Source organism: Hypomesus nipponensis, chromosome 27, assembly GCF_054491055.1.
Source record: "Hypomesus nipponensis isolate SF chromosome 27, ASM5449105v1, whole genome shotgun sequence".
Lineage (NCBI taxonomy): Eukaryota > Metazoa > Chordata > Actinopteri > Osmeriformes > Osmeridae > Hypomesus > Hypomesus nipponensis.
The window spans coordinates 6906563-6960657 of record NC_140387.1 but is presented as its reverse complement, the minus strand read 5'-3'; the positions used below and the strand labels follow the sequence as shown (position 1 = coordinate 6960657).

General features: G+C 41.5%; 9 protein-coding genes, 1 long non-coding RNA gene and 5 pseudogenes across 14 annotated transcripts; 8 read left to right on the top strand and 7 right to left on the bottom strand.

Annotated features, from left to right (window-relative positions):
- The first annotated feature begins 1000 nt into the window (after positions 1 to 1000).
- LOC146220667 (uncharacterized) lies at positions 1001 to 2654 on the top strand (annotated as a pseudogene).
- A 148-nt stretch (positions 2655 to 2802) lies between these two features.
- Positions 2803 to 5562, bottom strand: LOC146220666 (UDP-glucuronosyltransferase 2A1-like; annotated as a pseudogene).
- A 1572-nt stretch (positions 5563 to 7134) lies between these two features.
- On the top strand, positions 7135 to 8884 carry LOC146220665 (uncharacterized). The gene is made up of 2 exons (XM_084694200.1): positions 7135 to 7695; positions 7798 to 8884. Exons 1-2 carry the CDS (start codon positions 7240 to 7242, stop codon positions 8452 to 8454), a joined length of 1113 nt encoding a protein of 370 aa, XP_084550326.1. The 5' UTR covers positions 7135 to 7239; the 3' UTR covers positions 8455 to 8884.
- Positions 8885 to 9619: 735 nt separating this feature from the next.
- On the bottom strand, positions 9620 to 11671 carry LOC146220664 (UDP-glucuronosyltransferase 2A3-like; annotated as a pseudogene).
- A 1715-nt stretch (positions 11672 to 13386) lies between these two features.
- LOC146220663 (uncharacterized) lies at positions 13387 to 15309 on the top strand. Its single transcript, XM_084694201.1, has 2 exons — positions 13387 to 13929; positions 14033 to 15309. Exons 1-2 carry the CDS (start codon positions 13474 to 13476, stop codon positions 14687 to 14689), a joined length of 1113 nt encoding a protein of 370 aa, XP_084550327.1. The 5' UTR covers positions 13387 to 13473; the 3' UTR covers positions 14690 to 15309.
- Positions 15310 to 16877: 1568 nt separating this feature from the next.
- LOC146220662 (UDP-glucuronosyltransferase 2A3-like) lies at positions 16878 to 19068 on the bottom strand. The gene is given in 5 exon segments (XM_084694271.1): positions 16878 to 17230; positions 17332 to 17419; positions 17506 to 17638; positions 17793 to 17945; positions 18968 to 19068. Coding segments are annotated over 5 exon segments (693 nt in total). The 3' UTR covers positions 16878 to 17012.
- A 2073-nt stretch (positions 19069 to 21141) lies between these two features.
- LOC146220661 (uncharacterized) lies at positions 21142 to 22744 on the top strand. Its single transcript, XM_084694202.1, has 2 exons — positions 21142 to 21594; positions 21697 to 22744. Exons 1-2 carry the CDS (start codon positions 21142 to 21144, stop codon positions 22351 to 22353), a joined length of 1110 nt encoding a protein of 369 aa, XP_084550328.1. The 3' UTR covers positions 22354 to 22744.
- A 22-nt stretch (positions 22745 to 22766) lies between these two features.
- On the bottom strand, positions 22767 to 25620 carry LOC146220660 (uncharacterized). 2 transcript variants are annotated; one of them, XR_014750954.1, is made up of 5 exons: positions 25426 to 25620; positions 24259 to 24406; positions 23802 to 23885; positions 23478 to 23697; positions 22769 to 23165 (listed from the first exon to the last, which is right to left on the bottom strand). It is a non-coding gene; the product is annotated as an uncharacterized LOC146220660 (long non-coding RNA). The 2 variants fall into 2 exon arrangements; XR_014750955.1 differs by lacking the exons at positions 24259 to 24406; positions 25426 to 25620 and adding an exon at positions 23972 to 24056 and having other exon boundaries at positions 22767 to 23165.
- A 1610-nt stretch (positions 25621 to 27230) lies between these two features.
- Positions 27231 to 28881, top strand: LOC146220659 (uncharacterized). Its single transcript, XM_084694197.1, has 2 exons — positions 27231 to 27789; positions 27892 to 28881. Exons 1-2 carry the CDS (start codon positions 27334 to 27336, stop codon positions 28546 to 28548), a joined length of 1113 nt encoding a protein of 370 aa, XP_084550323.1. The 5' UTR covers positions 27231 to 27333; the 3' UTR covers positions 28549 to 28881.
- A 212-nt stretch (positions 28882 to 29093) lies between these two features.
- LOC146220658 (UDP-glucuronosyltransferase 2A3-like) lies at positions 29094 to 32857 on the bottom strand (annotated as a pseudogene).
- Positions 32858 to 33487: 630 nt separating this feature from the next.
- On the top strand, positions 33488 to 35076 carry LOC146220657 (uncharacterized). Its single transcript, XM_084694198.1, has 2 exons — positions 33488 to 33984; positions 34087 to 35076. The coding sequence occupies exons 1-2, from the start codon at positions 33529 to 33531 to the stop codon at positions 34741 to 34743; spliced, it is 1113 nt and encodes a 370-aa protein (XP_084550324.1). The 5' UTR covers positions 33488 to 33528; the 3' UTR covers positions 34744 to 35076.
- Positions 35077 to 36133: 1057 nt separating this feature from the next.
- On the bottom strand, positions 36134 to 38036 carry LOC146220656 (UDP-glucuronosyltransferase 2A3-like; annotated as a pseudogene).
- Positions 38037 to 39618: 1582 nt separating this feature from the next.
- On the top strand, positions 39619 to 41298 carry LOC146220655 (uncharacterized). The gene is made up of 2 exons (XM_084694199.1): positions 39619 to 40181; positions 40284 to 41298. The coding sequence occupies exons 1-2, from the start codon at positions 39726 to 39728 to the stop codon at positions 40938 to 40940; spliced, it is 1113 nt and encodes a 370-aa protein (XP_084550325.1). The 5' UTR covers positions 39619 to 39725; the 3' UTR covers positions 40941 to 41298.
- Positions 41299 to 43050: 1752 nt separating this feature from the next.
- nars1 (asparaginyl-tRNA synthetase 1) lies at positions 43051 to 48902 on the bottom strand. Of its 4 annotated transcripts, none has more exons than XM_084694203.1 (15): positions 48705 to 48902; positions 47040 to 47122; positions 46854 to 46919; positions 46492 to 46584; positions 46293 to 46382; positions 46039 to 46117; positions 45769 to 45839; positions 45561 to 45647; positions 45198 to 45419; positions 44823 to 45022; positions 44325 to 44460; positions 44109 to 44222; positions 43791 to 43922; positions 43540 to 43671; positions 43051 to 43382 (listed from the first exon to the last, which is right to left on the bottom strand). In XM_084694203.1, exons 1-15 carry the CDS (start codon positions 48745 to 48747, stop codon positions 43251 to 43253), a joined length of 1680 nt encoding a protein of 559 aa, XP_084550329.1. In that variant the 5' UTR covers positions 48748 to 48902; the 3' UTR covers positions 43051 to 43250. The 4 variants fall into 4 exon arrangements, with proteins under 4 accessions (XP_084550329.1, XP_084550331.1, XP_084550330.1 ...); XM_084694205.1 differs by having other exon boundaries at positions 48726 to 48902; XM_084694204.1 differs by lacking the exon at positions 48705 to 48902 and adding an exon at positions 48104 to 48255.
- An 801-nt stretch (positions 48903 to 49703) lies between these two features.
- On the top strand, positions 49704 to 53442 carry txnl1 (thioredoxin-like 1). Its single transcript, XM_084694074.1, has 8 exons — positions 49704 to 49946; positions 50507 to 50603; positions 50842 to 51015; positions 51153 to 51275; positions 51401 to 51470; positions 52404 to 52576; positions 52878 to 52982; positions 53196 to 53442. The coding sequence occupies exons 1-8, from the start codon at positions 49849 to 49851 to the stop codon at positions 53223 to 53225; spliced, it is 870 nt and encodes a 289-aa protein (XP_084550200.1). The 5' UTR covers positions 49704 to 49848; the 3' UTR covers positions 53226 to 53442.
- The last annotated feature ends 653 nt before the right edge of the window (positions 53443 to 54095 follow it).

Below are 54095 nucleotides of genomic sequence, written 5' to 3'. Positions count from 1 at the left end.
CGCAAGGTACGTGGGGCTGCTGGTCTTTCAAAGAGGGGAAGCTCATTTTCGGCCTACATCCTAAAAATGTTTTATTTATTTGGCTAGTTCACCCCTACGACAAGCCTAGCCTACGATCTATCAAAACAAAATTAATCAAGAAGGAAATGTGGACATTACGTTAAACTGAAACAAGGAACGTGGTGTATAGTTATCTGAAATGTATGATGACAATTGCAATTTCGCCAAGCAAATACCAAGGAATAAGTTACTGCAGTCTGTCTTCCAACGACAGTTGCAAAATCCGCGATGGGACTTACTGAGTTACCTTCGGTGACTTTTTGTAGTACAAAATTACTGTCAAGCAAAAGGAGATGCACAGACCCTACAATCATCACGCGGAAGCTCAGCGTCCAGGCCAGCCCACTTCTCCATTCACCCCCAGAGACGCTGAGCGTCCGAGGCGGAACATAATCTCAGCATTCATCCAATGACCGTATAGTTTCGAAGCACTGAAAAAAACGGGACGCTATGGGAATGTATGAGAAGGAAATCAGTCAGTCGACCTGTTAATATATGTAGCGTTAGCTGATTCTGAAAGGATTCGTCTTCGATATGAACGTGTTCTAACGCATTTAAAATGTTAACACAATAGTAAATATTTATCTTTTTTTTATTGCAGGGGAAGCTGAGCTTCCCTTGCAGTCTTAAAGAAATCGCCACTGAAAAAGACATGACCTTTTCTAGACAAGATTTTACCAATTGATAAACGGCTTGTAAAATGTTTATGTTTCACAAAGCTCAAAAAACTATTTTTCTTTATTTTAAAATAAAGGGGGGGGGGGGGGGATACATGTGCCGTGTTTTTGCCATGAAATAGCCTATCTTGAGAATGAAATGTCCAGCGGGCGACTCAGAATTTTGGCTATGATGTCACAAAGCAATGTGTCATTTCTAATGTGTCATAGGCCTGTGTGTTGGTCGTAATGATACAAATAACTATAAAAGTCTGTGTCAACACAACACTGCAGTCACTCTCTTTTCCAATAGAACAGACAACATGAGCGGATTTCCAGAAAAGAAGCGGATGGAGAAGAAGAAGAAAGAACGGACACGGGTGGTAAAAAGCGGGCCACAGATACTGGCTGAACAAAGATGGGTCCGAGAGATGCAGAAAGCAAAGAAGGATGCAGAAACGAGGCGTAAAATTCAAAGGTGGCTAGACCTAAAAAAGATAATACAGAAGCCGCGTGAACAGAAGCTGGCAGAGCTCAGGGAGGCAGAGAAAAGGCTGGCAGAAGACAGGCTGGACATGCAGAGGCAGGAGAGGTGGAGAGAATGGATGCAGAAGGAGCGAGAGCTGTGGGACGCAGAGCAGAGACGGAAATAGCAGGAGCTCAACTCCTCCAAGAAGAAACTTGAAGGTCTGCAGGAGACCAAGACACCTAACACACCGGTGGTTAAGTCTCTTACCATCATGGAGGAGTTGCAGATGTTGGATGAACTGCTTGAGGAGGTAAGACTAAAGCCATGTCATTTGTTTTTTTTACTTCAGAAAAGTGTCCTTTGTGTTGGGTATTCCATTACAGTGCTGACAATTTTCTTGTCTCCAACACAGACAGCGGATATCAAAGTTCCATCAATGTCCCCCATCCATCAGCCAGTCTCCCTAACCCCCACACCCCTCCCACTGAGTAAAGATGGAGCACACTTGGGCCTCACCACCACCAAACCCCTGGAAGCTCAGGCCAGGCACCCCCACGGGGTCAAGCATCCCACCTGCACACCTTTTTCTGAGGACTCTCAAATCTACACCCACCCCTTGGCCAACCAGGAGGAAGAATTAGAGAGTGAACTGGCGAGGATGCAAGTTCTGGAGGCATCTGTTGAGGAGAGTTCCAACAGTGACATATTGAAAATTGAGAATGAGATAAAGGCTGAGGAGGGGAAAGCAGCAAAGAAAGAGACGGAGTCCATAGAAAGGCAGAAGAAAGCAGAAAAGCTGGCGCAGGAGAAGATGGAGAAGAAACAGAGGAAGCAGCTGGAGCAGGCAGAAAAAAGAAACATGGAGATTCAAAAAAAGCTTGAGAATGAGAGACGCAAAATGAAAGATCTAGAAAGGAAAGAGATGCAAAGGTTAGCAGAAGAGCAGAGGAAGGACATTGAGAAGAAAGAAAAGGAAGAGAAAAAGGCACAAAAAGGAAAAGTGGAAATGAGGTCTTTGCCAAAATGTGGCTTCTTCGAGAAGTTCAAGAGGGCCTTTCATTTCCACTGATAAGAGAGACTTTCATCTACGGTAACACCAACCGTGACAAACATCAAGGACTGCCCTCTTTTCTGTTATCACCATGTAAGCAAGGGTTTTTGTGTTGCTGACCCTTCCAAACAAGAAAGTTAAACGTCTACACCTTTGCTCAGTCATTTGGATCACTGGCACACTTATCAACTTTCAACAAGCAACTGTGGAGAACCTTGAAGAACATTTATAGAAGTTGTGTTGTAGTAGTAGTGGTAGTAGTAGTAGTAGCAGTAGTACTACTAGTAGTAACAGTAATAGTAGTAGTTGTAGTAATAGTAGTAGTAGTAGTAGTAGTAGTAATAGTAGTAGTAGTAGTAGTAGTAGTAGTAGTAGTAGTAGTAGTAGTAGTAGTAGTAGTAGTAGTAGTAGTAGTAGGAACAATAAAAACAATAATAATGGTGAAACAGATGTTTTAAAGCATGTTTTTATTTACAAGTGTCAGACTTTTGAAAAGTATACAACAGTAAGGATTCTGGGTTGATCATTTCTAATTTGCAAAAATAAAGACATAGAAATCTCAATGAATACAACATATTACATTATACATTTAGAGCAAGACTTTTGCCATTTTAATTACCCTTATAGGTACTTAATTTGACTTGTTACCAACCATGCGCTGCATAAAAATTGGTCTTCTTTACATTCTCTGCACATTTAACTCCAAAGATGAAACAGAATCCAGTAGGGCACCAACTCCCACTGAGATGTCCTTTACCTTCGCATTGTCCTTTCCATCCATGTGAAGACAAATTTCACAAGGGGTGAAAGGGGCTCCCACTCACAAGCAGCACAGGGGTAGGAGCCTTTTCCATATATGAAAAGCCAACAACAAATACAGTATCTTTCATGAATACATGACATTTACACTGTGATTTTCAAGCACTCTCTGTTTTATTGAACTGAATGAAAGAATGAGTTAGTCTGACTGTCAGTGCATCTGATTGGAAAGTTATCTGAACATGAATTATATTATTCACCCAATTATATGCAATAAAAAATACATCTCTTATACTATGAGAAATAATGTATTTTCAAGACTTTTAAACAAGTTTATCCATTTCAAAACTTGAAATGTTGATTAACAGCATCGATTTTCTCGAACTAACAAGACTTACAACTAGTCATTAATGACTGAATTGAGACCTTCCACCAAGTCTTTGGATTGCATGTTGTTGAAGTCTATAACAACTGCGGCTCCCTTGGTTTTCATGTGCATCATGTTGTCAGGTCGGTCAGCAAACAAGGGGATCCCCACCATTGGGATGCTGTGGTAAATAGTTTCATAAAGGCCATTGGTCCCACCATGGGTGATGAAGGCTTTGGTCTTTGTATGGCCTGAATGACACAACAATCAGAATCGAATGAGTGTTTAAGAATTGTGGGGGACAGAAAAGTTGTTTGCTGTAGAAAAGGAGAGAAAAATGCTGTTTTGTACCCACTAAGTCATTTTGTGGAATCCAGTCATAAAGTCTTGTGTTTGGAGCAATAGTGTCTGGGTTCTTGTCACTGTATCTCCAAAGTACCTTAAATAGAGAAAACAGAATGGTAAAGATCTGGGATGTAGAATGACCTACGCCAGAAAGCTTTGATAGGAAACATATCAATTAACCTTCTATGGTATTTGTCCTAAAGCAGTGGCAATTGTGTTTGCTCTTTCTTTGGTAAGGTTCTTGGTCATGGATCCCAAAGAAAACACCACAATGCCATCATCTCCAGAACTCTGCACAAACTCCTCGATATCCCGAAACAAAGTCCATCAGCATTTCATTTGAATAATTAAGATTGATATAAAGAAATGGGCCATAGAACACAGGATATTTCATTTAAATTGGTATCACAACTATTGTCTGTCAAGTAATGTTCATACTTAAAATTTGAATTGAATGAAAGTCTTACATTAGGAAGGGCTTGGCAGGTTTGCAGTGAAGGCCTCCAACAAACTTAAAGTTTGGGAGGAACGGTCGAGGGTACTCAAAGTCCCAGTAGGTTCGAATCAACCAAATGTCTGCCTTCCCCACCATCTCACACAACAATGTAGGTTTTCCTGATAAACATGTAAGAACAGCATAATTTTAAAAACGTAGCTACTAACTCCTTGTTGTACGTAACATTGGTCCACACACAGGTAGACCAGTACAGGGCATGTGATAAATGTTTCTGCAAAGAACAAAGTACTTTTGTGTGTACAAAAGCAATAACAAGCATAATCCTTGTATTTTAGCTCGGTTGTACAACTGGAGGTGAGCTTGTCGATAAATATTAACTGTGTCATAAGATAGTTTGTATGTTAGTAAAACAACACATTAATTTAAAGACTAGAGAACAGGATTTTTTTGTGTCGGTGTACTGTCCAGGCAACAAGCACTATCATAAGACAGAGTATCTTTTTGGCAAAACAGAGCACGCAACAGAGCATGAGGGGGGGAACACAGAGCAGAACCTTCAGAGGTCCCATCCTAGGAGTGCAAAAAGTAGAGACTGAGAGGAGCGAAGAAGTTGCAGTGTGCCAGTCGAGCGTCTGAAGTCCCGTAAGTAGAGATCACAACAAAGAGGGTGTGCTCTGAGTCAAAGTCTATGGGCAGTGTACAAAGTTTTCAGTTGAATAATCCCTCTACACCATCGAACACTAAAGTTTGCTTATGAACGAACGTACAGTTTTCCCATTAAAGTTCCCCTACAGTTAAGTTTGAAAGTATGTAAAAATACTATCAAATCACACTCGAGACGTTTGATTCACAGGGCTTTTACTTAGCACTAAGTTCACTGTAGAAGGCATCAAATGTCATCTTTGTTCCAAGAGTGACCATTATGTCTTGAGACAGATAGAACAGTGTGTTCTTCACCCTCTTCTCTCTTTAGTCTCTCCAGCAAGTCTATATTAGAGAACAAAGTTCTGGCTGTAGCCATGTTGAATTCCATACTAGTTTCCATTAAGGTCTTCATCTTCAGTATTGCCTGGATGATGTTATCATTTGGCATGTCGTCCAGTACCTTAGTATCTCATCTATCATTTCATTAAACTGTTCTTTGCGGTGGGGCACCTGGAGAATTTCAAAACAGTACCTAGCAGTGGTGCTGATGTCCGCTACGGTCGGTGAGGCTGAGTTGGGGATGACTGTGATTGCGTGTCCTCTCCGAGACAGCTCCTCCACGATGTTCTTCATGTTGATCCAGTGGCTGTGCTCTCCTGGCCAGATCAAGATCTTCCCCCCCCGACACACACAGAGGGGAGTAGAGGAGTAGCAGAAACACACCGCTTCCCACAGTCCACATGTTAAGGACATTGCGGGGAAAAATAACCCTAGGAACGGATTTCAAAACTGTAGTCATGTGACCAAATGGTTCTGATTGGACAGTTTGGGATTGCATAATCTTCGTTTGCAACACTCCAGTTAGGGAATGTTCCTGTAGCAGGAAGTGAAGCTTTGTTAAAAAGTTGTTTTGTGGAAATGTACATCTTGAATGTCTCCTACAAAACAATCATCTTAAATGTCTCCATATTTATGACCAAACCCTTTGAATCACAATTCAAAGGAGGAAGCAGTAACTGTTTTGAAATCTTGATAGCCAAATGGAGACAGGAAGAGCTTTATGTTTTAAAACTATGTTTTGTTATAATGGTTTCTGACGACCACCAAATAAACCTAAATTGGAGTATTATCGTATGAGAATATGAATAGAAATGTGTAGGCAAAAATCATTTTCAGTCATTTTCATCACACTGTAAAAAGAATGGCCTTTATTCAGTCATAAATATACAGTTAACAAAACATGAGCACGCATTTGTCAATGTCAGTGGTTATTTATTTATTTATTTATTAATAAAGTGGTTATTTATTATTAAATTAGTAATAAAGGTGGAGAGCTCCTTGGCTAAACCAGGCTAAGAAACGCAAGGTACGTGGGGCTGCTGGTCTTTCAAAGAGGGGAAGCTCATTTTCGGCCTACATCCTAAAAATGTTTTATTTATTTGGCTAGTTCACTGGCTAGTTCACCCCTACGACAAGCCTAGCCTACGATCTATCAAAACAAAATTAATCAAGGAGGAAATGTGGACATTACGTTAAACTGAAACAAGGAACGTGGTGTATAATTGTATGAAATGTATGATGACAATTGGTTAGCAATTTCGCCAAGCAAATACCAAGGAATAAGTTACTGCAGTCTGTCTTCCAACGACAGTTGCAAAATCCGCGATGGGACTTACTGAGTTACCTTCGGTGACTTTTTGTAGTACAAAATTACTGTCAAGCAAAAGGAGATGCACAGACCCTACAATCATCACGCGGAAGCCCAGCGTCCAGGCCAGCCCACTCCTCCATTCACCCCCAGAGACGCTGAGCGTCCGAGGCGGAACATAATCTCAGCATTCATCCAATGACCGTATAGTTTCGAAGCACTGAAAAAAACGGGACGCTACGGCAATGTATGAGAAGGAAATCAGTCAGTCGACCTGTTAATATATGTAGCGTTAGCTGATTCTGAAAGGATTCGTCTTCGATATGAACGTGTTCTAACGCATTTAAAATGTTAACACAATAGTAAATATTTATCTTTTTTTATATTGCAGGGGAAGCTGAGCTTCCCTTGCAGTCTTAAAGAAATCGCCACTGAAAAAGACATGACCTTTTCTAGACAAGATTTTACCAATTGATAAACGGCTTGTAAAATGTTTATGTTTCACAAAGCTCAAAAAACTATTTTTCTTTATTTTAAAATAAAGGGGGGGGGGGGGGGGATACATGTTTTGTGTTTTTGCCATGAAATAGCCTATCTTAGAAAAACATCGGAGAATGAAATGTCCAGCGGGCGACTCTGAATTTTGGCTATGATGTCACAAAGCAATGTGTCATTTCTAATGTGTCATAGGCCTGTGTGTTGGTCGTAATGATCAAAATAACGATAAAAGTCTATGTCAACACAACACTGCAGTCACTCTCTTTTTCAATAGAACAGACAACATGAGCGGATTTCCAGAAAAGAAGCGGATGGAGAAGAAGAAGAAAGAACGGACACGGGTGGTAAAAAGCGGGCCACAGATACTGGCTGAACAAAGATGGGTCCGAGAGATGCAGAAAGCAAAGAAGGATGCAGAAACGAGGCGTAAAATTCAAAGGTGGCTAGACCTAAAAAAGATAATACAGAAGCCGCGTGAACAGAAGCTGGCAGAGCTCAGGGAGGCAGAGAAAAGGCTGGCAGAAGACAGGCTGGACATGCAGAGGCAGGAGAGGTGGAGAGAATGGATGCAGAAGGAGCGAGAGCTGTGGGACGCAGAGCAGAGACGGAAAGAGCAGGAGCTCAACTCCTCCAAGAAGAAACTTGAAGGTCTGCAGGAGACCAAGACACCTAACACACCGGTGGTTAAGTCTCTTACCATCATGGAGGAGTTGCAGATGTTGGATGAACTGCTTGAGGAGGTAAGACTAAAGCCATGTCATTTGTTTTTTTTACTTCAGAAAAGTGTCCTTTGTGTTGGGTATTCCATTACAGTGCTGGCAATTTTCTTGTCTCCAACACAGACAGCGGATATCAAAGTTCCATCAATGTCCCCCATCCATCAGCCAGTCTCCCTAACCCCCACACCCCTCCCACTGAGTAAAGATGGAGCACACTTGGGCCTCACCACCACCAAACCCCTGGAAGCTCAGGCCAGGCACCCCCACGGGGTCAAGCATCCCACCTGCACACCTTTTTCTGAGGACTCTCAAATCTACACCCACCCCTTGGCCAACCAGGAGGAAGCATTAGAGAGTGAACTGGCGAGGATGCAAGTTCTGGAGGCATCTGTTGAGGAGAGTTCCAACAGTGACATATTGAAAATTGAGAATGAGATAAAGGCTGAGGAGGGGAAAGCAGCAAAGAAAGAGACGGAGTCCATAGAAAGGCAGAAGAAAGCAGAAAAGCTGGCGCAGGAGAAGATGGAGAAGAAACAGAGGAAGCAGCTGGAGCAGGCAGAAAAAAGAAACATGGAGATTCAAAAAAAGCTTGAGAATGAGAGACGCAAAATGAAAGATCTAGAAAGGAAAGAGATGCAAAGGTTAGCAGAAGAGCAGAGGAAGGACATTGAGAAGAAAGAAAAGGAAGAGAAAAAGGCACAAAAAGGAAAAGTGGAAATGAGGTCTTTGCCAAAATGTGGCTTCTTCGAGAAGTTCAAGAGGGCCTTTCATTTCCACTGATAAGAGAGACTTTCATCTACGGTAACACCAACCGTGACAAACATCAAGGACTGCCCTCTTTTCTGTTATCACCATGTAAGCAAGGGTTTTTGTGTTGCTGACCCTTCCAAACAAGAAAGTTAAACGTCTACACCTTTGCTCAGTCATTTGGATCACTGGCACACTTATCAACTTTCAACAAGCAACTGTGGAGAACCTTGAAGAACATTTATAGAAGTTGTGTTGTAGTAGTAGTGGTAGTAGTAGTAGTAGCAGTAGTACTACTAGTAGTAACAGTAATAGTAGTAGTTGTAGTAATAGTAGTAGTAGTAGTAGTAGTAGTAATAGTAGTAGTAGTAGTAGTAGTAGTAATAGTAGTAGTAGTAGTAGTAGTAGTAGTAGTAGTAGTAGTAGTAGTAGTAGTAGTAGTAGTAGTAGTAGTAGGAACAATAAAAACAATAATAATGGTGAAACAGATGTTTTAAAGCATGTTTTTATTTACAAGTGTCAGACTTTTGAAAAGTATACAACAGTAAGTATTCTGGGTTGATCATTTCTAATTTGCAAAAATAAATACATAGAAATCTCAATGAATACAACATATTACATTATACATTTAGAGCAAGACTTTTGCCATTTTAATTACCCTTATAGGTACTTAATTTGACTTGTTACCAACCATGCGCTGCATAAAAATTGGTCTTCTTTACATTCTCTGCACATTTAACTCCAAAGATGAAACAGAATCCAGTAGGGCACCAACTCCCACTGAGATGTCCTTTACCTTCGCATTGTCCTTTCCATCCATGTGAAGACAAATTTCACAAGGGGTGAAAGGGGCTCCCACTCACAAGCAGCACAGGGGTAGGAGCCTTTTCCATATATGAAAAGCCAACAACAAATACAGTATCTTTCATGAATACATGACATTTACACTGTGATTTTCAAGCACTCTCTGTTTTATTGAACTGAATGAAAGAATGAGTTAGTCTGACTGTCAGTGCATCTGATTGGAAAGTTATCTGAACATGAATTATATTATTCACCCAATTATATGCAATAAAAAATACATCTCTTATACTATGAGAAATAATGTATTTTCAAGACTTTTAAACAAGTTTATCCATTTCAAAACTTGAAATGTTGATTAACAGCATCGATTTTCTCGAACTAACAAGACTTACAACTAGTCATTAATGACTGAATTGAGACCTTCCACCAAGTCTTTGGATTGCATGTTGTTGAAGTCTATAACAACTGCGGCTCCCTTGGTTTTCATGTGCATCATGATGTCAGGTCGGTCAGCAAACAAGGGGATCCCCACCATTGGGATACCGTGGTAAATAGCTTCATAAAGACCATTGGTCCCACCATGGGTGATGAAGACTTTGGTCTTTGTATGGCCTGAATGACACAACAATCAGAATCGAATGAGTGTTTAAGAATTGTGGGGGACAGAAAAGTTGTTTGCTGTAGAAAAGGAGAGAAAAATTGCTGTTTTGTACCCACTAAGTCATTTTGTGGAATCCAGTCATAAAGTCTTGTGTTTGGAGCAATAGTGTCTGGGTTCTCGTCACTGTATCTCCAAAGTACCTTAAATAGAGAAAACAGAATGGTAAAGATCTGGGATGTAGAATGACCTACGCCAGAAAGCTTTGATAGGAAACATATCAATTAACCTTCTATGGTATTTGTCCTAAAGCAGTGGCAATTGTGTTTGCTCTTTCTTTGGTAAGGTTCTTGATCATGGATCCCAAAGAAAACACCACAATGCCATCATCTCCAGAACTCTGCACAAACTCCTCGATATCCCGAAACAAAGTCCATCAGCATTTCATTTGAATAATTAAGATTGATATAAAGAAATGGGCCATTGAACACAGGATATTTCATTTAAATTGGTATCACAACTATTGTCTGTCAAGTAATGTTCATACTTAAAATTTGAATTGAATGAAAGTCTTACATTAGGAAGGGCTTGGCAGGTTTGCAGTGAAGGCCTCCAACAAACTTAAAGTTTGGGAGGAACGGTCGAGGGTACTCAAAGTCCCAGTAGGTTCGAATCAACCAAATGTCTGCCTTCCCCACCATCTCACACAACGATGTAGGTTTTCCTGATAAACATGTAAGAACAGCATAATTTAAAAAACGTAGCTACTAACTCCTTGTTGTACGTAACATTGGTCCACACACAGGTAGACCAGTACAGGGCATGTGATAAATGTTTCTGCAAAGAACAAAGTACTTTTGTGTGTACAAAAGCAATAACAAGCATAATCCTTGTATTATAGCTCGGTTGTACAACTGGAGGTGAGCTTGTCGATGAATATTAACTGTGTCATAAGATAGTTTGTATGTTAGTAAAACAACACATTAATTTTAAAAAAAAAGACTAGAGAACAGGATTTTTTTGTGTTGGTGTACTGTCCAGGCAACAAGCACTATCATAAGACAGAGTATCTTTTTGGCAAACAGAGCACGCAACAGAGCATGAGGAGGGGAACACAGAGCAGAACCTTCAGAGGTCCCATCCTAGAAGTGCAAAAGTAGACCTGAGAGGAGCGAAGAAGTTGCAGTGTGCCAGTCGAGCGTCTGAAGTCCCGTAAGTAGAGATCACAACAAAGAGGGTGTGCTCTGAGTCAAAGTCTATGGGCAGTGTACAAAGTTTTCAGTTGAATAATCCCTCTACACCATCGAACACTAAAGTTTGCTTATGAACGAACGTACAGTTTTCCCATTAAAGTTCCCCTACAGTTAAGTTTGAAAGTATGTAAAAATACTATCAAATCACACTCGAGACGTTTGATTCACAGGGCTTTTACTTAGCACTAAGTTCACTGTAGAAGGCATCAAATGTCATCTTTGTTCCAAGAGTGACCATTATGTCTTGAGACAGATAGAACAGTGTGTTCTTCACCCTCTTCTCTCTTTAGTCTCTCCAGCAAGTCTATATTAGAGAACAAAGTTCTGGCTGTAGCCATGTTGAATTCCATACTAGTTTCCATTAAGGTCTTCATCTTCAGTATTGCCTGGATGATGTTATCATTTGGCATGTCGTCCAGTACCTTAGTATCTCATCTATCATTTCATTAAACTGTTCTTTGCGGTGGGGCACCTGGAGAATTTCAAAACAGTACCTAGCAGTGGTGCTGATGTCCGCTACGGTCGGTGAGGCTGAGTTGGGGATGACTGTGATTGCGTGTCCTCTCCGAGACAGCTCCTCCACGATGTTCTTCATGTTGATCCAGTGGCTGTGCTCTCCTGGCCAGATCAAGATCTTCCCCCCCCGACACACACAGAGGGGAGTAGAGGAGTAGCAGAAACACACCGCTTCCCACAGTCCACATGTTAAGGACATTGCGGGGAAAAATAACCCTAGGAACGGATTTCAAAACTGTAGTCATGTGACCAAATGGTTCTGATTGGACAGTTTGGGATTGCATAATCTTCGTTTGCAACACTCCAGTTAGGGAATGTTCCTGTAGCAGGAAGTGAAGCTTTGTTAAAAAGTTGTTTTGTGGAAATGTACATCTTGAATGTCTCCTACAAAACAATCATCTTAAATGTCTCCATATTTATGACCAAACCCTTTGAATCACAATTCAAAGGAGGAAGCAGTAACTGTTTTGAAATCTTGATAGCCAAATGGAGACAGGAAGAGCTTTATGTTTTAAAACTATGTTTTGTTATAATGGTTTCTGACGACCACCAAATAAACCTAAATTGGAGTATTATCGTATGAGAATATGAATAGAAATGTGTAGGCAAAAATCATTTTCAGTCATTTTCATCACACTGTAAAAAGAATGGCCTTTATTCAGTCATAAATATACAGTTAACAAAACATGAGCACGCATTTGTCAATGTCAGTGGTTATTTATTTATTTATTTATTAATAAAGTGGTTATTTATTATTAAATTAGTAATAAAGGTGGAGAGCTCCTTGGCTAAACCAGGCTAAGAAACGCAAGGTACGTGGGGCTGCTGGTCTTTCAAAGAGGGGAAGCTCATTTTCGGCCTACATCCTAAAAATGTTTTATTTATTTGGCTAGTTCACTGGCTAGTTCACCCCTACGACAAGCCTAGCCTACGATCTATCAAAACAAAATTAATCAAGGAGGAAATGTGGACATTACGTTAAACTGAAACAAGGAACGTGGTGTATAATTGTATGAAATGTATGATGACAATTGGTTAGCAATTTCGCCAAGCAAATACCAAGGAATAAGTTACTGCAGTCTGTCTTCCAACGACAGTTGCAAAATCCGCGATGGGATTTACTGAGTTACCTTCGGTGACTTTTTGTAGTACAAAATTACTGTCAAGCAAAAGGAGATGCACAGACCCTACAATCATCACGCGGAAGCCCAGCGTCCAGGCCAGCCCACTCCTCCATTCACCCCCAGAGACGCTGAGCGTCCGAGGCGGAACATAATCTCAGCATTCATCCAATGACCGTATAGTTTCGAAGCACTGAAAAAAACGGGACGCTACGGCAATGTATGAGAAGGAAATCAGTCAGTCGACCTGTTAATATATGTAGCGTTAGCTGATTCTGAAAGGATTCGTCTTCGATATGAACGTGTTCTAACGCATTTAAAATGTTAACACAATAGTAAATATTTATCTTTTTTTATATTGCAGGGGAAGCTGAGCTTCCCTTGCAGTCTTAAAGAAATCGCCACTGAAAAAGACATGACCTTTTCTAGACAAGATTTTACCAATTGATAAACGGCTTGTAAAATGTTTATGTTTCACAAAGCTCAAAAAACTATTTTTCTTTATTTTAAAATAAAGGGGGGGGGGGGGGGGGGGGGATACATGTTTTGTGTTTTTGCCATGAAATAGCCTATCTTAGAAAAACATAGGAGAATGAAATGTCCAGCGGGCGACTCTGAATTTTGGCTATGATGTCACAAAGCAATGTGTCATTTCTAATGTGTCATAGGCCTGTGTGTTGGTCGTAATGATCAAAATAACGATAAAAGTCTATGTCAACACAACACTGCAGTCACTCTCTTTTTCAATAGAACAGACAACATGAGCGGATTTCCAGAAAAGAAGCGGATGGAGAAGAAGAAGAAAGAACGGACACGGGTGGTAAAAAGCGGGCCACAGATACTGGCTGAACAAAGATGGGTCCGAGAGATGCAGAAAGCAAAGAAGGATGCAGAAACGAGGCGTAAAATTCAAAGGTGGCTAGACCTAAAAAAGATAATACAGAAGCCGCGTGAACAGAAGCTGGCAGAGCTCAGGGAGGCAGAGAAAAGGCTGGCAGAAGACAGGCTGGACATGCAGAGGCAGGAGAGGTGGAGAGAATGGATGCAGAAGGAGCGAGAGCTGTGGGACGCAGAGCAGAGACGGAAAGAGCAGGAGCTCAACTCCTCCAAGAAGAAACTTGAAGGTCTGCAGGAGACCAAGACACCTAACACACCGGTGGTTAAGTCTCTTACCATCATGGAGGAGTTGCAGATGTTGGATGAACTGCTTGATGAGGTAAGACTAAAGCCATGTCATTTGTTTTTTTTTACTTCAGAAAAGTGTCCTTTGTGTTGGGTATTCCATTACAGTGCTGACAATTTTCTTGTCTCCAACACAGACAGCGGATATCAAAGTTCCATCAATGTCCCCCATCCATCAGCCAGTCTCCCTAACCCCCACACCCCTCCCACTGAGTAAAGATGGAGCACACTTGGGCCTCACCACCACCAAACCCCTGGAAGCTCAGGCCAGGCACCCCCACGGGGTCAAGCATCCCACCTGCACACCTTTTTCTGAGGACTCTCAAATCTACACCCACCCCTTGGCCAACCAGGAGGAAGAATTAGAGAGTGAACTGGCGAGGATGAAAATTCTGGAGGCATCTGTTGAGGAGAGTTCCAACAGTGACATATTGAAAATTGAGAATGAGATAAAGGCTGAGGAGGGGAAAGCAGCAAAGAAAGAGACGGAGTCCATAGAAAGGCAGAAGAAAGCAGAAAAGCTGGCGCAGGAGAAGATGGAGAAGAAACAGAGGAAGCAGCTGGAGCAGGCAGAAAAAAGAAACATGGAGATTCAAAAAAAGCTTGAGAATGAGAGACGCAAAATGAAAGATCTAGAAAGGAAAGAGATGCAAAGGTTAGCAGAAGAGCAGAGGAAGGACATTGAGAAGAAAGAAAAGGCAGAGAAAAAGGCACAAAAAGGAAAAGTGGAAATGAGGTCTTTGCCAAAATGTGGCTTCTTCGAGAAGTTCAAGAGGGCCTTTCATTTCCACTGATAAGAGAGACTTTCATCTACGGTAACACCAACCGTGACCAACATCAAGGACTGCCCTCTTTTCTGTTATCACCATGTAAGCAAGGGTTTTTGTGTTGCTGACCCTTCCAAACAAGAAAGTTAAACGTCTACACCTTTGCTCAGTCATTTGGATCACTGACACACTTATCAACTTTCAACAAGCAACTGTGGAGAACCTTGAAGAACATTTATAGAAGTTGTGTTGTAGTAGTAGTAGTAGTTGCAGTAGTACTAGTAGTAGTAACAGTAGTAGTAGTAGTAGTAGTAGTAGTAGTAGTAGTAGTAGTAGTAGTAATAGTAGTAATAGTAGTAGTAGTAGTAGTAGTAGTAGTAGTAGTAGTAGTAGTAGTAGTAGTAGTAGTAGTAGTAGTAGTAGTAGTAGGAACAATAAAAACAATAATAATGGTGAAACAGATGTTTTAAAGCATGTTTTTATTTACAAGTGTCAGACTTTTGAAAAGTATACAACAGTATGTATTCTGGGTTGATCATTTCTAATTTGCAAAAATAAATACATAGAAATCTCAATGAATACAACATACTACATTATACATTTAGAGCAAGACGTTTGCCATTTTAATTACCCTTATAGGTACTTAATTTGACTTGTTACCAACCATGCGCTGCATAAAAATTGGTCTTCTTTACATTCTCTGCACATTTAACTCCAAAGATGAAACAGAATCCAGTAGGGCACCAACTCCCACTGAGATGTCCTTTACCTTCGCAATGTCCTTTCCATCCATGTGAAGACAAATTTCACAAGGGGTGAAAGGGGCTCCCACTCACAAGCAGCACAGGGGTAGGAGCCTTTTCCATATATGAAAAGCCAACAACAAATACAGTATCTTACATGAATACATGACATTTACACTGTGATTTTCAAGCACTCTCTGTTTTATTGAACTGAAGGAAAGAATGAGTTAGTCTGACTGTCAGTGCATCTGATTGGAAAGTTATCTGAACATGAATTATATTGTAGGGCTGTTTTGGCAGCCCCTTTGTCACTGGTCACCCAGACACTCGTCTGGGACAGTTGTTGATTTGCATGAATGCTAAAATGACAATCACACCTTGATGACACACCTCTGGAGAGGTGGTCTCAACAGTTGAAGAGGAAGGTGGACAGAGGAAGACTCTGAAATTATTATTAAAAGTTGTGTTCTTGAAAATAAGGTTCTAAACAGCTTTAAATGTCATGTTTGATATGCTTTTGTTTCTTATTTTGTGTGTTACATTCTAGTAATAATTTTAACACTGTAACATGTACATGTACAGGGTTTACAGAGTTTGTGCCTGCAGCAGACCAACATATGTTTAACATATTCCCTTGTCTTGCAAGGGCACCACTTGGTCTACTGCAGTCTTGATTAATGATCCAATTTGAATTTGTATGCGTTCGACAACTTTTCTGTCACATGACCGGTGTCCCCATTTTAGTCAGGTTTGGGTGTATATAGGAAGAAGTTTTTACCAATCACTTCGAGTTCTGTTTACGATACAGCTCCGGTGCGTTAGGCGCCTAGTCCTCATTGTGAATACCTTTGTTAACCATTGCTCTGAAGGTATGTTTTGTACTTGATGATATTTCATTATCATTGTATTGATTATCTTGCTATTTAGATAATAAACTATTAATGTGTGCATTTTAAAGTTACTTGTTCTCCTTGAAACGTATCTATCAAGCTACGGCGGTGAAAACTTTGATCTAGTCTGGTTGATGCGGCTAACTGATTATAAACATAGACTTTTGGAGTAGGTTTTAACTTAAGGCCTCTGAGTCACTTACAGTGGATCTCCACGCTCCGAAGGAATTTACCGGAGCCTCTGAGTGATCGATTACATATCCTACTAGGTCTACTATGGTTAAAATCCATATTATAGTAGAGATAAACGACTGTTTAGTGAACACGCATACTTTAGGGTCGGTGCTCTGATCAAGCAGACGATTTTTACCTACGTCAGAGTTTCATGTCATTAACTGTTTAGCGCTCAAGGTTACAGGTAACGCACTTGTGCACATTGTCAAAAATTGGAGTCAGATATTAACGAGTCAATTATCTCCCTGAGAATCTAACTAAAGGTGACTTGTGGTTCCCAAGCCAGGGACAAACACCAAGCGCGTCTCTGGCCTTTCGATTCACAGCCTACAATATTATTCACCCAATTATATGCAATAAAAAATACATCTCTTATACTATGAGAAATAATGTATTTTCAAGACTTTTAAACAAGTTTATCCATTTCAAAACTTGAAATGTTGATTAACAGCTTCGATTTTCTCGAACTAACAAGACTTACAACTAGTCATTAATGACTGAATTGAGACCTTCCACCAAGTCTTTGGATTGCATGTTGTTGAAGTCTATAACAACTGCGGCTCCCTTGGTTTTCATGTGCATCATGTTGTCAGGTCGGTCAGCAAACAAGGGGATCCCCACCATTGGGATGCCGTGGTAAATAGCTTCATAAAGACCATTGGTCCCACCATGGGTGATGAAGGCTTTGGTCTTTGTATGGCCTGAATGACACAACAATCAGAATCGAATGAGTGTTTAAGAATTGTGGGGGACAGAAAAGTTGTTTGCTGTAGAAAAGGAGAGAAAAATTGCTGTTTTGTACCCACTAAGTCATTTTGTGGAATCCAGTCATAAAGTCTTGTGTTTGGAGCAATAGTGTCTGGGTTCTCGTCACTGTATCTCCAAAGTACCTTAAATAGAGAAAACAGAATGGTAAAGATCTGGGATGTAGAATGACCTACGCCAGAAAGCTTTGATAGGAAACATATCAATTAACCTTCTATGGTATTTGTCCTAAAGCAGTGGCAATTGTGTTTGCTCCTTCTTTGTTAAGGTTCTTGATCATGGATCCCAAAGAAAACACCACAATGCCATCATCTCCAGAACTCTGCACAAACTCCTCGATATCCCGAAACAAAGACCATCAGCATTTCATTTGAATAATTAAGATTGATATAAAGAAATGGGCCATTGAACACAGGATATTTCATTTAAATTGGTATCACAACTATTGTCTGTCAAGTAATGTTCATACTTAAAATTTGAATTGAATGAAAGTCTTACATTAGGAAGGGCTTGGCAGGTTTGCAGTGAAGGCCTCCAACAAACTTAAAGTTTGGGAGGAACGGTCGAGGGTACTCAAAGTCCCAGTAGGTTCGAATCAACCAAATGTCTGCCTTCCCCACCATCTCACACAACGATGTAGGTTTTCCTGATAAACATGTAAGAACAGCATAATTTTAAAAACGTAGCTACTAACTCCTTGTTGTACGTAACACTGGTCTACACACAGAGGTAGACCAGTACAGGGCATGTGATAAATGTTTCTGCAAAGAACAAAGTACTTTTGTGTGTACAAAAGCAATAACAAGCATAATCCTTGTATTATAGCTCGGTTGTACAACTGGAGGTGAGCTTGTCGATGAATATTAACTGTGTCATAAGATAGTTTGTATGTTAGTAAAACAACACATTATTTTTTTTTTTTAAGACTAGAGAACAGGATTTTTTTGTGTCTGTGTACTGTCCAGGCAACAAGCGCTATCATAAGACAGAGTATCTTTTTGGCAAAACAGAGCACGCAACAGAGCATGAGGAGGGGAACACAGAGCAGAACCTTCAGAGGTCCCATCCTAGGCGTGCAAAAGTAGAGACTGAGAGGAGCGAAGAAGTTGCAGTGTGCCAGTCGAGCGTCTGAAGTCCCGTAAGTAGAGATCACAACAAAGAGGGTGTGCTCTGAGTCAAAGTCTATGGGCAGTGTACAAAGTTTTCAGTTGAATAATCCCTCTACACCATCGAACATCAAAGTTTGCTTATGAACCAACGTACAGTTTTCCCATTAAAGTTCCCCTACAGTTAAGTTTGAAAGTATGTAAAAATACTATCAAATCACACTCGAGACGTTTGATTCACAGGGCTTTTACTTAGCACTAAGTTCACTGTAGAAGGCATCAAATGTCATCTTTGTTCCAAGAGTGACCATTATGTCTTGAGACAGATAGAACAGTGTGTTCTTCACCCTCTTCTCTCTTTAGTCTCTCCAGCAAGTCTATATTAGAGAACAAAGTTCTGGCTGTAGCCATGTTGAATTCCATACTAGTTTCCATTAAGGTCTTCATCTTCAGTATTGCCTGGATGATGTTATCATTTGGCATGTCGTCCAGTACCTTAGTATCTCATCTATCATTTCATTAAACTGTTGTTTGCTGTGGGGCACCTGGAGAATTTCAAAACAGTACCTAGCAGTGGTGCTTATGTCCGCTACGGTCGGTGAGGCTGAGTTGGGGATGACTGTGATTGCGTGTCCTCTCCGAGACAGCTCCTCCACGATGTTCTTCATGTTGATCCAGTGGCTGTGCTCTCCTGGCCAGATCAAGATCTTCCCCCTCCCGACACACACAGAGGGGAGTAGAGGAGTAGCAGAAACACACCGCTTCCCACAGTCCACATGTTAAGGACATTGCGGGGAAAAATAACCCTAGAAACGGATTTAAAAACTGTAGTCATGTGACCAAATGGTTCTGATTGGACAGTTTGGGATTGCATAATCTTCGTTTGCAACACTCCAGTTAGGGAATGTTCCTGTAGCAGGAAGTGAAGCTTTGTTAAAAAGTTGTTTTGTGGAAATGTACATCTTGAATGTCTCCTACAAAACAATCATCTTAAATGTCTCCATATTTATGACCAAACCCTTTGAATCACAATTCAAAGGAGGAAGCAGTAACTGTTTTGAAATCTTGATAGCCAAATGGAGACAGGAAGAGCTTTATGTTTTAAAACTATGTTTTGTTATAATGGTTTCTGACGACCACCAAATAAACCTAAATTGGAGTATTATCGTATGAGAATATGAATAGAAATGTGTAGGCAAAAATCATTTTCAGTCATTTTCATCACACTGTAAAAAGAATGGCCTTTATTCAGTCATAAATTTACAGTTAACAAAACATGAGCACGCATTTGTCAATGTCAGTGGTTAGCTTGTTACAAGAAAAAGAGTAGCTTAGGCTACTACTTCCACACATGGTATCAACTGATGGTGCCCGTGCGTCACTTTCAGGTAAGTCCATGTTTAATCATGGTTAAATACGGGAAATGTGCTGCTAATTTAAAGGTTAGCCTGCATACACCGCAAACTAGCTGACGTTATTGCTAATGTTAGCACACTCAAATATGTTTTAACTTAGGTGCAAGCTAAATTGAGATTTTACAGTTAAACATTATCTATGCATTTTACAAGTAACTGACGCCAGCTAGCTGTTATTGTACATTCTATGATGCTATTATATTCCATTTATCAAAAAGTTTTAAAATTAGTAATAAAGGTGGAGAGCTCCTTGGCTAAACCAGGCTAAGAAACGCAAGGTACGTGGGGCTGCTGGTCTTTCAAAGAGTGGAAGCTCATTTTCGGCCTACATCCTAAAAATGTTTTATTTATTTGGCTAGTTCACTGGCTAGTTCACCCCTACGACAAGCCTAGCCTACGATCTATCAAAACAAAATTAATCAAGGAGGAAATGTGGACATTACGTTAAACTGAAACAAGGAACGTGGTGTATAGTTATCTGAAATGTATGATGACAATTGCAATTTCGCCAAGCAAATACCAAGGAATAAGTTACTGCAGTCTGTCTTCCAACGACAGTTGCAAAATCCGCGATGGGACTTACTGAGTTACCTTCGGTGACTTTTTGTAGTACAAAATTACTGTCAAGCAAAAGGAGATGCACAGACCCTACAATCATCACGCGGAAGCTCAGCGTCCAGGCCAGCCCACTTCTCCATTCACCCCCAGAGACGCTGAGCGTCCGAGGCGGAACATAATCTCAGCATTCATCCAATGACCGTATAGTTTCGAAGCACTGAAAAAAACGGGACGCTATGGGAATGTATGAGAAGGAAATCAGTCAGTCGACCTGTTAATATATGTAGCGTTAGCTGATTCTGAAAGGATTCGTCTTCGATATGAACGTGTTCTAACGCATTTAAAATGTTAACACAATAGTAAATATTTATCTTTTTTTATTGCAGGGGAAGCTGAGCTTCCCTTGCAGTCTTAAAGAAATCGCCACTGAAAAAGACATGACCTTTTCTAGACAAGATTTTACCAATTGATAAACGGCTTGTAAAATGTTTATGTTTCACAAAGCTCAAAAAACTATTTTTCTTTATTTTAAAATAAAGGGGGGTGGGGGGGGGGGGATACATGTGCCGTGTTTTTGCCATGAAATAGCCTATCTTGAGAATGAAATGTCCAGCGGGCGACTCAGAATTTTGGCTATGATGTCACAAAGCAATGTGTCATTTCTAATGTGTCATAGGCCTGTGTGTTGGTCGTAATGATACAAATAACTATAAAAGTCTGTGTCAACACAACACTGCAGTCACTCTCTTTTCCAATAGAACAGACAACATGAGCGGATTTCCAGAAAAGAAGCGGATGGAGAAGAAGAAAGAACGGACACGGGTGGTAAAAAGCGGGCCACAGATACTGGCTGAACAAAGATGGGTCCGAGAGATGCAGAAAGCAAAGAAGGATGCAGAAACGAGGCGTAAAATTCAAAGGTGGCTAGACCTAAAAAAGATAATACAGAAGCCGCGTGAACAGAAGCTGGCAGAGCTCAGGGAGGCAGAGAAAAGGCTGGCAGAAGACAGGCTGGACATGCAGAGGCAGGAGAGGTGGAGAGAATGGATGCAGAAGGAGCGAGAGCTGTGGGACGCAGAGCAGAGACGGAAAGAGCAGGAGCTCAACTCCTCCAAGAAGAAACTTGAAGGTCTGCAGGAGACCAAGACACCTAACACACCGGTGGTTAAGTCTCTTACCATCATGGAGGAGTTGCAGATGTTGGATGAACTGCTTGAGGAGGTAAGACTAAAGCCATGTCATTTGTTTTTTTTACTTCAGAAAAGTGTCCTTTGTGTTGGGTATTCCATTACAGTGCTGGCAATTTTCTTGTCTCCAACACAGACAGCGGATTTCAAAGTTCCATCAATGTCCCCCATCCATCAGCCAGTCTCCCTAACCCCCACACCCCTCCCACTGAGTAAAGATGGAGCACACTTGGGCCTCACCACCACCAAACCCCTGGAAGCTCAGGCCAGGCACCCCCACGGGGTCAAGCATCCCACCTGCACACCTTTTTCTGAGGACTCTCAAATCTACACCCACCCCTTGGCCAACCAGGAGGAAGAATTAGAGAGTGAACTGGCGAGGATGCAAGTTCTGGAGGCATCTGTTGAGGAGAGTTCCAACAGTGACATATTGAAAATTGAGAATGAGATAAAGGCTGAGGAGGGGAAAGCAGCAAAGAAAGAGACGGAGTCCATAGAAAGGCAGAAGAAAGCAGAAAAGCTGGCGCAGGAGAAGATGGAGAAGAAACAGAGGAAGCAGCTGGAGCAGGCAGAAAAAAGAAACATGGAGATTCAAAAAAAGCTTGAGAATGAGAGACGCAAAATGAAAGATCTAGAAAGGAAAGAGATGCAAAGGTTAGCAGAAGAGCAGAGGAAGGACATTGAGAAGAAAGAAAAGGAAGAGAAAAAGGCACAAAAAGGAAAAGTGGAAATGAGGTCTTTGCCAAAATGTGGCTTCTTCGAGAAGTTCAAGAGGGCCTTTCATTTCCACTGATAAGAGAGACTTTCATCTACGGTAACACCAACCGTGACAAACATCAAGGACTGCCCTCTTTTCTGTTATCACCATGTAAGCAAGGGTTTTTGTGTTGCTGACCCTTCCAAACAAGAAAGTTAAACGTCTACACCTTTGCTCAGTCATTTGGATCACTGACACACTTATCAACTTTCAACAAGCAACTGTGGAGAACCTTGAAGAACATTTATAGAAGTTGTGTTGTAGTAGTAGTAGTAGTTGCAGTAGTACTAGTAGTAGTAACAGTAGTAGTAGTAGTAGTAGTAGTAGTAGTAGTAGTAGTAGTAGTAGTAGTAGTAATAGTAGTAATAGTAGTAGTAGTAGTAGTAGTAGTAGTAGTAGTAGTAGTAGTAGTAGTAGTAGGAACAATAAAAACAATAATAATGGTGAAACAGATGTTTTAAAGCATGTTTTTATTTACAAGTGTCAGACTTTTGAAAAGTATACAACAGTAAGGATTCTGGGTTGATCATTTCTAATTTGCAAAAATAAAGACATAGAAATCTCAATGAATACAACATATTACATTATACATTTAGAGCAAGACTTTTGCCATTTTAATTACCCTTATAGGTACTTAATTTGACTTGTTACCAACCATGCGCTGCATAAAAATTGGTCTTCTTTACATTCTCTGCACATTTAACTCCAAAGATGAAACAGAATCCAGTAGGGCACCAACTCCCACTGAGATGTCCTTTACCTTCGCATTGTCCTTTCCATCCATGTGAAGACAAATTTCACAAGGGGTGAAAGGGGCTCCCACTCACAAGCAGCACAGGGGTAGGAGCCTTTTCCATATATGAAAAGCCAACCACAAATACAGTATCTTTCATGAATACATGACATTTACACTGTGATTTTCAAGCACTCTCTGTTTTATTGAACTGAATGAAAGAATGAGTTAGTCTGACTGTCAGTGCATCTGATTGGAAAGTTATCTGAACATGAATTATATTATTCACCCAATTATATGCAATAAAAAATACATCTCTTATACTATGAGAAATAATGTATTTTCAAGACTTTTAAACAAGTTTATCCATTTCAAAACTTGAAATGTTGATTAACAGCATCGATTTTCTCGAACTAACAAGACTTACAACTAGTCATTAATGACTGAATTGAGACCTTCCACCAAGTCTTTGGATTGCATGTTGTTGAAGTCTATAACAACTGCGGCTCCCTTGGTTTTCATGTGCATCATGTTGTCAGGTCGGTCAGCAAACAAGGGGATCCCCACCATTGGGATGCTGTGGTAAATAGTTTCATAAAGGCCATTGGTCCCACCATGGGTGATGAAGGCTTTGGTCTTTGTATGGCCTGAATGACACAACAATCAGAATCGAATGAGTGTTTAAGAATTGTGGGGGACAGAAAAGTTGTTTGCTGTAGAAAAGGAGAGAAAAATGCTGTTTTGTACCCACTAAGTCATTTTGTGGAATCCAGTCATAAAGTCTTGTGTTTGGAGCAATAGTGTCTGGGTTCTCGTCACTGTATCTCCAAAGTACCTTAAATAGAGAAAACAGAATGGTAAAGATCTGGGATGTAGAATGACCTACGCCAGAAAGCTTTGATAGGAAACATATCAATTAACCTTCTATGGTATTTGTCCTAAAGCAGTGGCAATTGTGTTTGCTCTTTCTTTGGTAAGGTTCTTGGTCATGGATCCCAAAGAAAACACCACAATGCCATCATCTCCAGAACTCTGCACAAACTCCTCGATATCCCGAAACAAAGTCCATCAGCATTTCATTTGAATAATTAAGATTGATATAAAGAAATGGGCCATAGAACACAGGATATTTCATTTAAATTGGTATCACAACTATTGTCTGTCAAGTAATGTTCATACTTAAAATTTGAATTGAATGAAAGTCTTACATTAGGAAGGGCTTGGCAGGTTTGCAGTGAAGGCCTCCAACAAACTTAAAGTTTGGGAGGAACGGTCGAGGGTACTCAAAGTCCCAGTAGGTTCGAATCAACCAAATGTCTGCCTTCCCCACCATCTCACACAACAATGTAGGTTTTCCTGATAAACATGTAAGAACAGCATAATTTTAAAAACGTAGCTACTAACTCCTTGTTGTACGTAACATTGGTCCACACACAGGTAGACCAGTACAGGGCATGTGATAAATGTTTCTGCAAAGAACAAAGTACTTTTGTGTGTACAAAAGCAATAACAAGCATAATCCTTGTATTTTAGCTCGGTTGTACAACTGGAGGTGAGCTTGTCGATAAATATTAACTGTGTCATAAGATAGTTTGTATGTTAGTAAAACAACACATTAATTTAAAGACTAGAGAACAGGATTTTTTTGTGTCGGTGTACTGTCCAGGCAACAAGCACTATCATAAGACAGAGTATCTTTTTGGCAAAACAGAGCACGCAACAGAGCATGAGGGGGGGAACACAGAGCAGAACCTTCAGAGGTCCCATCCTAGGAGTGCAAAAAGTAGAGACTGAGAGGAGCGAAGAAGTTGCAGTGTGCCAGTCGAGCGTCTGAAGTCCCGTAAGTAGAGATCACAACAAAGAGGGTGTGCTCTGAGTCAAAGTCTATGGGCAGTGTACAAAGTTTTCAGTTGAATAATCCCTCTACACCATCGAACACTAAAGTTTGCTTATGAACGAACGTACAGTTTTCCCATTAAAGTTCCCCTACAGTTAAGTTTGAAAGTATGTAAAAATACTATCAAATCACACTCGAGACGTTTGATTCACAGGGCTTTTACTTAGCACTAAGTTCACTGTAGAAGGCATCAAATGTCATCTTTGTTCCAAGAGTGACCATTATGTCTTGAGACAGATAGAACAGTGTGTTCTTCACCCTCTTCTCTCTTTAGTCTCTCCAGCAAGTCTATATTAGAGAACAAAGTTCTGGCTGTAGCCATGTTGAATTCCATACTAGTTTCCATTAAGGTCTTCATCTTCAGTATTGCCTGGATGATGTTATCATTTGGCATGTCGTCCAGTACCTTAGTATCTCATCTATCATTTCATTAAACTGTTCTTTGCGGTGGGGCACCTGGAGAATTTCAAAACAGTACCTAGCAGTGGTGCTGATGTCCGCTACGGTCGGTGAGGCTGAGTTGGGGATGACTGTGATTGCGTGTCCTCTCCGAGACAGCTCCTCCACGATGTTCTTCATGTTGATCCAGTGGCTGTGCTCTCCTGGCCAGATCAAGATCTTCCCCCCCCGACACACACAGAGGGGAGTAGAGGAGTAGCAGAAACACACCGCTTCCCACAGTCCACATGTTAAGGACATTGCGGGGAAAAATAACCCTAGGAACGGATTTCAAAACTGTAGTCATGTGACCAAATGGTTCTGATTGGACAGTTTGGGATTGCATAATCTTCGTTTGCAACACTCCAGTTAGGGAATGTCCCTGTAGCAGGAAGTGAAGCTTTGTTAAAAAGTTGTTTTGTGGAAATGTACATCTTGAATGTCTCCTACAAAACAATCATCTTAAATGTCTCCATATTTATGACCAAACCCTTTGAATCACAATTCAAAGGAGGAAGCAGTAACTGTTTTGAAATCTTGATAGCCAAATGGAGACAGGAAGAGCTTTATGTTTTAAAACTATGTTTTGTTATAATGGTTTCTGACGACCACCAAATAAACCTAAATTGGAGTATTATCGTATGAGAATATGAATAGAAATGTGTAGGCAAAAATTATTTTCAGTCATTTTCATCACACTGTAAAAAGAATGGCCTTTATTCAGTCATAAATATACAGTTAACAAAACATGAGCACGCATTTGTCAATGTCAGTGGTTATTTATTTATTTATTTATTTATTAATAAAGTGGTTATTTATTATTAAATTAGTAATAAAGGTGGAGAGCTCCTTGGCTAAACCAGGCTAAGAAACGCAAGGTACGTGGGGCTGCTGGTCTTTCAAAGAGGGGAAGCTCATTTTCGGCCTACATCCTAAAAATGTTTTATTTATTTGGCTAGTTCACTGGCTAGTTCACCCCTACGACAAGCCTAGCCTACGATCTATCAAAACAAAATTAATCAAGGAGGAAATGTGGACATTACGTTAAACTGAAACAAGGAACGTGGTGTATAATTGTATGAAATGTATGATGACAATTGGTTAGCAATTTCGCCAAGCAAATACCAAGGAATAAGTTACTGCAGTCTGTCTTCCAACGACAGTTGCAAAATCCGCGATGGGATTTACTGAGTTACCTTCGGTGACTTTTTGTAGTACAAAATTACTGTCAAGCAAAAGGAGATGCACAGACCCTACAATCATCACGCGGAAGCCCAGCGTCCAGGCCAGCCCACTCCTCCATTCACCCCCAGAGACGCTGAGCGTCCGAGGCGGAACATAATCTCAGCATTCATCCAATGACCGTATAGTTTCGAAGCACTGAAAAAAACGGGACGCTACGGCAATGTATGAGAAGGAAATCAGTCAGTCGACCTGTTAATATATGTAGCGTTAGCTGATTCTGAAAGGATTCGTCTTCGATATGAACGTGTTCTAACGCATTTAAAATGTTAACACAATAGTAAATATTTATCTTTTTTTATATTGCAGGGGAAGCTGAGCTTCCCTTGCAGTCTTAAAGAAATCGCCACTGAAAAAGACATGACCTTTTCTAGACAAGATTTTACCAATTGATAAACGGCTTGTAAAATGTTTATGTTTCACAAAGCTCAAAAAACTATTTTTCTTTATTTTAAAATAAAGGGGGGGGGGGGGGGGGGGGGGATACATGTTTTGTGTTTTTGCCATGAAATAGCCTATCTTAGAAAAACATCGGAGAATGAAATGTCCAGCGGGCGACTCTGAATTTTGGCTATGATGTCACAAAGCAATGTGTCATTTCTAATGTGTCATAGGCCTGTGTGTTGGTCGTAATGATCAAAATAACGATAAAAGTCTATGTCAACACAACACTGCAGTCACTCTCTTTTTCAATAGAACAGACAACATGAGCGGATTTCCAGAAAAGAAGCGGATGGAGAAGAAGAAGAAAGAACGGACACGGGTGGTAAAAAGCGGGCCACAGATACTGGCTGAACAAAGATGGGTCCGAGAGATGCAGAAAGCAAAGAAGGATGCAGAAACGAGGCGTAAAATTCAAAGGTGGCTAGACCTAAAAAAGATAATACAGAAGCCGCGTGAACAGAAGCTGGCAGAGCTCAGGGAGGCAGAGAAAAGGCTGGCAGAAGACAGGCTGGACATGCAGAGGCAGGAGAGGTGGAGAGAATGGATGCAGAAGGAGCGAGAGCTGTGGGACGCAGAGCAGAGACGGAAAGAGCAGGAGCTCAACTCCTCCAAGAAGAAACTTGAAGGTCTGCAGGAGACCAAGACACCTAACACACCGGTGGTTAAGTCTCTTACCATCATGGAGGAGTTGCAGATGTTGGATGAACTGCTTGAGGAGGTAAGACTAAAGCCATGTCATTTGTTTTTTTTACTTCAGAAAAGTGTCCTTTGTGTTGGGTATTCCATTACAGTGCTGGCAATTTTCTTGTCTCCAACACAGACAGCGGATATCAAAGTTCCATCAATGTCCCCCATCCATCAGCCAGTCTCCCTAACCCCCACACCCCTCCCACTGAGTAAAGATGGAGCACACTTGGGCCTCACCACCACCAAACCCCTGGAAGCTCAGGCCAGGCACCCCCACGGGGTCAAGCATCCCACCTGCACACCTTTTTCTGAGGACTCTCAAATCTACACCCACCCCTTGGCCAACCAGGAGGAAGAATTAGAGAGTGAACTGGCGAGGATGCAAGTTCTGGAGGCATCTGTTGAGGAGAGTTCCAACAGTGACATATTGAAAATTGAGAATGAGATAAAGGCTGAGGAGGGGAAAGCAGCAAAGAAAGAGACGGAGTCCATAGAAAGGCAGAAGAAAGCAGAAAAGCTGGCGCAGGAGAAGATGGAGAAGAAACAGAGGAAGCAGCTGGAGCAGGCAGAAAAAAGAAACATGGAGATTCAAAAAAAGCTTGAGAATGAGAGACGCAAAATGAAAGATCTAGAAAGGAAAGAGATGCAAAGGTTAGCAGAAGAGCAGAGGAAGGACATTGAGAAGAAAGAAAAGGAAGAGAAAAAGGCACAAAAAGGAAAAGTGGAAATGAGGTCTTTGCCAAAATGTGGCTTCTTCGAGAAGTTCAAGAGGGCCTTTCATTTCCACTGATAAGAGAGACTTTCATCTACGGTAACACCAACCGTGACAAACATCAAGGACTGCCCTCTTTTCTGTTATCACCATGTAAGCAAGGGTTTTTGTGTTGCTGACCCTTCCAAACAAGAAAGTTAAACGTCTACACCTTTGCTCAGTCATTTGGATCACTGGCACACTTATCAACTTTCAACAAGCAACTGTGGAGAACCTTGAAGAACATTTATAGAAGTTGTGTTGTAGTAGTAGTGGTAGTAGTAGTAGTAGCAGTAGTACTACTAGTAGTAACAGTAATAGTAGTAGTTGTAGTAATAGTAGTAGTAGTAGTAGTAGTAGTAATAGTAGTAGTAGTAGTAGTAGTAGTAGTAGTAGTAGTAGTAGTAGTAGTAGTAGTAGTAGTAGTAGTAGTAGGAACAATAAAAACAATAATAATGGTGAAACAGATGTTTTAAAGCATGTTTTTATTTACAAGTGTCAGACTTTTGAAAAGTATACAACAGTAAGGATTCTGGGTTGATCATTTCTAATTTGCAAAAATAAAGACATAGAAATCTCAATGAATACAACATATTACATTATACATTTAGAGCAAGACTTTTGCCATTTTAATTACCCTTATAGGTACTTAATTTGACTTGTTACCAACCATGCGCTGCATAAAAATTGGTCTTCTTTACATTCTCTGCACATTTAACTCCAAAGATGAAACAGAATCCAGTAGGGCACCAACTCCCACTGAGATGTCCTTTACCTTCGCATTGTCCTTTCCATCCATGTGAAGACAAATTTCACAAGGGGTGAAAGGGGCTCCCACTCACAAGCAGCACAGGGGTAGGAGCCTTTTCCATATATGAAAAGCCAACAACAAATACAGTATCTTTCATGAATACATGACATTTACACTGTGATTTTCAAGCACTCTCTGTTTTATTGAACTGAATGAAAGAATGAGTTAGTCTGACTGTCAGTGCATCTGATTGGAAAGTTATCTGAACATGAATTATATTATTCACCCAATTATATGCAATAAAAAATACATCTCTTATACTATGAGAAATAATGTATTTTCAAGACTTTTAAACAAGTTTATCCATTTCAAAACTTGAAATGTTGATTAACAGCATCGATTTTCTCGAACTAACAAGACTTACAACTAGTCATTAATGACTGAATTGAGACCTTCCACCAAGTCTTTGGATTGCATGTTGTTGAAGTCTATAACAACTGCGGCTCCCTTGGTTTTCATGTGCATCATGTTGTCAGGTCGGTCAGCAAACAAGGGGATCCCCACCATTGGGATGCTGTGGTAAATAGTTTCATAAAGGCCATTGGTCCCACCATGGGTGATGAAGGCTTTGGTCTTTGTATGGCCTGAATGACACAACAATCAGAATCGAATGAGTGTTTAAGAATTGTGGGGGACAGAAAAGTTGTTTGCTGTAGAAAAGGAGAGAAAAATGCTGTTTTGTACCCACTAAGTCATTTTGTGGAATCCAGTCATAAAGTCTTGTGTTTGGAGCAATAGTGTCTGGGTTCTCGTCACTGTATCTCCAAAGTACCTTAAATAGAGAAAACAGAATGGTAAAGATCTGGGATGTAGAATGACCTACGCCAGAAAGCTTTGATAGGAAACATATCAATTAACCTTCTATGGTATTTGTCCTAAAGCAGTGGCAATTGTGTTTGCTCTTTCTTTGGTAAGGTTCTTGATCATGGATCCCAAAGAAAACACCACAATGCCATCATCTCCAGAACTCTGCACAAACTCCTCGATATCCCGAAACAAAGTCCATCAGCATTTCATTTGAATAATTAAGATTGATATAAAGAAATGGGCCATTGAACACAGGATATTTCATTTAAATTGGTATCACAACTATTGTCTGTCAAGTAATGTTCATACTTAAAATTTGAATTGAATGAAAGTCTTACATTAGGAAGGGCTTGGCAGGTTTGCAGTGAAGGCCTCCAACAAACTTAAAGTTTGGGAGGAACGGTCGAGGGTACTCAAAGTCCCAGTAGGTTCGAATCAACCAAATGTCTGCCTTCCCCACCATCTCACACAACGATGTAGGTTTTCCTGATAAACATGTAAGAACAGCATAATTTAAAAAACGTAGCTACTAACTCCTTGTTGTACGTAACATTGGTCCACACACAGGTAGACCAGTACAGGGCATGTGATAAATGTTTCTGCAAAGAACAAAGTACTTTTGTGTGTACAAAAGCAATAACAAGCATAATCCTTGTATTATAGCTCGGTTGTACAACTGGAGGTGAGCTTGTCGATGAATATTAACTGTGTCATAAGATAGTTTGTATGTTAGTAAAACAACACATTAATTTAAAAAAAAAAGACTAGAGAACAGGATTTTTTTGTGTTGGTGTACTGTCCAGGCAACAAGCACTATCATAAGACAGAGTATCTTTTTGGCAAACAGAGCACGCAACAGAGCATGAGGAGGGGAACACAGAGCAGAACCTTCAGAGGTCCCATCCTAGAAGTGCAAAAGTAGACCTGAGAGGAGCGAAGAAGTTGCAGTGTGCCAGTCGAGCGTCTGAAGTCCCGTAAGTAGAGATCACAACAAAGAGGGTGTGCTCTGAGTCAAAGTCTATGGGCAGTGTACAAAGTTTTCAGTTGAATAATCCCTCTACACCATCGAACACTAAAGTTTGCTTATGAACCAACGTACAGTTTTCCCATTAAAGTTCCCCTACGGTTAAGTTTGAAAGTATGTAAAAATACTATCAAATCACACTCGAGACGTTTGATTCACAGGGCTTTTACTTACCACTAAGTTCACTGTAGAAGGCATCAAATGTCATCTTTGTTCCAAGAGTGACCATTATGTCTTGAGACAGATAGAACAGTGTGTTCTTCACCCTCTTCTCTCTTTAGTCTCTCCAGCAAGTCTATATTAGAGAACAAAGTTCTGGCTGTAGCCATGTTGAATTCCATACTAGTTTCCATTAAGGTCTTCATCTTCAGTATTGCCTGGATGATGTTATCATTTGGCATGTCGTCCTGTACCTTAGTATCTCATCTATCATTTCATTAAACTGTTCTTTGCTGTGGGGCACCTGGAGAATTTCAAAACGGTACCTAGCAGTGGTGCTGATGTCCGCTACGGTCGGTGAGGCTGAGTTGGGGATGACTGTGATTGCGTGTCCTCTCCGAGACAGCTCCTCCACGATGTTCTTCATGTTGATCCAGTGGCTGTGCTCTCCTGGCCAGATCAAGATCTTCCCCCCCCCGACACACACAGAGGGGAGTAGAGGAGTAGCAGAAACACACCGCTTCCCACAGTCCACATGTTAAGGACATTGCGGGGAAAAATAACCCTAGAAACGGATTTCAAAACTGTAGTCATGTGACCAAATGGTTCTGATTGGACAGTTTGGGATTGCATAATCTTCGTTTGCAACACTCCAGATAAGGGAATGTTCCTGTAGCAGGAAGTGAAGCTTTGTTAAAAAGTTGTTTTGTGGAAATGTACATCTTGAATGTCTCCTACAAAACAATCATCTTAAATGTCTCCATATTTATGACCAAACCCTTTGAATCACAATTCAAAGGAGGAAGCAGTAACTGTTTTGAAATCTTGATAGCCAAATGGAGACAGGAAGAGCTTTATGTTTTAAAACTATGTTTTGTTATAATGGTTTCTGACGACCACCAAATAAACCTAAATTGGAGTATTATTGTATGAGAATATGAATAGAAATGTGTAGGCAAAAATCATTTTCAGTCATTTTCATCACACTGTAAAAAGAATGGCCTTTATTCAGTCATAAATATCCAGTTAACAAAACATGAGCACGCATTTGTCAATGTCAGTGGTTATTTATTTATTTATTTATTAATAAAGTGGTTATTTATTATTAAATTAGTAATAAAGGTGGAGAGCTCCTTGGCTAAACCAGGCTAAGAAACGCAAGGTACGTGGGGCTGCTGGTCTTTCAAAGAGGGGAAGCTCATTTTCGGCCTACATCCTAAAAATGTTTTATTTATTTGGCTAGTTCACTGGCTAGTTCACCCCTACGACAAGCCTAGCCTACGATCTATCAAAACAATATTAATCAAGGAGGAAATGTGGACATTAGGTTCAACTGAAACAAGGAACGTGGTGTATAATTGTATGAAATGTATGATGACAATTGGTTAGCAATTTCGCCAAGCAAATACCAAGGAATAAGTTACTGCAGTCTGTCTTCCAACGACAGTTGCAAAATCCGCGATGGAACTTACTGAGTTACCTTCGGTGACTTTTTCTAGTACAAAATTACTGTCAAGCAAAAGGAGATGCACAGACCCTACAATCATCACGCGGAAGCCCAGCGTCCAGGCCAGCCCACTCCTCCATTCACCCCCAGAGACGCTGAGCGTCCGAGGCGGAACATAATCTCAGCATTCATCCAATGACCGTATAGTTTCGAAGCACTGAAAAAAACGGGACGCTACGGCAATGTATGAGAAGGAAATCAGTCAGTCGACCTGTTAATATATGTAGCGTTAGCTGATTCTGAAAGGATTCGTCTTCGATATGAACGTGTTCTAACGCATTTAAAATGTTAACACAATAGTAAATATTTATCTTTTTTTTTATTGCAGGGGAAGCTGAGCTTCCCTTGCAGTCTTAAAGAAATCGCCACTGAAAAAGACATGACCTTTTCTAGACAAGATTTTACCAATTGATAAACGGCTTGTAAAATGTTTATGTTTCACAAAGCTCAAAAAACTATTTTTCTTTATTTTAAAATAAAGGGGGGGGGGGGGGGGGGGGATACATGTGCCGTGTTTTTGCCATGAAATAGCCTATCTTGAGAATGAAATGTCCAGCGGGCGACTCAGAATTTTGGCTATGATGTCACAAAGCAATGTGTCATTTCTAATGTGTCATAGGCCTGTGTGTTGGTCGTAATGATACAAATAACTATAAAAGTCTGTGTCAACACAACACTGCAGTCACTCTCTTTTCCAATAGAACAGACAACATGAGCGGATTTCCAGAAAAGAAGCGGATGGAGAAGAAGAAGAAAGAACGGACACGGGTGGTAAAAAGCGGGCCACAGATACTGGCTGAACAAAGATGGGTCCGAGAGATGCAGAAAGCAAAGAAGGATGCAGAAACGAGGCGTAAAATTCAAAGGTGGCTAGACCTAAAAAAGATAATACAGAAGCCGCGTGAACAGAAGCTGGCAGAGCTCAGGGAGGCAGAGAAAAGGCTGGCAGAAGACAGGCTGGACATGCAGAGGCAGGAGAGGTGGAGAGAATGGATGCAGAAGGAGCGAGAGCTGTGGGACGCAGAGCAGAGACGGAAAGAGCAGGAGCTCAACTCCTCCAAGAAGAAACTTGAAGGTCTGCAGGAGACCAAGACACCTAACACACCGGTGGTTAAGTCTCTTACCATCATGGAGGAGTTGCAGATGTTGGATGAACTGCTTGAGGAGGTAAGACTAAAGCCATGTCATTTGTTTTTTTTACTTCAGAAAAGTGTCCTTTGTGTTGGGTATTCCATTACAGTGCTGGCAATTTTCTTGTCTCCAACACAGACAGCGGATATCAAAGTTCCATCAATGTCCCCCATCCATCAGCCAGTCTCCCTAACCCCCACACCCCTCCCACTGAGTAAAGATGGAGCACACTTGGGCCTCACCACCACCAAACCCCTGGAAGCTCAGGCCAGGCACCCCCACGGGGTCAAGCATCCCACCTGCACACCTTTTTCTGAGGACTCTCAAATCTACACCCACCCCTTGGCCAACCAGGAGGAAGAATTAGAGAGTGAACTGGCGAGGATGCAAGTTCTGGAGGCATCTGTTGAGGAGAGTTCCAACAGTGACATATTGAAAATTGAGAATGAGATAAAGGCTGAGGAGGGGAAAGCAGCAAAGAAAGAGACGGAGTCCATAGAAAGGCAGAAGAAAGCAGAAAAGCTGGCGCAGGAGAAGATGGAGAAGAAACAGAGGAAGCAGCTGGAGCAGGCAGAAAAAAGAAACATGGAGATTCAAAAAAAGCTTGAGAATGAGAGACGCAAAATGAAAGATCTAGAAAGGAAAGAGATGCAAAGGTTAGCAGAAGAGCAGAGGAAGGACATTGAGAAGAAAGAAAAGGAAGAGAAAAAGGCACAAAAAGGAAAAGTGGAAATGAGGTCTTTGCCAAAATGTGGCTTCTTCGAGAAGTTCAAGAGGGCCTTTCATTTCCACTGATAAGAGAGACTTTCATCTACGGTAACACCAACCGTGACAAACATCAAGGACTGCCCTCTTTTCTGTTATCACCATGTAAGCAAGGGTTTTTGTGTTGCTGACCCTTCCAAACAAGAAAGTTAAACGTCTACACCTTTGCTCAGTCATTTGGATCACTGGCACACTTATCAACTTTCAACAAGCAACTGTGGAGAACCTTGAAGAACATTTATAGAAGTTGTGTTGTAGTAGTAGTGGTAGTAGTAGTAGTAGCAGTAGTACTACTAGTAGTAACAGTAATAGTAGTAGTTGTAGTAATAGTAGTAGTAGTAGTAGTAGTAGTAATAGTAGTAGTAGTAGTAGTAGTAGTAGTAGTAGTAGTAGTAGTAGTAGTAGTAGTAGTAGTAGTAGTAGTAGGAACAATAAAAACAATAATAATGGTGAAACAGATGTTTTAAAGCATGTTTTTATTTACAAGTGTCAGACTTTTGAAAAGTATACAACAGTAAGGATTCTGGGTTGATCATTTCTAATTTGCAAAAATAAAGACATAGAAATCTCAATGAATACAACATATTACATTATACATTTAGAGCAAGACTTTTGCCATTTTAATTACCCTTATAGGTACTTAATTTGACTTGTTACCAACCATGCGCTGCATAAAAATTGGTCTTCTTTACATTCTCTGCACATTTAACTCCAAAGATGAAACAGAATCCAGTAGGGCACCAACTCCCACTGAGATGTCCTTTACCTTCGCATTGTCCTTTCCATCCATGTGAAGACAAATTTCACAAGGGGTGAAAGGGGCTCCCACTCACAAGCAGCACAGGGGTAGGAGCCTTTTCCATATATGAAAAGCCAACAACAAATACAGTATCTTTCATGAATACATGACATTTACACTGTGATTTTCAAGCACTCTCTGTTTTATTGAACTGAATGAAAGAATGAGTTAGTCTGACTGTCAGTGCATCTGATTGGAAAGTTATCTGAACATGAATTATATTATTCACCCAATTATATGCAATAAAAAATACATCTCTTATACTATGAGAAATAATGTATTTTCAAGACTTTTAAACAAGTTTATCCATTTCAAAACTTGAAATGTTGATTAACAGCATCGATTTTCTCGAACTAACAAGACTTACAACTAGTCATTAATGACTGAATTGAGACCTTCCACCAAGTCTTTGGATTGCATGTTGTTGAAGTCTATAACAACTGCGGCTCCCTTGGTTTTCATGTGCATCATGTTGTCAGGTCGGTCAGCAAACAAGGGGATCCCCACCATTGGGATGCTGTGGTAAATAGTTTCATAAAGGCCATTGGTCCCACCATGGGTGATGAAGGCTTTGGTCTTTGTATGGCCTGAATGACACAACAATCAGAATCGAATGAGTGTTTAAGAATTGTGGGGGACAGAAAAGTTGTTTGCTGTAGAAAAGGAGAGAAAAATGCTGTTTTGTACCCACTAAGTCATTTTGTGGAATCCAGTCATAAAGTCTTGTGTTTGGAGCAATAGTGTCTGGGTTCTCGTCACTGTATCTCCAAAGTACCTTAAATAGAGAAAACAGAATGGTAAAGATCTGGGATGTAGAATGACCTACGCCAGAAAGCTTTGATAGGAAACATATCAATTAACCTTCTATGGTATTTGTCCTAAAGCAGTGGCAATTGTGTTTGCTCTTTCTTTGGTAAGGTTCTTGGTCATGGATCCCAAAGAAAACACCACAATGCCATCATCTCCAGAACTCTGCACAAACTCCTCGATATCCCGAAACAAAGTCCATCAGCATTTCATTTGAATAATTAAGATTGATATAAAGAAATGGGCCATAGAACACAGGATATTTCATTTAAATTGGTATCACAACTATTGTCTGTCAAGTAATGTTCATACTTAAAATTTGAATTGAATGAAAGTCTTACATTAGGAAGGGCTTGGCAGGTTTGCAGTGAAGGCCTCCAACAAACTTAAAGTTTGGGAGGAACGGTCGAGGGTACTCAAAGTCCCAGTAGGTTCGAATCAACCAAATGTCTGCCTTCCCCACCATCTCACACAACAATGTAGGTTTTCCTGATAAACATGTAAGAACAGCATAATTTTAAAAACGTAGCTACTAACTCCTTGTTGTACGTAACATTGGTCCACACACAGGTAGACCAGTACAGGGCATGTGATAAATGTTTCTGCAAAGAACAAAGTACTTTTGTGTGTACAAAAGCAATAACAAGCATAATCCTTGTATTTTAGCTCGGTTGTACAACTGGAGGTGAGCTTGTCGATAAATATTAACTGTGTCATAAGATAGTTTGTATGTTAGTAAAACAACACATTAATTTAAAGACTAGAGAACAGGATTTTTTTGTGTCGGTGTACTGTCCAGGCAACAAGCACTATCATAAGACAGAGTATCTTTTTGGCAAAACAGAGCACGCAACAGAGCATGAGGGGGGGAACACAGAGCAGAACCTTCAGAGGTCCCATCCTAGGAGTGCAAAAAGTAGAGACTGAGAGGAGCGAAGAAGTTGCAGTGTGCCAGTCGAGCGTCTGAAGTCCCGTAAGTAGAGATCACAACAAAGAGGGTGTGCTCTGAGTCAAAGTCTATGGGCAGTGTACAAAGTTTTCAGTTGAATAATCCCTCTACACCATCGAACACTAAAGTTTGCTTATGAACGAACGTACAGTTTTCCCATTAAAGTTCCCCTACAGTTAAGTTTGAAAGTATGTAAAAATACTATCAAATCACACTCGAGACGTTTGATTCACAGGGCTTTTACTTAGCACTAAGTTCACTGTAGAAGGCATCAAATGTCATCTTTGTTCCAAGAGTGACCATTATGTCTTGAGACAGATAGAACAGTGTGTTCTTCACCCTCTTCTCTCTTTAGTCTCTCCAGCAAGTCTATATTAGAGAACAAAGTTCTGGCTGTAGCCATGTTGAATTCCATACTAGTTTCCATTAAGGTCTTCATCTTCAGTATTGCCTGGATGATGTTATCATTTGGCATGTCGTCCAGTACCTTAGTATCTCATCTATCATTTCATTAAACTGTTCTTTGCGGTGGGGCACCTGGAGAATTTCAAAACAGTACCTAGCAGTGGTGCTGATGTCCGCTACGGTCGGTGAGGCTGAGTTGGGGATGACTGTGATTGCGTGTCCTCTCCGAGACAGCTCCTCCACGATGTTCTTCATGTTGATCCAGTGGCTGTGCTCTCCTGGCCAGATCAAGATCTTCCCCCCCGACACACACAGAGGGGAGTAGAGGAGTAGCAGAAACACACCGCTTCCCACAGTCCACATGTTAAGGACATTGCGGGGAAAAATAACCCTAGGAACGGATTTCAAAACTGTAGTCATGTGACCAAATGGTTCTGATTGGACAGTTTGGGATTGCATAATCTTCGTTTGCAACACTCCAGTTAGGGAATGTTCCTGTAGCAGGAAGTGAAGCTTTGTTAAAAAGTTGTTTTGTGGAAATGTACATCTTGAATGTCTCCTACAAAACAATCATCTTAAATGTCTCCATATTTATGACCAAACCCTTTGAATCACAATTCAAAGGAGGAAGCAGTAACTGTTTTGAAATCTTGATAGCCAAATGGAGACAGGAAGAGCTTTATGTTTTAAAACTATGTTTTGTTATAATGGTTTCTGACGACCACCAAATAAACCTAAATTGGAGTATTATCGTATGAGAATATGAATAGAAATGTGTAGGCAAAAATCATTTTCAGTCATTTTCATCACACTGTAAAAAGAATGGCCTTTATTCAGTCATAAATATACAGTTAACAAAACATGAGCACGCATTTGTCAATGTCAGTGGTTATTTATTTATTTATTAATAAAGTGGTTATTTATTATTAAATTAGTAATAAAGGTGGAGAGCTCCTTGGCTAAACCAGGCTAAGAAACGCAAGGTACGTGGGGCTGCTGGTCTTTCAAAGAGGGGAAGCTCATTTTCGGCCTACATCCTAAAAATGTTTTATTTATTTGGCTAGTTCACTGGCTAGTTCACCCCTACGACAAGCCTAGCCTACGATCTATCAAAACAAAATTAATCAAGGAGGAAATGTGGACATTACGTTAAACTGAAACAAGGAACGTGGTGTATAATTGTATGAAATGTATGATGACAATTGGTTAGCAATTTCGCCAAGCAAATACCAAGGAATAAGTTACTGCAGTCTGTCTTCCAACGACAGTTGCAAAATCCGCGATGGGATTTACTGAGTTACCTTCGGTGACTTTTTGTAGTACAAAATTACTGTCAAGCAAAAGGAGATGCACAGACCCTACAATCATCACGCGGAAGCCCAGCGTCCAGGCCAGCCCACTCCTCCATTCACCCCCAGAGACGCTGAGCGTCCGAGGCGGAACATAATCTCAGCATTCATCCAATGACCGTATAGTTTCGAAGCACTGAAAAAAACGGGACGCTACGGCAATGTATGAGAAGGAAATCAGTCAGTCGACCTGTTAATAGGCTATATGTAGCGTTAGCTGATTCTGAAAGGATTCGTCTTCGATATGAACGTGTTCTAACGCATTTAAAATGTTAACACAATAGTAAATATTTATCTTTTTTTATATTGCAGGGGAAGCTGAGCTTCCCTTGCAGTCTTAAAGAAATCGCCACTGAAAAAGACATGACCTTTTCTAGACAAGATTTTACCAATTGATAAACGGCTTGTAAAATGTTTATGTTTCACAAAGCTCAAAAAACTATTTTTCTTTATTTTAAAATAAAGGGGGGGGGGGGGGGGATACATGTGCCGTGTTTTTGCCATGAAATAGCCTATCTTAGAAAAACATCGGAGAATGAAATGTCCAGCGGGCGACTCTGAATTTTGGCTATGATGTCACAAAGCAATGTGTCATTTCTAATGTGTCATAGGCCTGTGTGTTGGTCGTAATGATCAAAATAACGATAAAAGTCTATGTCAACACAACACTGCAGTCACTCTCTTTTTCAATAGAACAGACAACATGAGCGGATTTCCAGAAAAGAAGCGGATGGAGAAGAAGAAGAAAGAACGGACACGGGTGGTAAAAAGCGGGCCACAGATACTGGCTGAACAAAGATGGGTCCGAGAGATGCAGAAAGCAAAGAAGGATGCAGAAACGAGGCGTAAAATTCAAAGGTGGCTAGACCTAAAAAAGATAATACAGAAGCCGCGTGAACAGAAGCTGGCAGAGCTCAGGGAGGCAGAGAAAAGGCTGGCAGAAGACAGGCTGGACATGCAGAGGCAGGAGAGGTGGAGAGAATGGATGCAGAAGGAGCGAGAGCTGTGGGACGCAGAGCAGAGACGGAAAGAGCAGGAGCTCAACTCCTCCAAGAAGAAACTTGAAGGTCTGCAGGAGACCAAGACACCTAACACACCGGTGGTTAAGTCTCTTACCATCATGGAGGAGTTGCAGATGTTGGATGAACTGCTTGAGGAGGTAAGACTAAAGCCATGTCATTTGTTTTTTTTACTTCAGAAAAGTGTCCTTTGTGTTGGGTATTCCATTACAGTGCTGAAAATGTTCTTGTCTCCAACACAGACAGCGGATATCAAAGTTCCATCAATGTCCCCCATCCATCAGCCAGTCTCCCTAACCCCCACACCCCTCCCACTGAGTAAAGATGGAGCACACTTGGGCCTCACCACCACCAAACCCCTGGAAGCTCAGGCCAGGCACCCCCACGGGGTCAAGCATCCCACCTGCACACCTTTTTCTGAGGACTCTCAAATCTACACCCACCCCTTGGCCAACCAGGAGGAAGAATTAGAGAGTGAACTGGCGAGGATGCAAGTTCTGGAGGCATCTGTTGAGGAGAGTTCCAACAGTGACATATTGAAAATTGAGAATGAGATAAAGGCTGAGGAGGGGAAAGCAGCAAAGAAAGAGACGGAGTCCATAGAAAGGCAGAAGAAAGCAGAAAAGCTGGCGCAGGAGAAGATGGAGAAGAAACAGAGGAAGCAGCTGGAGCAGGCAGAAAAAAGAAACATGGAGATTCAAAAAAGGCTTGAGAATGAGAGACGCAAAATGAAAGATCTAGAAAGGAAAGAGATGCAAAGGTTAGCAGAAGAGCAGAGGAAGGACATTGAGAAGAAAGAAAAGGAAGAGAAAAAGGCACATAAAGGAAAAGTGGAAATGAGGTCTTTGCCAAAATGTAGCTTCTTCGAGAAGTTCAAGAGGGCCTTTCATTTCCACTGATAAGAGAGACTTTCATCTACGGTAACACCAACCGTGACAAACATCAAGGACTGCCCTCTTTTCTGTTATCACCATGTAAGCAAGGGTTTTTGTGTTGCTGACCCTTCCAAACAAGAAAGTTAAACGTCTACACCTTTGCTCAGTCATTTGGATCACTGGCACACTTATCAACTTTCAACAAGCAACTGTGGAGAACCTTGCAGAACATTTATAGAAGTTGTGTTGTAGTAGTAGTAGTAGTAGTAGTAGTAGTAGTAGTAGTAGTAATAGTAGTAGTAGTAGTAGTAGTAGTAGTAGTAGTAGTAGTAGTAGTAGTAGTAATAGTAGTAGTAGTAGTAGTAGTAGTAGTAGTAGTAGTAGGAACAATAAAAACAATAATAATGGTGAAACAGGTGTTTTAAAGCATGTTTTTATTTACAAGCATGTGACTTTTGAAAAGTATACAACAGTAAGGATTCTGGGTTGATCATTTCTAAAAAATAAATACATAGAAATCTCAATGAATACAACATATTACATTATACATTTAGAGCAAGACAACAAATACAGTATCTTACATGAATACATGACATTTACACTGTGATTTTCAAGCACTCTCTGTTTTATTGAACTGAATGAAAGAATTAGTTAGTCTGACTGTCAGTGCATCTGATTGGAAAGTTATCTGAACATGAATTATATTATTCACCAAATTATATGCAATAAAAAGTACATCTCTTATACTATGAGAAATAATGTATTTGCAAGACCTTTAAGCAAAAGAAAATCCCACATAATCCACCAGGCATGATGGGAGTGGGATGTAATTCTGTACTCACCTATCAATATGAACCACACCCAAGGAGTAATACACTCCAGATTTCCATTAAAACAAACAAAACATGACAGGCATACAAGATCCCTACCTATGAATGACTACGTATGACTGGTGATGCTCTTACCTTGTCAATGACATAGCCTGTCTGGATTTCCATAGAACAGGTATGGGAGCAAGAGTATTGCAGCACAGACGGTGTGTCCTAAAAGGAAAAAACACAACTTGATCATTTTTTATAGCAATTATGGCATCATGTATTTGAAGAACATCAAATAACGTTCTAAATACCTTTGTGTGTCTCCTCACATTCCTGACTGACTGCTTTCTGATACTGGAGTACAATCTCCTTGCCCAGGCTGCTCAGTTTGGCTTCTGCAACAATGTTGCTGCTTCCCCAACGCCTCCCGGCAACCTCTTATCCACATCAATGTTATAGATGTGCTCAATTTTAACTAAAATCTAAAAGAGTATTTATATACATTAAATAAGCAACTGTGGAAGATGAATCTATTTACAAATTGTACATTAACTATACTAAGTTGTTTATTAACTCCATGCAGGGTTTGAACTCACAATGCGGATATGCCGTAAAGCTGGAAACTCCTGAATAATGTCACTGGTGGAGTGGCTTTGAATGAAGCAGACTCTCAGCAAAGGTCCTCTTCATTTTCTCCTTCAGTATGTCCATGTTTGGATGGGCTTCTTTGCACTCCTCTTTCATTCTGGCGACATGTTTCTCAAGTATGTTCTTGTTACATCACGGCAGTAAAATAGTAATTTCTAGTGTTTTCTGTATCATTTGTGTATTTAGCTTTTTAATTTAAATGATTACTGGTGGGGCTCTCTAAGGTCACAAGGGGTTTTGCACAGACACACATCAGCTATTTTGACACCACAACCATCAATGTTTAACATTTACAGTGACTCCTATCAGCTGTTATCATACCGGTTGACAGGTTCACTGTTTACTGCTGAGAGATTTAGACAAAACAACTCTGTATTAGTAGTAATAGTATTGGTAATCATTATATTGTACTATTGGACCATTGATTGACAATTTCAGTGAGAAGGATTTGTTTCTTCCTCCTGCCTATGTTTGATGATGTCACAATGGGGCTTTTACAGGTTACAGTTGAATGACTGTGCATGACTAACCCTAAAAAATATTTCCTTGACAGACAAGTTATTCAGGATGCAGGAAGTATAGCCTCAAAATACATTAATTGCTGGTATTTTGAAAAAATAGGACAGTCAAGCAGCGTTTCCTTATTATTGACAACAAACACACAGACATTGAGCACAGAATTGTTTATTAGCAGACTTCAAAGCTAGAATATGTGAGTGGTGGGAAATGTTGCGACATCATACATTACATGCCATTATATTACTCTTTTTTTTTTTTACTTTGCAGAGAGCGGCAGAATATTCCAGGGGTCATTAAGTGTGCCTTTATTCTCGCACTTGGTGTGTGTTTAGTGCTCTGTTAAAGTAGCTCAGGGTCGACAGCGCTGGATGAAGCGGGGGTAGAGACAGACATCCCTGATGTGATGTCTGTTCAGCAGCCAGGTGAGGAAGCGCTCCAGGCCCAGGCCGTAGCCACCGTGTGGACATGTTCCATACTTCCTCTAAAAGACACATATTTGACACTTGTCAGGGACCAAATGAACTGTATTTAGTAAAGTCTCAATGCACACAAACAATGCCTTACTGGAGTAAGAGACATAGAACTGCAGTCAATGTTTTCAGCATTTTCAGTGCCGGCATCCTGCTCTTAAGACGTACCTGGTCAGTGTACCAGTAGTAGGGGGTTGGGTCAATGCCTTCCCTCTTGTACCCCTCCAGTAGCTCCTCGGCATCCCAGATACGCATGGACCCTCCCACAATCTCTCCAACATTAGGCATCAGCACATCCACCTGGACGATGCACAAAAGCGGCACATTCGCTCATTCACAGCTAACCGTTCCGTCACCAACAGCTCATGGCTAACCGACAACACTGGATCAAAACGAGATGATGCCGCGGTTCACCGTACCGACTCGGTGAGACGCCGGTCCTCGGGGCAGCGCTGCATGTAGAAGGACTTGATCTCGGCAGGGAAGCGGCAAAGCAGGATGGTCTCGTTGATGCTGTCGGTCATCAGCCTCTCAGGGGCTTCGGGGATGTCCTGAGACACAGGTGACAGGGATGAAGCTAATACGACACATCAAGACACCCCAAGACGAGTTTGAAAACGACGTGTATAGGGTTATGGTCTACAAGCAAACCAATTACTAGCAATTACATGGAAGTACAATGACATGTAGCCCATGTAAAACTCGTTAGGAAACAGTAAGCACTTTTCCACACAAACCTCTCCAAACTCATAGTAGGTGCCGTCATCCTTCTTGATGTCATGCTCTTTCAGCCAGACAATTGCGTCGGTGTAGTTCATCCTCTTGAAGGGCCTCTTGGGTGGCTTGAAGTTCTGTGGTTTCGGAGTTATTCAGATTGTCATGGATGGTTTTGAGAACCATTCTCTGTACAACAAGACTAGGGCAGAGTGTTGTAATATCTGTGCCAGACTTACAGGGTTGACTTCATAGAGGAGAGGAGCGGCCGGAGATTTCAGAACACGATCCACCACGTCACACACCAGGTCCTCCAGGCGGGTCAGAAGGTCCTCATAGGTCATGAAGGGACACTCTGCCTCTATGTGAGTGTACCTGCAGAACAGAGGTCAAACAAGGTTAAGGTGGTCTGAAAGTGCCACTGCAGGCTGAACCTCACATAATAACGTATGATATACTTAACAAAATGGTGCACATATGACGGGAGATGGTCCTGAAGTAGGTCAGGGTTGGTAATACGACCTTTTTTACCAGCTCTTGTCACATTTATTATATATGTTACCTATTGTTTGCTTGTTTGAAATTAGTTAGACTATCGTGCATTTCTACTTTATCTTTTATTTAAGATCCATATATGTTTATTGTATGCACCTTCCTGCCACAGTTAACTCCTTGTTTGTGTGAACCTACATGGCGAATAAACCCAATTCTGATTGGCTTATCCAAAAGGTACTCACTCGGACAGGTGCCTGCGTGTGCGGGACTGCTCAGCGCGGTAAGACTGGGCAATGCAGAAGGTGTCCCCCAAGGCTGGGATGCAGGTCTCCAGGTACAGCTGGGAGGACTGGGTGAGGAATGCCTCCTCACCAAAGTAGTTCAGGTTGAAGAGGGTGGAGCCTCCCTCCACCTGGGTCTGCACTAGGGTGGGAGGGGTGATCTAGGAGAAAAGAAAGAAGCAAGAAAAGTCTTTAACGGGTTCCAGGATCAACACAATTTCACAACAGCGACTTGTGTGTATTCAAGGGTCAATGCCCGTCAATCCAGGACAGGTATCACACTTAGAAATAGTGTTTTAAGCTTCAAAAACCCTCCAACACAGAGGGCTTCCTCACCTCGTAGTATCCACGGTTGAAGAAATGGTCCCTGAAGCACTGTGTGACAGTGGAGCGAACACGAAGGATCTTGGAGACGTTCTCCCCGCGGATCAGCATGTGCCGGTTGTTGAGCTGGACGTCCACGTCGGACTCCTCGTTCAGCAGGTTGTCAGCGCCACCAGCCGGGGCCAGACCCACCAGCTCCCAGAAGTCGCAGTGCAGCTCGTGGCCACCGGGGGCCTGGATGAACGGAAACAGACATTGTGGCTTTGTATGGGATCTTATCACAGTATCAGATCAAATCAAACAGTTCACAGAAACATCCCCCCCAAAGGAGTACTATCAAAATCAATGGCGTTCAATTTAGGACTGAATGTTTACCTGTTTACCCTCTGGCACTGGCTTCACCATCCCATACAAAGCAACAGTGCTCTCTGTCGACAGGACAAGGGCATTGTAGCACTGACACTGCAAGTAGAGGGTTGGTACAAAACAATGTGAGAAGCAAATACACAGGGAATTATTCAAGTGGCATGTACAAAGAGGTGTTGGAAGTCAAAGCAAAACGTCATCATCATTTTCTTTTTACCAATTTATCCGTAAGAACACACTGCAGGTAACCAGTCCCATCCCTCAGGACAATGAAGAGAAGATTTTTTCCTAATAAGAAAACAGATACAATAAGCCATACAGCCTTTTTTCTTTTTTCCTAAACAACAGCCTTTAAACGATTCCCACCCATATTGCATTCATGTGCCAATTCAATCCATGCCAACCCTGTTTAAAAGGGAACAGTAACAGATCAACATGCTAACAGAGGGTCCCACGTTTCATCCCCACCAGCTTGTGCCGTCCTCACCTTGCCTCCTCAGCCGGTGCACCCACCCAAACACCTTCACCCTCTGCTCCCTCAGTGGCTCAAGTTGATGAATCTTAGCCTGAGGGGTCAAAAACAACAAAAAACAAAACACAAAAAGGGACACAGACTAAGAAACGTGACAGAAGATCCCACGGTGTATATGCACGCGTTTCATCTGCGAGGACTTCAGAGTACGGGTAGAAACATACTTAAGTACTCAAGATACACTATAACTGCCGTCAATGGAACCTCACCGTTTTAGGCTCTGGAAGGCTTAGGTCTTGCTCGATGACGATTTTCTTTGCTTCCTCCAAGTTTTTCTCTCTTCTGTCATTGTCTTCTGTCTACAATTTAACAAGACATTAACACCCAACCAACCAGTCAACACTTAGTTGGTACTAATCCCCAGGAACAACCTGCAGTTTACGTTAGTCTGGTTACAGACTTTTATACCTCATTTTTGTCTTTGGCATCCTTCTTCACCTGTCCCCGGTTCATTTGCTTCTTTGCATTCTTCATCTGAGTCTTCGAGATCACTGCCCAAAGCTAGAGTGTAATAAACAAAACATTTGAAAAGGTACAATAGGTATGCACAGTTTTCTTTTCTGTAAAAAAAAAAGATAAATGTTTGTCCCCTACAAACATGTTGTGTACGTTAATGAGGCCCTCAGAGTTGTTTAGCAGCACGGACAGCGAAATGCAGGGTGCTACTTCTTCTATTTGAATATATTTGATAATGTTATCTATTGCAGCTTTAATAAATAACTATTACTTGATCAAACATGATGTTAGAGAGAAATATTCTTGCATCCTACCTCTCCCTCCTTCTGAGAATCCACATATATCGTTGGGAAGGGCTCCTTTCCCACAGATGACAACGCCTGTGAAACAGAACATGTTACCATAAGAAATTTTTTATACACTTGGATTTTTGAGAACACAGAAGCATAATAGGAATCAATGTCTGCTGTCCGGCTTAATAAATAACTTTTCACTCTTACCTTTAAAGGAGTTTTAAATGGTTTCTGTTCGGATCCGTCACCATCCTGATCACTTCCTTTTTTGTCAGACACATACAGCTCACCTGACAAAATTGGAAAAAACTATTTAAAGTTGAACGTTCAATCAAATTAATAAAGATGCTAATTCTCTCTGCCTCCAGGGAGCATGAGTATCCCTGCAAACGTCGTCAGTAGCAAGGTGTTGTGTTTACCATGACATGAGAAACTGAGGACATACACCTTGACTGCATGGTAAAAAACATATTGAATACCCACTCGCATTCAAGTGCAGCTAGTTATAGCTCGTCTACCCTTTGGCAACACTGCTTAAAAGTACACAATTAAGCGACAGTGTTGATCTATTTAGCGATCACCTTCGCTAGCGACAAAATCTAATCTGGCGACTTTCGGCTGTTTTGTCAACCTCCGTTTAGGTTGTTGCGCAGCAGAGCCCGTCGGAGGGTCCACTCCCTAATAAGCCCCATTGTATCGAATTTGGTTGCAGTTCCACCAGAGTTCCACTGGGGATGATTGCAGGCGAGTGCAAAATGAATGGGAGTCTATGGAGCAGGACGGCTAAATTGGTCTCTTTCGTCTGATTGTCGTTGAGAAATCTCAGATTTGATTGTAGTTTTTGCTAGTTCAACATGGATTATAGGTCGAAAGTTGAATGAACGAGTATTTCTGTTCTTTCGGTTTCTTACAAGTCAGAAGCCGGAAGTTTTCCGAGGGTGGACTTTCTCCCCGACATGCCAGAGGCAATACTGCAGTATCTTAGATTTCGGCAGCACTGAATCTAAGCTGTAATGCTAATGGAGCGGCTATACACCACTCACGTTAGTAGTTCTAGCTACAGATAGCTAATGGGGAACAAGACTGAGATAGCCCTGCTAGCTACCATGTGATGCAACACCTTGCACACTAACCACCAGGGTCCCGGAACAAATTAAACATGAGCTCGCAGATTTGTCTGGTTTCTAGGCAAGGCCATGGGTGTCTACTATAAGGACCCGATGGTAGCTTCTGGCATCCAGGCACTATTGTAGCATGCATTATCGCCATACCTGCGGATAGTTGGTCCGCACCTTTCGTTACTTCCTCCGCCATTCGGGAAACTTCTGGCTTCTGACTAGTAAGAAATCGAAAGAACAACTTGCCTTCTGACTAGTAAGACATCGAAAGGACAATTGTCCGATTTCTTACTAGTCAGAAGCCAGAAGTTTCCCGAGAGTGGACTTTCTCCCCGGCATTTTCACCAGCAACATAACTGTAATTGTGTTTACTGTTTGTCATAGAAAGTCCCGCCCCCCCCCCCCCCCCGGCCAGAGGCAATACTGCAATATTTTAGATTTCGGCAGCACTGAATCTAACCTAGTAGGCTGTAATGCTAATGGAGCGGCTAGACAGCACTCACGTCACGCTAGTAGTTCTAGCTAAAGATAGCTAATGGGGAACAAGACTGAGGTAGCCTTGCTAACTACCATGTGATACAACTCATTGCACATACACTACGGGTCTCGGAGCAAATAAAACATGTGCTTGCAGATTGATCTGGTTTCTAGGCAAGGCCAAGGGTGTCTACTAAGAGGACCCGATGTTAGCTTCTGGCATCCAGGCACTACTAGGCTAGCTACGACAGTATTGTAGCATGCATTATCGCCATACCCACGGATAGTTGGTCCGCACCTTTCGTTACTTCATCCGCCATTCCCGATAGAGACTAAAATGTAGGACAAATGTACACAGGTAATCTTCTAAACTGTTGGACCTTGAAGAATGATGACAACGTGGGAGTTCTTGCTTGTTTTAGCTAAGTCCTGAAGTGCATGCTTAGTGTCAGTGGTGGGTTTCCGAAATGCAGTTAGATTACTCGTCAGCTTCGAGTCCACAACACCCATTGGACGAAATCTATTTCCGACAGCAGTAAACTACGCGTGGATTTGTCGTCATTTGTGTCATTCAATGCAGCCAGCTAGTTCCGCCATGAAACAGGTAGCTGATGAAATCGCAGGACATTCATCTAAAAAATGTTCTCTCAGCAGGGTCACTGGGGCCACGATAGGGGCGTTCGACTTCATGCAGCGCCGGTGTCGCCTGCAGCCGCCTGCAGCCCGGCTGACTTGAAGCAGTTCATGTGTAAGATTGTCTTTACCCTGTCAACACACCCATGTGGGGCCCATGTGGGTTGTATATGGGCTAGTGAGTGGGCCCCATATGGGCTGCCCACATGGGGTTCCATAGGGGCCCCATGTGGGCAAGCCCATATGGGCTGAAGGTGGGCCCTATCTAAATCCCACATGGGCAACCCAGGTTACTCCCATCTAGGACCCACTAGCTGGGCCCCATGTGGGCTGATTATGGGTCCCTGATAGTACTACGTACCCTATGGTGATTTATTTATTTTACTACTCAATATCCCATAAAATGAATGTAGTTTCTAACAGTCAACCAAGGTTGATGAAAAATTCCATACAGCACAGTATCAGTCATAGTCTGGATGCATCTCATCGTACTACTGGAAAATATATGTATGTTAGACGTCAATACATTTTATTTTACTTCAGCTGCTGGAAGCCAGCCGAGTCGACTAGTGGTCCACGCCACCGACGCCAGAGCTATGTTGAGATTTGGTCCACGCCTTACACTTCTTTGATTGGCTGAAGCACACTATTGGTCGAGTTGCTACCGGAAGTTGTAACCGATGTGGAGAGTTAGTTAGCAAACGTTGGTAAGGTGTCGGAGTTGGTGTTATTGTAACATAGCTGTATCATAAGTACGATACATTACAGTTAAAGCTGTGATCTGTAACATGGTTGGGGTGAAAGTAATTGGAAATGATGCAGAATTCCAACCGGAGCTTGCATCTGCTGGCTCAAGGCTAGCCGTAGTGAAGTTCACAATGGCAGGGTAAGGCTCAAAATCTTGACACAGGCCCATGGCATTTCTAGCTAGCTAGTTACAGCTAATTAGTTACTTCATTTTCATAATGTAGCTATCTATGAAAAAGCGTCGAGGAAAAATGTCTTTCTGCAACACGTATGAAATAAAAATGCATCTGCTATCTTACTATAAGCTGTGCCAGGGCGATTGCTAGCTAGCTACTGTGTCGTCTTTTAGCAAATTAGCCTAGCTAACTATGACATAGCAATATCACAGACCTGGATTCTTAAAAGTAGCAAGCTAGCTAACCATCCACCGCCAACTACAGGACTCGTCTATTACTATATTAATACGTCTAAACATGTTTATTTAATTAAAGAATCCACGGATTGTCCTTCTCCCCAGTTAGATTTCTAATGCACTCGTTTATGCGACGTTCTTGGTCGAGTACCTACTACTAGTAGTACTAGTGCAGGTATCTAATAATTTATAGACAACTCGCTGATGCAATTTACTGGTAAATGATTAGCCTGGTACACACATTCTCCAAACACCTGTTACAATAACGTGTTTTGTTTCCTCTTGAGGTGTCGGCCATGTGTCAGAATAGCCCCTGCCTTCAATATGTTGAGTAACAAGTACCCACAAGTTGTTTTTCTCGAAGTAGACGTGCACGTCTGTCAGGTGAGTGATGTTAAATAAAATTGAGTGATGTTGATAAATTAATGTGGAGCTAATGCATTCATCCCATTATACACAAGCAGTGAAAAGGAATGGCCATGTTATCCTAATACATAATAATTCTGACCAGGAACTAATTGTTTCGGGGCTGTAATTGTAGTAAGAGGGGGGTGGGAATTGTTTTCATCGATCTGCATGCAGACAATTCAGCTTGATGGATTTTCTTTTTCTTCTCTTACAGGCAACGGCTGCTGCCAACAACATTTCGGCCACGCCAACATTTTTGTTCTTCCGGAACAGAGTGCGTATCGATCAGTATCAAGGCGCAGATGCCTCCGGGTTGGAGGACAAAATAAAACAGCACGTCGAAAATGACCCTGGAAGCAACGAGGACTCAGACATTCCAAAGGGATACGTGAGTTTGCTCTGCTTACCCTGTGGCCTTTTGGTCGATTTGACCGTGCGCACTCGTAGAGCTTAGAGTAGATGCGACAAGATGTTGCTCTCACCCGTCCCTTGATCCCCACATCTCGCTGTTCCCTGCCTGTCTAGATGGACCTCATGCCGTTTGTGAGCAAAGCTGGATGTGAGTGCCTCAACGAGAGCGACGACTGTGGCTTTGACAACTGCTTAGTCAAGGACACCACTTACTTGGAATCAGACTGTGATGAACAGGTGAGTTCGCAGACCCCCCACCGCATGGCAATTATTCTGCATCTTAGATCAGCTGGGATTGTGAGACGCGTTTGAAATGAGTTTCGTATGTGTGCGTTACTCGAAATGTAAATTCTCACCCTCAGCTCCTCATTACAATGGCCTTCAATCAGCCCGTGAAGCTGTTTTCGATGAAGCTTCAGTCCTCGGATTTAGGTGAGTCCTGCTGCCTTACACAATGTCCATGGACTTTCCGATTGTGACGTACAAAAGAAAAATCAGTCGCATCACAGCAGATACATTGGCACACTGCACTACAGTAGAATTACACCACGCTAGCTCAATCCCCAAGGTGCATTGTGAACACAGTGAATCATTTGGAAGCAGAATTGGTACACTAATCATGCAAGTATTTCTGCCCATACCCAGAACATTCTCACACGGAAGTCTTGATTTGGCCAAGGTCTCCCATTTGTTGTTATACATCTTATAGGATACAAGCATATAACATAGCATATAACAGACCCTGTTGTTCCGCTGTCTGGCAAGAGACTGCACCCACTTGCCGCACTGAACTAACTACTACTGAAATTGAGATGTTACACTGTAGTAAAGTAATTGAGATGTTATTGTTGCGCTGTAGTTTCACTCTGTCTGGTAACTGAGATGCAGTTTGTACAAATTGGCGGTTTGACTCTGACCACCGAAGAACTGAATTATTCACTTCTGATTCTTGATCTTCTGCTGTATGTTTGAGATGCTCTATATCAGGGGTGTCAAACTCCAGTCCTCGAGGGCCGCTGTCCTGCATGTTTTGGATGTTTACCTGCTCCAACACACCTGATTCAATTAAATGGGTTGTTATAACGACCATTCATTAGAATCAGGTGAGCTGGATCAGGGAAACATCTAAAACATGCAGGACAGCGGCCCTCGAGGACCAGAGTTTGACACCCCTGCTCTTTATGCACAATTTGTCCGTTACTTTTGATAAAACCATCCAAATAAATGAATACAATGGAAATGTAGTGTCAAAACGTGACTAGAAGTAACAAGAGGGGAATCCAGCTGACACGTCTTGTTTTTACCTCTTCTCTTGCTCTTTCTCCTGCTCTTTCTCCTGCTTGACGTCTACCCTGGGGAGCACAGCACAGGCACCAAAGTGCGTGAAGATCTTCATCAACCTGCCTCGCTCCATGGACTTTGACGACGCGGAGAGGAGCGAAGCCACCCAGACCCTGGAGCTGGCCGAGGAGGACTGCAAAGAGGACTTCCTGATTCCCCTGCGCTACGTCAAGTTCCAGAACGTCCAAAGCGTGACCGTAAGTCGCCGTCCGCCCGCCAGCTCCTCCTTTTGCTTTCCTGCCTTCCTGTCTTCAACACCCCCTTTTAGAAGTTCTATTCCCCCCCCCCCCCCCCCCAAAGATGGTGTTTCGTTCATGTAACAATGGTTTATGAGGGCCATTATGTGTTTAACGAGGCAGCAGGTTTCCCCTTCTGGTACATGTGATATAAGATCACCACCTAGTGGTGAAATTTGGGCATAGCGGCTTCTAACCAAGCTCTGATGGGTTGGCCTGCGCTGCGTATAAAGATAACTACTTTTTTGTGTGTTTTAAATAGTTATTTATCAAGTCAAACCAAGGAGATGAGGAGACAACAAAAATTAATTACCTGACGTTCATCGGGACACCTGTACAAGCGACAAACATGAACGACTTCAAAAGGGTAAGACCTGCCGTCACCTTCACTGGGTTTTTGAATTCACCAGAAACATAATATGTATTTGTTAGTTTGACTATAAACCAATTTCCTTTGACGGAAACGTGCTTAAATGTCCACAACCTTGCATGTTTAAGTCGGCCAAACGTTTGGAGAAATGTGTAATAGGCATACATTCCTACCTTCTATTTGAATGTATTTTATTTCAATTGATTACAGGTTGTGGGCAAGAAAGGGGAGAGTCACTGAGAAGGAAGGCGACCAGCCGTATGACCGCAGATCCCTCCAGACCTCCCTCTGCCATAGCTGCCATGTTAGCTCAAATGTCAAACATAACAGACAACACTTGTCCCAAACTGTTCTCCATATTTTCGAAGTGATGGCACCAGAAGAGGCGTCCAATTCTGAACATTTTTATTGTAATTCAGGAAACACTGTAAATAAACGGAATCCTTTTTCAAAGGCATTGTTGGGGCTGTCTCTTGACTTGGATGAACAGTGGAGCCAATGTAACTGAACAGTGATACATACACTCTGCTGTACATGCAATATTTAGCTCTAGATATTGTCAGATGATTTAATCCACTTTGTAATTATGATGTGATACCTAGCTATACTGAAATCAGTATATTGATCCCAAAGTAAATTCAAGGGTTCAGGTAACAGTGTGCACAAAGCTGTACTCCACTACTGGCGGTTTAGATGGTTTATTGACATTTTCCTTTTCAAAATATTTATTCTATAATGAAGCAAGCATTCAAAAAGCAAAACAAGATTGACACAATTCTTAATGACCACATTTGGCCACATGGTGTCACCAAAGGCCTTTCTATGCACCCTAGTTTTGCCAAAAAATCTCACGTTGGCCTTTCCAGAGAATGTCCTTTGCAGGATCTTAAATATAATACAATTGTTTTTAATTGTCTTTCCAAGGGTCAAAGCAAGTACAGTGTATGCGGAAGACCATTCAGTCACTTGCATTCTTTTGTGAAATTAAATGGACAAAACAAAATACGTTTGCTGTTTATCACGTCCAGAAGGGCTTAATGCATCCAATCATTTCCTTTCGTGCAGTCAGTGAGCAGAGGCACTTGTTGGAGCATGTAGTTCCATGGGTCA

What these genes read in the sequence shown, in the direction of transcription:
- LOC146220665 (XM_084694200.1), top strand. Translation starts at nt 7,240, where the DNA reads ATGAGCGGATTTCCAGAAAAGAAGCGGATGGAGAAGAAGAAGAAAGAA. An exon ending in TGGATGAACTGCTTGAGGAG is followed by an intron (nt 7,696 to 7,797) that starts GTAAGACTAAAG and finishes TCTCCAACACAG; the next exon opens with ACAGCGGATATCAAAGTTCC.
- LOC146220663 (XM_084694201.1), top strand. Translation starts at nt 13,474, where the DNA reads ATGAGCGGATTTCCAGAAAAGAAGCGGATGGAGAAGAAGAAGAAAGAA. An exon ending in TGGATGAACTGCTTGATGAG is followed by an intron (nt 13,930 to 14,032) that starts GTAAGACTAAAG and finishes TCTCCAACACAG; the next exon opens with ACAGCGGATATCAAAGTTCC.
- LOC146220661 (XM_084694202.1), top strand. Translation starts at nt 21,142, where the DNA reads ATGAGCGGATTTCCAGAAAAGAAGCGGATGGAGAAGAAGAAAGAACGG. An exon ending in TGGATGAACTGCTTGAGGAG is followed by an intron (nt 21,595 to 21,696) that starts GTAAGACTAAAG and finishes TCTCCAACACAG; the next exon opens with ACAGCGGATTTCAAAGTTCC.
- LOC146220659 (XM_084694197.1), top strand. Translation starts at nt 27,334, where the DNA reads ATGAGCGGATTTCCAGAAAAGAAGCGGATGGAGAAGAAGAAGAAAGAA. An exon ending in TGGATGAACTGCTTGAGGAG is followed by an intron (nt 27,790 to 27,891) that starts GTAAGACTAAAG and finishes TCTCCAACACAG; the next exon opens with ACAGCGGATATCAAAGTTCC.
- LOC146220657 (XM_084694198.1), top strand. Translation starts at nt 33,529, where the DNA reads ATGAGCGGATTTCCAGAAAAGAAGCGGATGGAGAAGAAGAAGAAAGAA. An exon ending in TGGATGAACTGCTTGAGGAG is followed by an intron (nt 33,985 to 34,086) that starts GTAAGACTAAAG and finishes TCTCCAACACAG; the next exon opens with ACAGCGGATATCAAAGTTCC.
- LOC146220655 (XM_084694199.1), top strand. Translation starts at nt 39,726, where the DNA reads ATGAGCGGATTTCCAGAAAAGAAGCGGATGGAGAAGAAGAAGAAAGAA. An exon ending in TGGATGAACTGCTTGAGGAG is followed by an intron (nt 40,182 to 40,283) that starts GTAAGACTAAAG and finishes TCTCCAACACAG; the next exon opens with ACAGCGGATATCAAAGTTCC.
- nars1 (XM_084694203.1), bottom strand. Translation starts at nt 48,747, where the DNA reads ATGGCGGATGAAGTAACGAAAGGTGCGGACCAACTATCCGTGG. An exon ending in CATTTAAAACTCCTTTAAAG is followed by an intron (nt 46,920 to 47,039) that starts GTAAGAGTGAAA and finishes TCTGTTTCACAG; the next exon opens with GCGTTGTCATCTGTGGGAAA. An exon ending in ACACGCAGGCACCTGTCCGA is followed by an intron (nt 44,461 to 44,822) that starts GTGAGTACCTTT and finishes TCTGTTCTGCAG; the next exon opens with GTACACTCACATAGAGGCAG.
- txnl1 (XM_084694074.1), top strand. Translation starts at nt 49,849, where the DNA reads ATGGTTGGGGTGAAAGTAATTGGAAATGATGCAGAATTCCAACCGGAG. An exon ending in GCTTCAGTCCTCGGATTTAG is followed by an intron (nt 51,471 to 52,403) that starts GTGAGTCCTGCT and finishes TGGGGAGCACAG; the next exon opens with CACAGGCACCAAAGTGCGTG. An exon ending in ACATGAACGACTTCAAAAGG is followed by an intron (nt 52,983 to 53,195) that starts GTAAGACCTGCC and finishes AATTGATTACAG; the next exon opens with GTTGTGGGCAAGAAAGGGGA.